The following is a 72,089-nucleotide window of genomic DNA, read 5'->3' as shown; positions in this document are numbered from 1 at the left end:
TTCAAAAAAAAGAATACTAGGTTATCAGTCTGCAGACAGTTTCAAGATTAGCTAATAACCAGAGTTTAGAATCAAATTTTGTACCTTGTGTCTGTTAGTAGAGACTTGGTCATTATGCCAACCCCTCCCCCAAAAGTGGGTCAGTGGGTCTTGACATTCATTCTCTCAGATGCTATGGAAAATATATTCGTTGAACCCATTCCATTATCATTTCTTTGAATGTGATGTGTTTGCATTCAGTGAGTTTAATTTTTTTCCTCCTGCCTCTGTGTTTTAAACCTATCAGCTTATCTTCTAACAATTCTAGCTTTGCCTCTGTAATCCCCATTCTGTGATGGACATTCCTAAGGCCAGTACCTGTTTAAGTCAAGTGCTGTGAATGTGCAGAGAGGGAGCATTGTATCTCTACACCTTTTTAGACTTTTCTGTATTCTGTTGATTTGTTATTAATTTGCTATGGCTCTTAACATAATTTAGTAAAACCTGGAATCCATGTCTAGTCATTTCATTGACAGTTAATCCCAGGACTGCCCAGTGCAAGGTGCCTAGCCTAACAGGACACACTCTGAGGTTCCATGGAATTCTTAACGTAAGATTTTACAGTCTTATTATATCTTTTCTTTGTCATCTGAAGGCACTTTCTTCAGCTCTGACTGATTCATTTAAATTCATTTTTTTTTATTTAAATAAAACCTGCAGTGTACAAAACTGATTGGGTCATCAATTTTAAGAAAAAGAAAGCATTGTATCTCTACACCTTTTTAGACTTTTCTGTATTCTGTTGATTTGTTATTAATTTGCTATGGCTCTTAACATAATTTAGTAAAACCTGGAATCCTTGTCTAGCCATTTCATTGACAGTTAATCCCAGGACTGCCCAGTGCAAGGTGCCTAGCCTAACAGGACACACTCTGAGGTTCCATGGAATTCTTAACCTAAGATGTTACAGTCTTATTATATCTTTTCTTTGTCATCTGAAGGCACTTTCTTCAGCTCTGACTGATTCATTTAAATTCATTTTTTTTATTTAAATAAAACCTGCAGTGTACAAAACTGATTGGGTCATCAATTTTAAGAAAAAGAAAGACAGAGTGAAAGAGAGTGCTCATTTAAAAACATTTTACATTGTCCCTGCCTCAACCAGAAATACTTAAATGAAGCATTTTTCACATACACCATAACTTTGGCAGTGTAAGCCCTTAAATAGCAAAACTCTGAGTTTTAAGTGGCTTGAGTCTGTGTTTAAGTTAAAGGTAAAACAAGTAATCCAAAGCAAAAAGAGCAACCAGTGAAAAGGCAAAACTTGTATCAAAAAAAGAATACTGGTAGGCAAACAGACATAAAACAAAGTCCGTTTAATAAAGCACAAATAATAAACATGGAATAAAACTTTAAAAAACAAGGATGAGCACTTTCATACCCTCTAGGTACTTCATCAGATCCAAATGAAACACATATAACAAGCAGCATTTATAATTCAGGGTCTTAGGTCACATGACCTCAATAATGGCTTAATAGGAATAACATCATTTAACCCCTTCCCATCAGTAGCTCGGAGTAAATGCATCCATTTGATTTCAACACATTCTGTTTGTGTCCTTACTTCGCCCCCTCTAGGTCCTGGCACATAAATCTCTAGAACCATGAATTTAAACTAGTGATTGCATCCTGCAGCTCTTACATGTTTTGACAATGCATTCCTCTCATCACTTCTATTTATACTATAGAAATGCTCTCTAATCCTGTCTCTTAGGGACCGGTTGGTTTTGCAAACATAGAAACATTTGCAAACCTCACAAGAGGCACAATAAACCACATTTTTGCTACCACAATCAGCATAAAGTTTAACATTAAACACTTGGCCTGTGTCTGAATGTATAAACTGATCATCAGTATAAATGTATTTACATACATTGCAGTGACAACATGGGTATGTGCCTATTCTCTCACTCACAACTTTCCTATTCTGCTTGGTCAAGGATTTATAACACAGCATCTTCTTAACAGACGGGTGATTCCTAAAGCAAAAAGAAGGGGAGACACCTAGCAACCCCCTACATCTTTCATCTGAGGCTAGAACCTTCCAATGTCTTCTAACTATCTCACAGATAGAACCTGAGTCCTTTGAATAAGTAAGAATCATATGTGTGGGCTAAATATGTGACAAACTGGAAGAGATGGACTGTTCTACCCACTCCTCAAAATAAGGTCTGGTCTGAGTATCTCTCAACAAAATCGTATCATTCTGTGCAACACAGACGTCTGAGCTATCATACCCCCTATTCAACAGGCTATTTGTTAAGGTCTCAAAAGAATCATACATGTCACTGTCCTTTGTATTCAACCTAGCTGTTCTAAAAAACTGTCCTCTAAGAACATTTTGCTTCACATGTTTGGGATGCATACTCTGAAAATGCACAACATTATTGGTTTTACGTACTGCCTCGTGTGCAAACCTCCCAAAGTTTTACAAACCATTACATCCAGAAATGAGATGCACTCATTCGACCAGTCATAGGTGAATTGAAGAAAGCTAGTGGTACTGTTCAAATACTGTACAAACTGACTGAAAGTCTCTAAGGTATCTCCCCAAACAAGGAACAGGTAATCCACATATCGGCCATAATATAAGATGGACCCCTTAAAATTATTCAATTCAGAGAATACATATTGTAGCTCCCACTCAGCAAGAACCATAGTGGTGCAACTGTTGACACAAACTGTCCCCATGGCCACCCCTGTGTTTTGCATATAAAATTTAGCCTCAAATACAAAAGCATTGTACCCCAGTATAAGCTCTAGTAATGTGCAAACCAAATGCACTTTTTTGCTGTCATAGGCAGGGTCTCGACCTAGGAACTGTCTGATGTTGTCAATGCCAGCATTGTTATGAATACAAATAAAAAGGGAAGATATATCCATGGTCACCAGTAGAACATCTTCTCTATACTCCACAGCAGACCAGTGATACAACTTACTAAGAAAATCCTTAGTGTCCCTCAAAATGCTTCCTACCCCATTGACCACAGGGCAGAGCTGATTTTCTACATATATTGACATGAGCTCTGTGGCCCAACGTCTATCAAAAACTATCAGTCACATGGGTGGGTTCACTTGATCTTTACGTACCTTGGGTAGTCCATAGATTTTGGGTATCACTGCATTCTCAACAAGAAAATATTCATATAGATTTTTGTCTATCACACCTTCCATTAACAAACCTTCAATGCTCTCTTGTATTCTATCAACCAGTTTCAATACCTCAGTTCTATTCACCATGGTATATGTTTGTTCATCATTCAACATCAGATTCATAGCATATGGGTAGCATAACACATCTATAGCTACTATACCACCCCCTTATTAAGCGGGGTGGAAACAGATATCATCTCATTTCATTAAGTCCAGTAAGGAAGAATATTCATCTTTACTTACGTTGTTATGACCTTTGCCTGAAGAATGAGAAAAATAGTTATAAATATCATCTAAACACAACTTATAGAAGGCTTCTACTAAAGGGATGTTAGTAGGTGTAAAAACTCTTAGTTTTCTGTAGACAGGAACATTGGAACTCTCTCTGTTATCATACAACAACTTCAATGAAATATTTCTAACAAAGAGTTTAAGGTCAATCAGTACATCATTATGTGAGAAATATCCAGCAGGTATAAAACTTAGTCTATGATTTAATACATTACTCTGTTCAGGTGTTAGAATGACTGAGGAAAGGTTAAAAATCAAACCTTTCGAATTTTGTTCCGAACTACAGGACCTGTCTCTACCTGTTCCTGTGTGTACTGCCTCTTCTTCAAGTTCTTGTCTCGGCTCATAGACCTCCCTCTCTGCTTTGTTCTCAGATGCTCCGGTGCTTGCAACAGTAAAAAAGGCTGTTTTGTAGTGATGGATCACTCCCATTCTCACCATTAACATGTTCACTCAGCCCTGGGTGTGTAATTTGGCTCGCTATCATAGCACTTCCAACATTGTTATCCAGACCAGACCCTGTTGGAATAGTAAAACCACTTGAAAGGCTTTGCAGATTATCTGACAACACATCAGCTGTTGCAGCTCGTAGTTGTTCAACTCATGTTGCCATTACAGTACCTTCCCTGCTGTTGAAGCCTTCTCTCGATTGGATGAACGTACTTCCTTGTAAGCCTTGGTGCATTCTGATTCCTGGAAAGGCCATCTTTCATCAGACCAGGCAAAAATATGTCCGCTATTAAAATCTTTCATATCTCTAGACAATTTTTTTCTTCTTGACATCAAGTAAACACTTGTCGCACTGTGCAATATCTGCAAAAAGCTCATCCAGCTTATACCTATAAGGTATGACGTCTGCTGAAGAATTAAGCTCAGAAACAGTGTTGATTACTTTGGCTCGTAGTCTGCTTTCAACAGGTGCAAAGTATCTGAGTAGCTGGCGTATATATCAGGCACTAACTTCTAAATTATAGTTCGGCCATTCTTTTAGTAGTTCAGGTAGAGAATTCCCATATGTGGGCATTTTACATACCCGCAAGTCTCTGGGAATCACTTTGTATCACAGACATGCTTCAAAGTGCATCCTTTGCCATTGAAGCCTCTTAAAACAATAGAGGCTATTCTCTACTGAACGGAAAGATTAAAAAAACTTTCATAGGTGTCAGTCTCTGCTGTTTCAGTAACATCATCTTCTGGTTGACCCATATCCACAGAAAATAGGGGATTACTATTCACCCCTAGCAAACGATCAAGCCATTCAAAATATATACTGGGCAGGATTCACGAAGGCTTGCACGGAGTGTAAGAGACGTGCAACACTCCATGCAAGCCTCGCGATCCAGGAACAGCCCTAAGCTCCGTGTAAGTGACCAGCTAAAACGTCTCTTACACAGACTGGGCGTGGACATGCTAAATACCTCACTTGCATCCGAAAGGTATGCAAATTAGGTATATTAGCGATCCATGAAGCAGAAACCAGTCCGTGTAGGAGACGTTTTAGCTGCAGAAATGTACTCAGCTGACAACTGAGTACATTTCTGCAAATTCTACAACAGAGCAATGTCAGCTCCAAATAAAGGTTGCATATGACTCAGGCAGCATGCCAATGGCCAAATATGTGGCCATTGGCAAGATAACCCGATGCAAAAATATCAAAAATGTAATTCAGCGCAGCCCCGCGCAAACGGGCTGCGCTGTATAAAACCATAAAAAAGAAGGTTATAAACCCACAAATGTGGGTTTCATGCAATACATGGAATGACAATGCAGGGACCAGCAGACCAAAACCAACATGGCCACCGTGTAGTGGTTGCTAAGGGGGGAAGCTGAGTCTAAGACATGTAACTAAGCATTAGTAGGCAATCTCATGTAAATGAGGGTTCGGATACTGAATCTCACAGTCACATACCAAATGAGCACAGTCTGAGTAGTGTAAGAGATACAAAAGGGGGAGGAATAGAGTAGGAGATAGGTGACATCACAGGGGGGAATGGTAGAAAGAAATGCAGTTCATTGGAGGCCAGTGTAACATGACAGATGACAGGCACAGATCATGGAAAGAGGTGTGCCACTAGATAAGTCATGGAAAGTCAAGAAATGGAAGGTGTACACTGTTACCTATACCAAAGTTTCTTGCTGGCCGTACATGTGTACGTGTGCGCGCCATGAAGCGCGAGTAGGACAGGGTGCGCGCGTGTAAGGCAGTGTGAGCATGTGGGAGCCTGTTGGGAGATGTTTAACACTGTTTGCGCGGATATGCGCATGTGTAAGGCAGTCTGAGTATGTTGGAGGCTGTTGGCAGACGTGTAACAGTGTTTGCGCGGGTGTACGCGTGTGTAAACCCGAATAAGTAGATTCTGAACCGTGTAAGCACGTGTGCCCGCGTGTAAGCCACTGTGAGCGTGTTTCAGATAGTATCACACAAAAAGAAGAAACTGGTCTCACCATGATGTGCTTTGAAATAAAACTCCTTAGTCTTTGATACAAAAATAGAATTAAAACTTTATATCTTTATTCCATGTGACAAGAAAGTTGATAAGCGCTTTCGCATAGATACAACTATGCTTCATCAGATAACTTTTAAAAACAAAAACTCTCTATTTTAAACCAAAATAGGCGGGAACTTAACTCATTAAGTCTTCCATTTATCACTTAATTAATTGAATATGCAAATTCTATTCTCAAGACCCTGCAAACCTTATTCATTCACAAGTGCAGGAAAAACAAAATAAGCATTTGACATTCCTTGTTACTTTCTTTCTGACAACCAAAAAAAATATATATATATAACAAATGTAGCTATCACCCACTTATGCACATCTCTTTTTAGAGCCATTCTTATAAAGAGCTACTTTAAGACGAACCTTGCTGTTTTGCCGGAAACTCTTGTAAACACTTTTAAACATTTTTAGGCAACCCATATGTCTTGAATTTTAATGCATAGTCTTTAAAACATAGATTTCATATGAACTACATACTTATATGTGCTAACTAATAAAATAAATAAGTAATTAAATAATCAAATGACACATAAATATACAAATTTATAAAAAATATATATATATATATATGTGTATCTATAAAAAATATAGCTTATTTACATATAAACTACATATAAATTAATGGATAAAATTACTATAAAATATATGCGTTCATTTGATGTAAAAGACCTAAAATGTTAAAACTGCACTAAAATGAAACATTATCACCTTAATAAAAATTTTTAAAAAAATTTTTGCTGCATAGATATCTAACCATACCGTACACTTAGTTATTATGCCCAATATTTTAAGGTAAAGAAGCTGACATTCCATCTGAACAGGTTTAGATTAACGAATGCACATTCTTTAGCAATATTAAATCACCATCTGTTATTTAGTATAGGTTTGATAGAAACAAATTTATTTATGCCTGGAGGGAGGTGTGCCCCCAGTCTCAAAATCCACTTTAATTCTGCCATAGCTAACATATTACTTGTATCACCTTTTCTCTTGTTCATAGGCACAATTTCTAAAATCCTAAAACAGAAGGTGTGTTCTTTGTTCTCCTAGATGTGCAAAGCTAAGGCATTGTTATCACTACCTTTCTTGATTTCATACAAATGGTTATAAATTCTATCAGTTAGCCTACGTTTGGTAAGGCCAACATAGAAAGCTGTGCATTTGTTGCAAGTTGCTAAATATATCAGATTTTTTGTCAAGCAGGTAGCATGGAACCTGGGAGTAAACTTGAAGTCCAAAAACGGATGAGTGTATACTTGTAATGTTGAAATATAGGAACATCTGTTGCAACTCATACATGGAAAAGTACCCAGTTTATTATAAAGGGTGATTGATGTACTATTATTATGAATGAAAGTATCACATAAAATTTGTTTCAGATTAGGACAATTCTCATACATAAATCTAGGCTTATCACCTACTATACTTTTTACTAACTCATCTGTGATTAATATGTTCCAGTTCTTACAAATAATTTTCTCAATCTGTTTCACATCACTGGTGTATTTAATAACATATTTCAAAACCTTAGAACTATGCTGTGGATACCTTATCCTTGTAAGTGTACCACTATCCTCATTCCTGATTCCTTTCTTTGGTGTTGCACTTATTATCACTTGATCCTTTATTATATCTCGTCTAATGCTTTTAACAAGTGCATGATCATAGCCTCTATCAATAAATAGACTCTCCAACTTGTCAGCTTCTTTAATTAATGAAGTATTGGACTTACAAAGTTTTGAGATCCTTATGAATTGGCTTTTTACTATGCCTGAAAATGTATGCCTCGGGTGCATACTGTCGAAGCTAAGCAAAGTGTTAGTCCAACATGGTTTCCTATAAATGGAGGATGTAATGCTACCTTCCTCGGTCAGAGTAAGAGTCACATCTAGAAAATTTACCTTAGTAAATGAAGAGTCCATAGTAAATCTAAGGTAAGTTGTAGTGGTTTCCAAATATCCTAAGAACTGCTCAAATTCTTCCTTTGTGCCTTCCCATACAACTAATACATCGTCAACAAAGCGTTTATAGTATCTTACTTTACTAAAAGTGGGATGGTCAAATAGATACCTCTTTTCCCAGCTAAAAACCACCAAGTTGGCATATGTATTAGCACAGGGGATGCCCATGGCTACCCCCCATGTTTGTAAATAATTAGTATTGCCAAACACAAAAACATTATTGCTGAGAACTAACTCGAGAAGTTGACAAATTAGAATAATCTTATCACCTGTAAAAGAAGGTTCACTGACCAATAACTCCCTAATTGCTTCTAAACCTGCTTCATTAGGGATGGAGGTAAATAAATTTTTTACATCCAGTGTCACCAAAAGGTACTTGTCAGGTACTCTCTCTAACTTCAATTGTAGAACACTGTCTAATAAGTCATAAGAATCCTTCAAAATGGATGGAATAGATTCCACAACTGGCCTAAGACTGTGCTCAATGTACTTAGAAATGTTTGAAGTGACCCACCCTTTTCCTGAAACTATGGGCCTCATAGGAATGGGTGTAACTTGCTTGTGAATCTTGGGTAGTCCTTTGACTACCGGTATTAATGGATGTTCAATGAAGAAATAATTATGTAGGTCAATATTGATCTGTCTACAATAAAGTAGATCATTAAGAGTTTCTTGTACATTCATAATGACTTTGTTGATATCATTTAAGCTAACAATCTTATAAGTACTAAAGTCAGAAAGTAAATCTAACATAAGTGCTACATAATCCTGTGTATTGAAAATAGCAATGCCTCCTCCCTTATCAGCAGGTCTGATGACTATGTCAGTCATTTTCTTCATTTTAGTTAATGATTTAAATTCTGCTGAAGAAAGATTCACATAAGCTGCCCTCTTACTGTGTTTAGAAAACAAAGTATAAAAATCTTTTTCACATGTTTTTTGAAAACTTTCTACACTTACAGATGGTATCGGAACAGAGTTGCTTTTACGTTTAAAAGACATATTACAATCCATGGTTGTTTCATTAGTGTCATTAAAAAACACTTTAAGTGAAACTGATCTACAAAACAAGCGTAGATCAAGCAGAGTATCTGTTAATCTACTAGATAATGCAGGAATAAAATTTAAGCCTTTACTTAAGAGCGCAATGTCTGAGTCATCCAGTACAACACTAGACAAATTATAAGGCATGACAGTCAATTTCTTGCTTTTCTCAAGTCTTCGTACCTTTCTCCTGTGAATTTTCGCTTCCTGGGTCCTCTGCTGCTTGATCGCCCCCTGTTGCGAGTAACCTGTTTTATGGGGTAAGGTAAAAAACGATTGTCTTGCTTAGCCTTAGGTATCGCTCCTAAAGCTGTTCCTGTTGGAATATCCAAAAGAGCTTGTTGGTTGGGCAGTGGAGTCACAGAAACCACTGGAACTCGTTCCCTGTTGTTACTAACCACGGGAGACACGGGTCCTATGTTGGGACCTGTAAGGCTCATTGAAAACCCAGAATTGCTGTCAACGGGTTGAAAATTAACTCTTGAGGAAGAGGCTAGATCAACTAGTACGTCGTCAACACGCTGCCGACTTATGCTAGCATTATACCTCGGCCAAACAAATATCTGACCGAGAGAAAAGTCTTTGTAGTCCCTTTGAAGTTTTTTTAACTTTATTTGTTTCAACTTCTCACTAAAAGTGTTGATCTGTGTACAAATGTCTTGTATTTTTAACTTGCACTGCTCTGATTTAAAACAGGAAGCTAGATTTTTGTAGGCAGAATCAATCTTTGTGCGCAATTCTGCTTCTAGGGGTGAAAAATATTCAATAAGAAGTCTCATATAACTAAACCCTAACTCAATGTTGAGGTCTTGCCATTTTTTTAACAAAGTGGGATGGCTTTCTCCATAGGTGGGCATGCAGAGAACCCGCATGCCCCTGGGTACCACACGGAAATGTAATGAAGCTTCCAAATGCTGCCTTTGCCAGGCATAGCGCTGCAATCTGTAAAGATCCTCTTCAAACTCCTTAGAAAGTTTGAAAAAGTCATTTAAATTTTCATCTGTATTAGATAAGTTTCTGACTTCCATGGTGTCTTCCAAATCCAGAGCCAATAAAGGGTTGGTTTGACTATGTAGCAATCCATGAAAAGCAATGCTGGTATCCCTCGTCTCTGGCCGGTAGTCTAATTCAACATTAGACTGTTCCATCGTGTCAGGCAGTCGCAACACAAAAATGGCAAAAAACACAAACTAAAAGATGCAACCGTTCTGTTAGGAGACCAAATTTTACAAGTCCCAAACTGAGATTCACATAAAAAGAAGAAACTGGTCTCACCACGATGTGCTTTGAAATAAAACTCCTTAGTCCTTGATACAAAAATAGAATTAAAACTTTATATCTTTATTCCATGTGACAAGAAAGTTGATAAGCGCTTTCGCATAGATACAACTATGCTTCATCAGATAACTTTTAAAAACAAAAACTCTCTATTTTAAACCAAAATAGGCGGGAACTTAACTCATTAAGTCTTCCATTTATCACTTAATTAATTGAATATGCAAATTCTATTCTCAAGACCCTGCAAACCTTATTCATTCACAAGTGCAGGAAAAACAAAATAAGCATTTGGCATTCCTTGTTACTTTCTTTCTGACAACCAAAAAAAAAATATATATATATAACAAATGTAGCTATCACCCACTTATGCACATCTCTTTTTAGAGCCATTCTTATAAAGAGCTACTTTAAGACGAACCTTGCTGTTTTGCCGGAAACTCTTGTAAACACTTTTAAACATTTTTAGGCAACCCATATGTCTTGAATTTTAATGCATAGTCTTTAAAACATAGATTTCATATGAACTACATACTTATATGTGCTAACTAATAAAATAAATAAGTAATTAAATAATCAAATGACACATAAATATACAAATTTATAAAAAATATATATATGTATATATGTGTCTCTATAAAAAATATAGCTTGTTTACATATAAACTACATATAAATTAATGGATAAAATTACTATAAAATATATGCGTTCATTTGATGTAAAAGACCTAAAATGTTAAAACTGCACTAAAATGAAACATTATCACCTTAATAAAAATTTGTTTTAAAAGTTATCTGATGAAGCATAGTTGTATCTATGCGAAAGTGCTTATCAACTTTCTTGTCACATGGAATAAAGATATAAAGTTTTAATTCTATTTTTGTATCAAGGACTAAGGAGTTTTATTTCAAAGCACATCGTGGTGAGACCAGTTTCTTCTTTTTGTGTGAATCTCAGTTTGGGACTTGTGAAATTTGGTCTCCTAACAGAACGGTTGCATCTTTTAGTTTGTGTTTCAGATAGTATGCACGTTGCTCCCCCCTGAGGAAACAGAGAGGAAAAAGGAAGCAACAGAATTAATAGGAAGCTAACAGGGATAACTGCTGAAGCTAGCAGGTGAATATAATTAGAAGTAGGCAATTACACAGGCAGAATAGTAGCCCAGCCCAGCACTTAAAACTCTGCAAACAGTAGTGCAGGATGTTTCCATTAAGAGACACTGCAAGACAGGAGTAAGCTAATAGAAGTGAAAACTGAAAAAGCTTCACTCAGAGCAGAAATGTTAGGGGCTGCCATAGCTGTCATAATGAGACATAGGCGACTTGCTGAGGGTGGTGACAATGCAGATGGTGCCAGACGACCCACAGTGAGGAGACGGAGAAGAGTGTACAGGCCCAGGGTCACCTACCACGGGTTACATGAGCTGGAGATAGTAGAGCGCTATAGAGTGGACAGAGAGCTCCTGCAGCAAATTGTTGAGCTGTGCAGGCCACGCCTCACACACAGAACCAACAGAGGGGAACCCATCCCATTGGAAACCAAGGTATGTGCTGGCCTAAGAATACTAGCAACAGGTACCTTCCAGAGACCAACTGGCGATATGATGGGGATATCACAGGCATCAGCCTCCAGGGTACTACACCAGTTCCTGGATGCCATGTCAGCACATGTCGGTGATCATGTATATTTCCCCAATGCCCGTGAGGTATTGGCCAGCAATATGCATCTCTTCCAGCAAATAGCGGAATACCCTGAGGTACTGGGTGCAATAGACTGCACGCACATACGCATCAAAGCACCAGCCGGTGAGCGGGTAGGGCCTACATTAACCGCAAGAGCTTCCCTCCATCAACTGCCAGGTCGTGTGATGCCCAGGGCATAATAATGAATGTGTGTGCTGGCTGCCCCGAGTTATCACGATTCCCACATCTGGCATTTGACGAGCTGTACCAGACATTTGCCAATGGGGACATCCCACATGGACACCTAGTGGGGATGCAGGTTATGCACTGGAGCCGTGGCTGATGACACCCATCAGAAATGCACACACACCTGAACAGGAACGCCATAATGAGGCACACGCCGACAAACACGTAATGTAATAGAGCGTGTGTTTGGGCTGCTCAAGTCACGGTTCCGTGTCTGGACACATCTGGTGGAGCCTTGCAGTACACACCAACTACATGTACCCAAATTGTCATGGTATGTGCTATGCTACATAATATGATCTTGCGAAAACAGCTGCAGCAGGACCAGCATAGGGCCGGGCCAAACAGCCCCCCACCATTGCCAAGGCCATCACAGGCAGAGTGTGACTCAGAGGAGGAACAACCTGAGCCTGCCCCAGTAGGCAGAAGGAGGCGTGCCCAGTATGCCCTGGCCTTGGCAAAGAGGCAACGCATAGCACATACACTGGCTCAGTAGGAACCCTGGGAATGATACCCCTCTCTGACTCACTCATATAGTAACAGGGATGCCTAACATGACACAACCTGCTCTCAAACATGTACAGGGAGTGTAGTATGTGCATCCAACAGAGGCAGCCCTGCAGCACTACCTGAGGCATGATTGCCATGTGTTAAGCAATGTAACACCATCTAGTATATGCAAACATGAAGACCTTGCCTAACATCTCACCCTCAACAAGCATGATGCCACACTATGAAGACAAGAAGATCAAGTATAATAATTGGTTGAAGTAATGCAGTCAGTCAAAGGGGAGCCAATGTGTTACAGGCTGGGAAGATATGTGGAGTTTGACATGATGCACCACCTGCTAGGGGTGGCGTGCACCTATCATGCCATGCCCCATGGCAAAGGCTGTCAGTACCCACAGCATGCCCTGAATAGGTAAGTCTCAAAACACAAACCCAACCTCATAGGTTCTACTAGGGATAGGAACCTAGATGTAATACTACCCCATGACAAATGTATAAACAGCAAGATGTGTGCAGTGTAAACGCACACAGTAAGGAGAATGTAGATACCAGTCCTGTAATAGAGAACTGGGCAAGGCTCACATCAGCACCCTAACACTACCAGGTCACACCTCATACTGTGCTGTACAGCCGCAAAACATGGAACAAGCTACAAAAGGAGGGTGACTAGCAAGAAATGGCAAGGATAACCACACCCCCATGTTGGAATCACAACAAGAAGCAGCATGGAATATCCATGGTCAAATACCAATGGCTAAAACTGCCTCGCAGTATATAGCCTGCTGCAGACCACTGTCCTCATACCAGAAACAGCACCTGGCCTATGTCGGAATACATGAATATATCAAGCCCCCCAAACCACATTATATTGCTCGACTGAAAATACCCAGACATACACCGGTAGCATTGTACTAGCACCAACACAGTAGGAGAAAATTACCCAGATTCCATAAACCAAAATGCCCAGGAACAATGTACTACTCCCACAAGAGGGGTAAGCATACTGGATGTGATAATCAGCAACATGTGTACTGGATGGCAAGATGAGAAGTGTACCCCTCACTGGTAAGACCAGACCATAGAGTAATCACACTGGATATACACACCCTGACCCCAGTCCCTGGCCAGAATACCACAGTGAAAACATGTGTAAAGTATAGGTTGCAGCCCTCAAAACTGATGTTGAATCCACAAAAGGCCCTGTGCAAGTGCAGAATATGGGACACACCACAGAACATGTTATACAGGCATTCCATGAACACAGCCAGGAATGCTTGGAGTATGCAATCACAAATAACAACAACACACAATGCCATACACGCAGGCATCTGGCATGCTGGCCTCCAGCCATTACCAAACCATGCAAGAGAATGAGGAAGTTACCACATGATAGAGCAAACATAAAAAGGGAAGTAATCACTGACCAGTAGTATGGCAACAACATATGTCCACACATACAATCCACTAAGTCCAGCACAACAAGTATAATCTATGAATCCAGAGGCAATGTGACACCAGTACCAAGTACACAGACAACCACAACACCCCCCAATAAATACAAACATATGGGATAGATGCATCCATGTATCCAAACCAGAGGTTGAGCTCCAACAACTCAGTACTGTCAACACTAGTCAGGAGGAGAAGGTAACCACATACACCACAAACCCAGTCCCACATAGACCTACCACAACTGTAAACCAAACACATAAACACAGACAAATATTCCCGGAGGCCTCAATTACAAACACACTACACCAACAGAAGCCTCCAAAGTAGATCATAAGCAACCACAACCTTCAAACATAGCACATGCAACGAATAGTACGCAAAGCTGGTGTGCCAAACAGTCACAGGCCTGAAGGAGAAACAACATGCCTGATACAGTCGTAATAGGTGTCTGTATAGGCAGACACACAGCTGTCCCACTCACCAGACTGAACAAGGGAAAGGGTAGAGTAAGCTGCTTGTAGGTTGCCACAAAATGCCACTTAACACAAGTACGCAGGTCACCCCAAAGCAAGCAGAAATATGATGCACCCAATGTCCATGCTGGTGTGAATTACCTGAGATGTACCTCCCTGGTCAACATCAAATGAGACATGGATGGTCCCTCCGAGTATGTACCCCAGGGTGAGATGACACTGGCTGTGTGCAGCATCCAACCCTCACCAAGAATGATGCCACAGTACAAACACAGAATGCTCATGTTTAACAGCTGGCACAGTTACAGCTGTCAGTCCAAGAGGGTGTAATGTGTGTCTGCTTGATATGTCAAGCATGACAAGACATGCTGCTGTTACAGGGATGGCTGTCAGCTGTTACCCGTGTGCGTCTGGATACTGGATAAGGGCTATGCCGCCTCCATAGAGCCGTATGTAGGCAAGGCCAAAAAGACTAACCACCACCCTAGAAAACATAAGTGGTAGGAAACATAAGGGTAATGCTGACCAATGCCAGATGTGTAAACTGCAATATGCATGCCCCTGAGGCACTTCCCATTATGGAGAACATTGATGCCTGTCCAGTGACAGAAGCCTGCTGCAGGCCTAGTGATAGCACACCAGCACTACTAGGTTATACCACATACCATGTGTTATGGCCCCAACACCTGCACCAAGACATCAAAGGAGGGGGAGTATCCATATGCAGCACAGACACCCATATAGCCAGGTAACTGACAATGCACAAAGCAGCGGACACCACCCATGTGCACATAACTGTAGTCAAAACTGCTGTACAGTCTGTAGCATCTGACAGACCACACTCTCACACACAAGAACCCCACCCAGACATCCGAAGACACTGGACAGTATGAATGTCCCACCAAATACCAGACAAGGTACACAAAGTACCACATAGGTGTCAAACCATTATGTATGCAAGGAGTCATCAGGGACCTAGGGACACAGGTCGACATTAATCTGTCATGTGACAGCCACAATGCCAATGTGGCTATGAAGACTGTTGATACTGGACACCGTATCATGAAAGGATTCACATCAACATCAACAGAGGTCACTGTGCCACTGTACTGTTCCCTTATCAGACCCATAATCTAGTACAATGACTCATATGGGATGTACCATACGTGACACCTGCAGCAGTTCGGAAGGCCTCATAGTTACCCCACCAACAGGATAAAGGGTGTGAAATATATGTCATATGCTGCCTGGCTGTAGACACCCCAGCTGACTGCAGTCACACACTGCCTACACAGAGGCATTGTATGTCTGTTGTACCAGGCCATGTCCAACACAGGAGTAATGGACATGCTACACCACAGGAAATCAAAGCCATTGGAGCTGTGGGAGTCACAGATGTCAACCTCAACACATAATGAAATAAGATGTGCTGGAGGGACAGATACATAACCCATAGGCTCCCCACACCCAGAAACAGGATCCCAATCCATGGTAGGCAGAGCCCCTCACTGACATCCCTCAACAGGAATATTGCCAAGTGGATGGATGACCGCACATGTATACTGGGGGTCCCCACTGTGTCACGACCAGACAGAGGCACAGTGAAGAACCTCATAAATGGCCATAATTGAACATAGCAAGGGGTGGCGAAAGACACACACACTCTAGCTAGGCTTACTAATGGCCTAGGGTGTCTAGCCTACTATGAACCCATGAACCTATGAAGATACAAAATGTACAGGACACTATGGATAATCACAAGGCATTCCCAACTGATGGTAGGAACCATGTTGGGCATCCACAGATATGCTCCGAATCACACAGATATTACAAACAACATACTAAACACACACACATATTGCTAACATACAACCTGTCAGGTGCAGTGCAAACACCCCCCCCCGAGTGCAAAATACCTATCCCAGCAGATGATCCCCTGTCATTGCAGATGCTGAGGTAACAGCCATCATCTGCAAAGCAGAACACACAGCAGCAAAGGTATGTAATGGTGTCCTGTGCTGAGGCCAACATGGACTCCAAGAGTAATGGAATGCAAAATCACACTACTGGCCAATGTCAGCCTTACCACAGGATATGTACCCAAAGAGCAGTGTACAACAACAGTGGTCCATCACAACAAAGGTGTTGCCTGAATGGATACTCCAAACTACCACCCCAGGATCCTGACAAGCTTGTTCTGCACAGCTATGGAAAGGATCTGTATGTACTGCAGACAGAAGGCTAATGTGGACCTACTGATACTGGACCCTACACACTGTGGCTGTTGTAACTGCAGAACCGGCCCCTAAACATGTCTGACCCATTTGAAGCAGTCATTAAGGTCATTGATGAGGGCTATGTGGTCCACACAGCGTAGCTGGACCGTGCACATGCTTCTAGACAATACCGTACGTGTTCAGTATGGATATGTTCACCAGCTTAAATATACACCCCTATGTCAGTAGAGGGGTTGCAAAGCAGACCAAGGACAGAACTGACATGGTCAGACATGCCGCATCCATGTCAGACTACAAAGCGGATATGAGTGGCATCCCACAAGGCCTGGTCTTGCCCCCCCCCGTTCTGTATACATGTCCCATAGGTATAGGCCAACATGGAAGGACTGTGACTGAGCATGTATGCAGAGGAGTACAAACAGCCCACCATATCCGACCCCCAGCTGACACAAGCAACCCACAAAAGGGCCACCTACAAACAGACAACTGTAGCTATAGCCATGTCAGCAACCTAATCGCAGAACTGTGTATAGACAACCACCGTGGATATACAGTAAGTGCCCACAAATTACCACACAGGTGTTAACCCATGAGGTACCTAACATGTAATGTGAGACCTGGGTACAAAAGGTGATAAATATCCTGCACTGGACAAACATGTGTCTGTAGTGTTCGCAGAAACATGTACCATATACCCACCCAAACATGAAGGCTGGCAGATGTAGATAAGGGGAACTCACTCTGGCTCTGCAGCCATCCTCCATCAGCATCACAACTGACTACAATAGCCCCTGTGGAATATACCGCAGCAGACACCTCCATCAACTGTAAAGTCCACAACAGTACCCCACCAGGGGTAGCAAAGAGCATGAACAGATGCCATGTGTTGCCTGAGTAAACAAACTGCAGCCCCACACACCGCCATCCTTCCCAGCTACAGGAAAGCTGTGCCTGATGTATGAAGCCATGTCCAACCTGGAATGAATGAACATGTTGCACCTTGTACAATCTGAATGGCAGTGAGCTATGCACATGAGAGACCTGAACCCCAGCACTGACATACATAGGACAAGCTGTACAGAATGATCCATAACACAGAAGGCATCCCCACACTTCAGTAAACTCCTGGTACAGGTCAGCCAGATTGCCACATATCGACACCCCTCAAGAGGCATCCTGATGAGTGTATGGGAGATGGTAGGCTACCCTGGGTATCACTGTTATGTCAGAGGTAGACAGAGGCACAGTATACCAACCATGACATATGTAATGGCAAACTCCAGTAACAATGTGTGTCGAAGGACAAACACACCCTGTGACTACCATCAGAAATGGCCTACAGAACATCGCTAGTGTTTGCCAATGTCCACCCATGTTGTGGAATACACTAGCAATGTTGGACGAGCCTGGTGTAGGTAGTCCATATCTGAACATATTGCAACATGGTCATATGTGCACAACTGGCCCCTACACAGTCTGTTGTGCTCACTATGAAGATGTCAAGCAGTGATAGGACTAAAGCCCAGGATACTGTCCACCACAGTGAAAGTACCGAACCAGTACACTATACGGTACTACAGTGTTAGGTCATTATGAAAGTATGTTGAGAACTGTCTGCAAAGTATCCCATGCAATTCCTGCAGGCACAGTATAATCCCTGTTGTGGCAGGCACGAAGCAGTTGGCCAGTTAGTACACAACATGACACCCAGCACACAATCATAAACGTGCGATAATGTCGAAGGTCACACACACCCAAATATGTGGTGGACTTCAGAGTGCAACATATGGAAAGCTCACACTGGGCATGCTCACACACTTTGATAAATGAGGCATATGTCAGACAACATGCCATGGAAAGGCTGAACTGGGCATGCTCACACACTTAGGCCATATCTCCGTGTAGCAGTTGGCCACACATATCTGGTATTTGTACGTGTCAGTCCAGGAACCAACCACAACACAGCAATCAGCCCAGTGCACACAGTAAATGACCACAGAGACATAAGTGATATAGTGGATCGCCGTCATATGCAAACATCTGCCACAGATACACAAGTTGGTCATAGGAACAGGGAATGCTATGGCAATAAAGACCTGCAAACAGTAGAACAGCACAACAAATATTGTGCATCCGACAATTGAACATATGGGTGTAGAGGTCAATACTAGGCTTCTTGCCCCAGGGAATGACAGCTCAGCCAGAGTGTGCTTGGCATCTGCATCCCCAGGATAGTAGGCTACCATGTCACTGTAAAGTAGGTCACAGAAGGCAACATGTGAGGCTAGTGAGCTGTGCCTCTGTCAAGCAGGGGCACCGTGGAGGTCTCAGGGATTGAATGTGCTAAGCCACAGCCATGTTGTCGGTGTGTGCTGTGAGAGGGTTGCTGAGGATCTCTGACAGTAGGTGTCCGTCAATAACAGACTGAGGGGAGCCCTATCTGCATTCTCTGGACGATCCCACTGTCAACACTGTGTTGTAATGAGTATGTGTGAATGAAGTGCCATGGAACTGTCCACAGATGTCCTCCCTCTGTGGGCTACAGCTCTGCAATGTATTAGGTCACTCTGTCTGTTGAACGGCGCATATATGGCCGGTGTACAGATGACAGGTGTCTTGTTGTGGAGCAGTCATGGGTATATGTGGGATAGCATGACCAATGCAAACTGTACACATGCTCATAGGATGCAATTGTCAAGGATTATGCTGAGTGGCCAGTATAGTCCTCCAGCATAGGTCCTCTGAAGTCATCCACCCCAGTCTACACAAGTGTAGAGTCTGCTTGTGCTAAACACAGTTTGTGTGCAGTGACAACCTTGCCTGGGGGTGGAGATGAGATATGGATGTCCAGGGAAAGGTGGTTATGGTCAGATATCAACAATGGTGGTCTACCTCTGGTGTGGAACAGTGAGTACCCACGTTGCAGATGGACAGGTGCAATATGTATTCACCCATGTGGCTGTGGTGTGTGGTTCTGCCATAGCACATGGACCCACAAATTGTAGTACAGCAGGAGAAGGAAAGCCTCCCAATAATGCGAATAGTGCGCTCTGCTAATGCGTCCGTCTCGAGTGTCATAACATAGTTAAGTAGTGGTTTGAATCCTGCAAGTGGCAAGTGTGTGTGTTTGGATGAGGGGGATTAGTGTGTGTGAGGGAAATGTCCCTTTTGGCAACTGGGAGAACACACTACAGGATGCACACTCCCCTTTCTAAACACAGATGATGTCAGCACCCTATAAGTACAGCAGGAGAAGGGAAGCCTCCCAATAATGCGAATAGCGCGCTCTGCTAATGCATCCATCTCGAGTGTCATAACATAGCTAGGTAGTGGTTTGAATCTTGCAAGTGTGTGTGTTTGGATGAGGGGGGTTGCTGTGTGTGAGAGAAATCCCCCCTTTTGGCAACTGGGAGAACACACTACAGGATGCACACTCCCCTTTCTAAACGCAGATGATGTCAGCACCCTATAAGTACAGCAGGAGAAGGGAAGCTTCCCAGTAATGTGAATAGCGCACTTTGCTAATGTGTTTCTCCCGAGTATCGTAATGTAGTTAGGTAGGAGTTTGAAACCTGTAAATAGCATGTGTGTGTGTTTGGATGTGGAGAGTTTGTGTGTGTGCATTTCCGTATGAAAAACATGTTAGTTTTGGCAATCAGGAGATCACACTACCTGATGAACATTACCCTTTCAAAATACTGATGTTGTCAGCACCCTATAAGTATAGCCAGAGAAGAGGAACTATCTAGTAAACCGAATAGTGCGCTTTGCTAATGCGTCTCTCTCACGTGTCATGACTTAGTTATGTAGGGGAATGAATCCTGCAAATGGCAAGTGTGCATGTGTGTGGGGGTAGTAGAGTGTGTGTAAATGCAAGTGTGAGCGCACAGATCCATTTGGCAAATACTACAATACACCAGATGCTGCATACTCCCCCAGTAAATACAGGGTATGTCACCACACTATCAGCACAGCCAAACAGGGCTAGTTGGCTAGTAATGCCAATAGTGTGCTCTGCTACTGTGTCTATTACCATTGTCAGAGTACAGATAGGTATGTTTTGGTAACCCATAACTGTCACGTGTGGTTGTGTCACACAGTATGACCTTGTGTGGGTGTTTGTACATAACAATGCATGCCATTGCCTAAACCAGCAATGGCATTGCACACATGATGTATGTGTGTGACACATACACATAAATACCTGTGACCTGCAGTAGTTACCATGTCTGACACATGCTTCGAGTGGATAAATGGTATTTGCAATGTATACCAATATGACTGTGTCTTACTGTGCAGGGTCCGCACGTGGTATGTCCCTATACAGTGTGGGTGTCTATGGTGAAAGACCTACAGCAGGGGATACACATCTGGTCTGGGCCATATAGTGTACATGTAGTCGATGTACAGGTGCTGCATGTCCCCACCTGTTGTGGTAGTGGTAACATGTCATTCCACTGCAATTCGGTGACCACATGCTGTGAACCCTTCAACTAGTGTGTTGTAGCTACAGTAATGCTCACACACAATGTTTGGCTGGATGCAGTCCGCAATATAAACACAGTTCTTGAGACTGTCATATTGCCAGTGTTGTTATGGAGGATAGGTGGTCTTCCTGTGTATGGGAGGGTTGTGTGTGCCAGGCTATGAACCAGATGGCAGTCCGACACACTGTCAGCTGCACATGAGTAGGCCCTGATGGTTTGTGCTGTGCCAACAACCTGGAGGTGTGTGTATCTGTGTTACCTTGGGATACCACCCCCCTATCCATGTGTGTTACATGTGTAGGGGATGACAGGCATGGTATTGGGCATAACCTGTCAGTGATGGGTAACACCTGTGAGCCATGAATCATGAATCTGGTACTGCACAGACATTGCAGTTCACTGTGCTGAGGGCAGTGTCTGGTGCATGCATCTTCCGGTGTACACTGCTGTTGTTGTGTAGCAGCACTGTTAGTGTCCTAACCTGTGTGATACCCAAGGAGGTCGCTATGTAAACCATGTCCTGCAGCATAAGGCAGTATGTGTGTACCAAGGAGCTTTGCCATTATACATCGGGCCATGGGTGTCACGTGCAAGATGACCCGTGCACATCATTGTGGCTTCCCTAGCATGTAAGCACACATTGACAGCCAGTGGATACCCTATGAATGACAGTGGAGACTGAGCATAATGTAGACATACAACACCCTTCCCACATATAGTGGTAGAATACCTGGTGAGGGTATGTTGGCAACCAACATCAGGCTCATACTGGCCTGTGCCACATGCTGAGAGATCCATTCTATGTTCCCTATCATGTAGTCCAGGGAGGTATGTCTCAGGCAGCCACACTGGCATGGTCAATGAGTGAGTCATATCTGTCCATGCCTCTGACTGACCTGTATGCATGTGTGCTGTGGTGGACCATAGTGCCCCTGAGGCATATCACTGTGACCTTCACCAGATACAGCCTGTTGAGTGGGACCCCAGTGCAGCACACAAGACAGGTACCTGACACGTCTGTAGCAGGTGTGTTACATAGCCCTACAGGCTGTGAGTGTGTGGCACAGGGGATGTGCGTGCCATGTGTGGCATGTGCTCTGTTCCGACGGAACATATGCCTGTGTGCCAGCTGCGGAGGTGTGTGATGCCCAGGCAGGCTGCTATTCTGAGTCCCCACATATGCCCCAGTGTGTTCAGCATGCTGTCAGTGTGTGTCAATGTCTGACTGGTATTGTAGTCACTGTAATATATTTTATTGATGTATTTATTTATCCTACATTTGTTGACTGGGATAGTCCGACTGGATGCATGTCCATTTCCAGGGGAGGCCCGTGGAGACAAGCTATGAGGGTAGCAGATACAGCATTACATAATACTAGCATTACATATTACAAACAGATTATTTACAGAGATTACATAAGTAAGCAAGTCAAACATGTTCCACAGGTTAATGTTAGACCTGAGCACAAGTCAGGATTAAATTAAAATTACACAGTAAAGTGGTTCACAGATTTTACACATTCGAGTTAGCCAGGCTTGATACATTGACATAGCCAGTTAAGTGACAAATGTTGTTTGAGTCTACTGTTAAATTGACCTAAGGTGGACAGTAGGGTAATATCAGCTGGAAGTGAGTTCCAGGATCTACTTACAGGGTTTGCAAAGAGAGAATCACCGGCTGTTATTAAACTTGCTAGTCTGAAGTAGTACTTTGTTAGAGGATCGAAGCGGTCTAGGATTGTTATAGGGGGTGATAATATTTGAAGTGCAGGAGTATTGTCTGGATTATAGAGGATTTTATAGGCCATAATCAGTTGGTTATACTGTATTAGGCTGGGTATTGCAAGCCAACCAAGCTGATTTAGATTGATGCAGTGATGTGTCCTAAAAGGCAGCCCAGTGGCAAACCTGTCAATGTGGTTGTAGCAAATTGAGTGTTTGTTAAGGACAGTCTTGTTCATATTCGAGAGTAGAGGGGATGCATACAGAAGGGTTGAAACAAGGTGTGAGCGAGCTATGGCACCTTTAGCTGGAGGGGCTAGGAAGGCTTTAATTCTGTAAAGTGACCCTAGTTTTCTATTGATGGCTTTGATAATCGGGTTAACATGTATGTCACATTTGAGATTATTGTCTATGATGACACCTAATAGTTTCGGAGATGGGTCAGGGGAGATTATTGTGCCATCAGTTGATGTTATGGTAACGGTGAAAGTGGTAGACCTATGTGTTGGTGAAATAACAGCAGTTTAGTTTGATTGGGATTTAGGATCAGATGATATTCAGAAAGCCAGTTTTCTATTGTATTAAAGGTGGTCTGGGTAGCTGACCATAACTCTACTGGAGATGTGGCTGAGCAGATCAGAGTAGAGTATTCAGCATATTGGATACAGCTGACTTTTGGGATGACAGTATAAAGGTCGTTAATGAAGATGGAGAACAGCAAGGGCCCTAGTATAGAGCCTTGTGGTACTCTGAGGGTGTTAGGTAGAAGGTTAGAGAGTTTGTTCTGCCAGAGGCCAGCCTGCTGTCGACCATGCAGGTAGGATTGAAACCATTGGAAGGCTCCAGTATCTAGACAGTCTTTGCAGGGTGTGGAGTACAAGTTGGTGATCAACCATATCGTATGCCTTTGAAATATCCAAAAAGAGGGCTGCGGATATATAATTATTGTTGCAAGTATGGCTTATGGTGTTAGTAAAGGCTAGGAGGCCTGACGTAGTGCTGTGATGAGGACGTAAGCCATGCTGAGTGTCTGCCATAATGCGAGTTTGGATTAGGTGGTGCATGACTTGTCTATGACGAAAGCTTCCATAATCTTTGAAAGTGGAGAGAGTACAGCTATTGGCCTGTAATTGGAGACTTCAGTAGAGCTGCCTCCTTTGTGAAGTGGGATTACATATGACATTTTCCAGATGGTGGGAAAGATAGATTCTAACATGGTTCCTTTGATTACCTTTGAGACGGGGTAAGCAATAGCATAATCTGGTTTTGATAGGTACTCGGCAGGGAGTTGATCAGCAGAAAGTGTAGTGGGTTTCACTGTTTCAATCAAGGTACGGAGAAGTGAAGTGGTGACTGGTTGGCAGCTGGACGCAAGTAGTTTTCTGGGGGTGCTACTTTCAGGACCAGGGGAGCTAGGAGGTAGATGGCTAGCTAGGGCCTGAAATGTCTCAGTAAAGAACTGGTCAAAGCTATCAGGAACATCTTCAGGGGTATTATCAATAGTAGCAGCAGGGATTGGGGTTGATGTTTGTCCAGGATGTAGTATATATGACATGCCACCTGACAGGGTATGGCATTACTGGGTTCAGAGAGACCAGTCCCCAGATTGGCTGTGTGGTGGCATCCCACACATGTGTTGTACGTTCCTGGCCAAGGGTGATGGCCGACTGCATACATGTGGCAGCTGTGACAATGACACATGACTCACATAAACCACAACTGGACCATAGAGGCGATTCACAGGTTACCTTTGCACATGCTACCCTAGTAGTGTGATTGCCATGGTGAGTACCAACACATAGGGCCAATGGGGAACAACATACTGAAGGTGTGTATGTGTAGGTGTACCGCTACTGTTTCATAGCACTGACATATATGACTGCACATGTGGGTAAATGCCAGGCAAGACGTGTGCAATGTGTCACAGGCAACGTACATGCGTACAGGACAGACAGTGACGTTCTGTCATGTGTAAAGTTGACATACGTATCATACGCAATGCAGATGTCACTAGAAGTCTACAGAAGCACTGTAACTCTGCATTGCAGGTGTAAGCAGTGTTCCAGGGGACCCCAAGCAAACATGCATGCAAACAAAGCTACAGTAAACAGGGCTGGAAGTAGTGCATTATACAACAAAGAAGGGGTAACAATAACAGTAAGTAACAATGCAAATATGTAGGCACTATCAACATGTACCCAGGAATACGCAGCGCAGATGCCCATGGTAGAACTGATATTATGTCATACTTATTTGTGATTTGGATTACATTGGTACGGCACACATATCTACATGTGCGAACATTCACATGGCATAGTTGTTGTGGGCAACTTGACACCATTACTGTACATGTCCACCATTGCATATCACTACTTGCGTTAGCTTTCCCCCTGTGCTACCCATGTATGCGGCTATCTGTTGACAACCTTACCACCGGCATGCAATTATGTGCAGCTGTTATACTTTGGTATGTACTATGGGTGCAGATAACAATTCAGGACATTCATACAGTTACTGCATCAGGCATGCTGGGATAAACATACAGTCATAGCAGCACACTGTACTGTTACCAACATGATACTACTAATACACTTCTATGTAGTCACCCTGTGCATCAGCAACGTGTTTACCTGTTCCCGCAATGATGTTGGAGATTGCAGGAGGTGGCACAGTGTCATCATATGCACAGGGTGTGGATTAGGTATGCCTGAGTCAGCCACTGATACCACCAATTGACATGTGTGTGTATGTGTGTTGGTGAGGGGCAGCAATACAGGGTGGGGCAGTGTTGGTGCAGTGTGTGTGTGTATGTGGTTGCCCTAGGTGTTAACATTTCGCATGTGTGTATGCACGCACACAGTTCCACCTCATGGCTGCCATATACAGGGGTTTGTGGACAGCCACAGACTGCACCAGGCAGGCCATACAGATCAGTGTCTGTGTGCACAGACATGGTACCTGTGCCTGGCAGGGGTGCTACGGACCGTATCCAGTACAAAGCCAGACTGGGTACTGTCATCAGAAGCGGGAGTGTGTTGACTGGACACAAGTCCCTGTTGGGACTGTCCAGAGCCACGTGCACATGGTCTCCTGGGGCGTTCCGATGACAGCACAGACCCAGCATTGCTGGGGCTGCTGCTGGCACTATGGGGGCGTGCGCGAGCCTGTTGTCGTCCGCGCCGACTGCCAGCTGCTGCTGCTGCCGGCATACGGCCACATCGATGCCGCAAACGCCCACCATTGCCCTGGCTCATGGACATCTGGTTGTGGAACTGCTGTAATATGTCCCCACAACGTCTGTCTATGACATCGGTGAAGTTACAGATAGCATTCGCAATGTCACGCATACTGTCTGTCATGGCTGTGCGACATGCTCTCAGCTCCCTCAGACCCTGTCTGGTGTACCTTTCCATACATGACTGTGCCTGCATGACAGTCCGAAACATAGCTGAGGTTAACAGACCTCTTTGGGCACGTCGGCCAGAGGCAGTACGCCCACAGATGCTCCCACTAGAGCCCATGGGCAACTGTATGTGTGGTACCATCGGAGGACCCTGCCCATGGCTGCTGTGTGGGGACGCATGTGCCACAGGTACCACATTACCCTGGTCTATGCCCACTGTATCCTGTCCATCACCTAGGGACAATGGTGACAAAGGATGTACAGGCAGGATGACTGTGCGCAATGATGGGGTTGACAGCTGTGTACTGTCAATTGGCTGACCAATGGCAGACCCTGACACACCTTCCTGTACCATTACACAAATATCATCATTACCAGTAGCCGTGGCACAGGATTCAGGTTCCCTGCTGCAGGTCACCAGAGCAGCCCTAGAACCTGTGGGATGAAGACAGGAAACACAGTTTACAGTCTCCAGACATTGTTACCAGTGATGCACTTATACACACATGCACACATGCACACATACACACAGGCACACATGCACACATGCACACATGCACACAGGCACACATGCACACATGCACACATGCAGACATGCACACGTGGACACATGCACACATGCACACATGGACACATGCACACATGGACACATGCACACATGCACACATGCACACGTGGTCACATGTACACATGCTCACATGCACACATGCACACATGCACACATGCACACGTGGACACAGGCACACATGCACACATGCACACGTGGACACAGGCACACATGCTCAGATGCACACGTGGACACAGGCACACCTGCACACATGCACACATGCACACATGGGCACAGGCACACCTGCACACATGCACACATGCACACCCCGCAGTATACACACAGAGCACTACTGAGTTACACTACTGTTACTAGCATTATCAGGACTATTATAGGTTATGTTAAACACACTCACCAGAATGGATGGCCTGTCTTGCTGTAACCCTGGAGGGACCTGCAGAAATGATGAGATTAATGTCAGTGGGCACAACTGTGCCATTGATATTGCATATGATACAGTGTACAGAACAGTCAGGTGTACATATGGCATATTACCTGCACGCTCCATGTCGTGCTGCTGTGTGGAACCAGTCTCCATCATAATGCAGGTGTACTGCTGTTGGTGTTCCGGGGCTGGAGCCACAACACTTAGGTGTAGCCCCTCCAGTCTGGTGAGGGGGGGATGTGTGGCCACCCCACCTCCTGTGGCGACCTGTTGCCTGTGGATATCTGATGCACGCTGCCGGACACTTCAGATTAAATCACTGCAGTGATGTCGTACCTGCTCATATGTCCTGTTATGCGTGCCAATATCATTTACCCTACGGACAAGGTCTTGCCACAGTGCGGCCCTCTCCTGCTGATTCTGACTGGTGCGAGAAAACAGGATGTCATACTCCCGCACCAGGCTCTGGTGGATCTCCTCATCTTCCGCCACAGAGTAGGTGGGGTTACGCTGTCGCGCCATCTCCCTGGAAGAGAACACAAACAGGATATCAGCAGACCATGTCAGCAATATATGGCACACATACTATACATGATACTCATGTGTAGTGATATACTACTACTCCCATATGTTGCATGTGTGTGTGTCGTGGTGGATACACAGGTACATGGCCAGATATCAGTGCTCAGCCAACACCTGTGCAACAATACCTGCCACATTCCACACAACATAGTAGCATGCCTCATCGGTCAGCAGACACTGACAGGTGCAATGCACAACCTCACTCTGGGGGTTCATCCCAAGGTACTGTATGTGGGACACCATCCACTACTGTGATGTGGACAGACGTTACTCGGCCTGGATATACATATCCCACCACCACCACCAGCACAGTAGACTACTTTGATATGTATGTGATTAGACAGTTATTCACTTGCTGGGACTGAGATGATATCCATGCAGCACACTGGGCCAGTGGAAGCCACAAGCCACACTGCTGACCCCTTTGCAAATGCTTACCACGGACATGCCACGGATTGCATGGAACTTGCACACACATTTCTAACCCAGACCCTATGCACAAAGGTTAGGCATCCTGTCCGGTGGACCCCAGACAGAGGCAGATTGTATAACAATAGCAGGAGGCTACTGCAGGACAGAGCACATTCACATTAAGGGAAGGCATCTGTGGTCAGCACTGGTACTACGCTACGGTCCGTCATAACAACGGCCACGGCCTACTCTGGGAGGGAAATGGACACAAACACTATGGATGACCACAAGGCCTTCTTCAGTTATGTTACACATATGGACCACATGCCTCAGATATGCTCTGTGTTAATCCACACCTACTTAACATTCACCAAACACACGGATATTGGCAACAATCTTGCAGACATGTTCGGTGCACGTATCCCCCTCCTTCTCCCCACCTTTAAAATATTTATCCCAGCTGGATGTAACCTCCCTATCATCTCACATGTCCAGGTGAGGGCCGCCCTCAGCAGAGAAGAACACACAGCATCACTGTGACCTCGTGGTACCCCTGGATGTGTGCTACCGGCACTCCGAGAGGACATACAATCGCATATAACATTGATAGTTTATCTTGGCCGTACTACAGGATATGTACCTGGACAGTGGCATACAGCAACAGTGGTCCCACACCACTAAGGGGGCACCTCGACTGACCCTGGGAATTACCACATCATGTGCATAATGGGCCTGGTCTGCTAAGCTATGGAATTATGCAGTATGGGATGCATATGCAGTGACATCGGGTACCTGCAGACACTTGTTCCCAGCCAGTGTGCCTTTGGGATGGGCTGATCCTGACTTTTGAACCTGGCTGACCTTTCAAAGCAGTCACTACAGCCATTGCTGGGCCAACGCACAGACAACTGCTGCCAGGATCATGGCCTAGGACTGATTGACATGTAATGTATGGTCATCCCCTTTTGGTGGAACTACGTACACACAACATATTACATGGACATACCTATGGATACAGACCTATGACACATTTGGAGTGTTCACAGTATGCACACTATTAACCTGCTACTTTGCATTACCTCTGTTTGTCGCAGCTGGTTGCGTTACCACAGCTTCTGCTTGCTGCTGCTACTGTCAGTGCTGACAGCTTCGGGTGACAGAGTCACAGTGTCTGATTTTTTTTTTTTGCTCTCTCTCTCTGTCTCTCTCACTTCTCGCTCTCCCTCTGTCTGCTTACAGACAATGCAATGAATGTATTGCATGTGGGGAGTGTTAGCACTGGATGCTTTTGTAGGTATCTGCATAGGTCCATGTGATGGCCTCTGCACCAATTGTAAGCCAGCATTTGCTAATTGCATACAGCCAGTTGTGTACTGATTGCAGTTCTCACTGTGATTTCAGGTCAGTGCTATAAAAGGGTATGTGGGTAGGCGTTGCCCTTTCAGATTGTGAGGGCGGGGACCATGCTGGTATGCTGTGGACAGTGTTCTGTGAGTGTAAAGGTTAGTATCTCTCTCATGATTCAGGCTGTGTTGTATATTCACAATTCTCCATTCCTCTCTCATGTTCCCTGTAGCAAGTGTGTATGCACATTGACTCCTACAACTATATATAGATATATATTTATATATATATATGTACATATGCATACATATATCTATGTACTTTAACTGACCTTATTATCTACAAGCTGCCAACTAGCATGGCTGTTTCTGTTCACACACTACTATTATGGAAATCCAGTAGTTTTGACAGTAATTTTAAATGACATGCTTTGTGTACTACACATCCTACATTCCCTTTACATTCATCCCTACTATTACATGTTATATTTATTTTAGCACAATGTTTTTGTATAAGAGTCATGGCTTAGTGGTAGGTCGTACAGACTAGTGTTTCCAAGGTCCTGGGTGCGGGACTGACAGTGGGATTTTAACTTGCTTTTGAACTGAGTACAGGACCTGTCAATCAAAGTGACTAAGGCACTTTTAAGCAGTTGTAACCGGGTTAGCGCTGGTTTGCACGGAGCTCATGCATGCGCACTGGCATTTAGCTCCGCGCACACAAGCGCACACCCGCTTACAACCGCTTAACGGTGCTTACTCTGGCGCACACCCGCGCTATTTTCTATGAAAGAAAAGAAAATGGGGAGACAGGAAAGTGGTGAAAAAGGGGTCACAAAGAGGGTAAGACAGTAGGGAAACAAGCTTGGGATGTGCAGGAGGGATGTAGGTAAGGCCCATAGCTGCCCATTTCTTCATCAGCAACAGCTGTGCATATGTATGTAATTTGGTGTGACATTTGAAACCTTCCACCCCTGACAGAGGTGTCAGGACAACAATAATACTTGTTGTACAGCCAATTGTAATTGATAGGTTCCATGTCCAGCAGACATGTGTGCGGAATGGGCAGCTATGTATGGGGCGTAATTTTTTTGTGGGTACAGAGTGCCCTTTTTTTTTTTCAGGTGAGAGTGGTATGTCAGGTGAAGGAAGTCGGTACAGCTGGGGAGGTAGGTTGGGTAGGTAAACAGACAAGACAAAGAAGACGCATACAGGGGTGGTGTATGACATGTGTGGGGGGGGGGTTACACAATTGACGGGGATGGAGGTTTGGATATCCAGAGCCCATGAGCCCACAGATGGCAACAGTGGAACTGATATCCCCACCCATAGGCAGTTGCCACTGTTCCTTCACTGCCCAGGATGGGGCTGTGCTGGGGCTGTGTAGGCGGGGCAACAGGCATGCCCATTAGTTGCGCCACCCGTGCCTCGAGCTGGCGTAGGGGCTCAAGAACAGAGACCCAAATCTCCCTACGCACCACAGTCCGGACATTACGGAGGGTGAGTGGTGGTTCTCCTCCGGCAACACTTGCAGAGGGGGGGCGAGCCCCATCCCCTGCAGCGCTTCCACCCGCAGGTGGCACAGGGCCACCGGAGGAGGGTCCGGACTCGGCACTAGTGCCAGGTGCACTCGCCAGCTGAGGTGGGAGAGGTGGGTCCGCTGGAACCCGCCTTCCCTGTCATCCTATGTTTTGCATTATGTCATGACAGTTTGGGTTAGTGACATATAATACCATTCACAATTAGTTGTAACAGCATGCGTTAGTATTCCCATTAACCAAACACCCAGATATTCACACCATTAAACAGCGTGCATAACACATGCATAATTTGAACAGAAATACACAGTCCAACAACATGCAGGGTTAATTGATGGCAACAGGCCATCAGGTGCAGATGTATGAACAGGGCAGATGCATCAACGGACATGCAGATATATATGACCCAACAGGACAAAACATCCAGGGGTGTTAATTGTGATTGCACATACCATTTTCACGTGGAATGGGTTATATGTGGTTATAGGGTGGGGTAAAGAAATTAATATTAACACCTTCAAATAACAATACATATGCTGTACATTTCTAATAGCTACAGTTATATACACACTACTGTTCTAACTACAGTTTCCTATATGATAACTATTTCAACTTGGTGATAGGACTGTTACTGCAACATCAATATACATTTTAGTGTTCTTCATACACATTCATATCTAGCTTTGTTCAGCTACATCATCCTGCTACATTTGCTTTATATAGCTGTAGACAAGTGTGGATGTTTGGTATATCAGACAATCATCCTATCTGCATATTTCAGACTGAGAGCAACATATCAAGATTTTGGGATACACATTCCACATGCAGCAACACTTTGAACAGATTTCGCTGTTTGGTTTTGAATCTCACATGCATTTCATTCTGTCTTGACTGCAGTATACTTTATTCAGGGGTTATTACTACTGTATTGCTGGATTCATGACACATTCTCACACTCTCTCACTTGCTTTCATTTTTCTATTCAGGATGGTACTTACTTCTAGGCTTTATTGACATGTTTTACCTGTAGTTATTACAATCCTTTCCAGCAGTCTCACTTCTGTCATGTTTCAGTATTTCCACAGGGATATATTTCACACATGTGATTTCATCATCTTCTGCAGCTATACTTTTCAGCCTGCTGCAGGTTGTGTACTATTTTCTTACAGGTAGGGCATTTTTATTTCAGAATATATGTCAGACAGTTTCATTTTTCGGTTTAACTTACAGGCTGAAACACACTTTTGTAATCAAGCAAGACTTGCAGACACTTTCACACTGTTACTTGCAGATTTTATTCCTTACTGACTACACTGCACTCTTTTGCTGACTGTCATACTTTTATATTTCTTTACGGTTACTGGTAGTGGATTACTGACCTGCCTGGTGGCGCAACCGCACCAGCCTATCGCCATAGGCTCTGCGGTTCACAGAACGGACACCTACAGCTGTAATATAAATTAAGTAATATTGGAATACACATCTCCATAATATCAGCTAGTTTAATTTCTTACATACATAATTAAATGTTACTTACTCAGTAGTGGGGCGTTGGGTGTTTGCCGGGCCTCCTGGATCCAAAGGTTCAGTTGGTCCTGCTTGTGTCTCTTCAGGTATGCATGGTGGTGATGGACCTGCTCACCAGTCCTTGGAATCCCTATGGCACTGGTGAGATCATGAGCCAACCGGTCCTACGCCTCGGCCCTGTATGCTCCCCAGAGGACCTGGCCCTGCATGAGTTGGGCCTCATGATTATGGACTAGGAGCCAGACCATGTACCTGGACTCCTCAACACCCCACCTCTGTGCTCGGAAGCAACTACCCTTTCCTACTCCTGTCATTCTGCCTGCAGGTCAGTTCTACAATTGTTTATGTTGTGTATTCCCGCCTATGGGGCTTATATAGTCTGTTTTTCCCGCACATATCTGTGATTGGCCATTTTGGAATTGTATCAACTTCGGTAAACCTGCATTGTCATGCTGTAGTTTGTATTCATTCCTATATATTAGCTATTATTGCATTTCTAGGTACTGCTGTCATGGCTTAGTGGTTCTGTACCTTGACTATGGTGTATAGTATCCTGGGTTCGAACCTGGCCACTGCTTTTTATTTTTCATGACTGTCTAGACATGCTGAGGGGTGTGTCTGTGTAAAGGCAGTTTTGATACGGCTTGCTCAACGTTGCCCGTCGGTTAGCTTGTTTGAGCGGTGCGCAGCTCCGCGCAAACGGGGTACACTGGCTTAAGCCTCATTTGGCTATCGGCACGCATATTACGCTCAGCTCAGTTAGGGGCACATAGATTTAGCGTGTTAGACCACTGCTCAGCTACGGGCACTCATTTTGCACCAGTTAAACCACTGCTCATCTACGGGCAGATGCACTCACTCTGTTAAACTGTAGCTTAGCTATGAGCACATCTGGCATTTTTATTCTTTTGTTACCTCACATGTCCTCAATATAAATGGGCTATTTCATTACATTTTACATAAATTGTGGTTTTATGTGTACATATTTGTCAGGGACTTGTTTCCTGCTTATTTTGAAAAAAAAATTTGGTGTTGTGGGGGCTCGAACCATGAATGGCTGCTCTTCAGCCAACATCTCTACCGCTACGCTATTGCTTCCTGGCTTATTTTGCATATTTAGTTCTTATATTCTTTCCCACTGACTGCTAACTGTAGCTGCGCTACAGGCACGCCCGCGCAAACGAGCGCACTCACGGTTAAACATTTTTACAATTTAAAAAAATATATAAAACATGTTTATTTATATGTTTTCTGTTCATAGTCTGTGGGGGCATGTGTTGTGTTCTGTTTATTCACATTTCCGTGGACTCTGTCGTGGGTGTTTACTTTGGGTACTTTTCCTCTTCTGGGGGCGTGTCCGCTTACAGGGCTCAGCCTACAGACATGCCCCCTACTGTCTTACACGGACCGTGTTGGCCTTAAGTGTGATTCAGCATGCTTTCATTAATATGCAGAGCATGCTGACATCACTCCGTTTAACTGCAGCCTCCGTGTATGAGTTATAACTCTTACATGGAGGCTTCGTGAATCCTGCCCACTGTCTTGATTAGCTCCTGGAGTAGCATCTACCCCATTTAAAACACTCTCTGCCATGCTCTTTAAATGAAAACAAGTAATCCAAAGCAAAAAGAGCAACCAGTGAAAAGGCAAAAATTGTATCAAAAAAAGAAAACCGGTAGGCAGAGAGATGTAAAACAAAGTCTGTTTAATAAAATACAAATAATAAACATGGAATAAAACTTTAAAAAACAAGGATGAGCACTTTCATACCCTCTAAGTATTTCATCAGATCTAATCTTTTCACCTATGACTTTTTTAGTACTTAATACATATTTTAGTTCTGCTTTTCTAGTAATTAAAAATGTCATGAGCATGGCTGCTCATATAACAAGTTCATCTTGTAAGTACAGGCAAGTCCTTTAGTGCAAAGTGATAACATCCTTTGTTATTATATATTTACAATTTAAACTCTCAAGAAAGCGTTTCTTTTTTTCAAAATAATTACTTCAATATGAGATCTTTCATAAGAAGAAAAATATATGACTTTGGGGTAATATCATATTAAGTGCAGGTAACAATCGTGAAAATTACTTTTATCATTGAGGTTTCTACGTTGTATAGCAGGTTCCTTTTGGTTCACTAATACAGAATTTATCAAACTGTCTCTTGTCAAGCTTATTTCCGTTGACTTGTATTTGACTAATCCAGTTGTAGGGCTGTAGAAGTAAAACTACACTTGTGGCTGCTCTACCAGTAGCAGACTGCCAACATAACTAGATGGGAGATCGAGCTCAGCTAAGTTTGTTTGCTTGTTATTAATTTAATTATTTTGCAGCATGTTTGCTGCTCCAGCTTATGTGTTCATGTTTGCTTTTTTATGATGTGGCAATTTAATGGCAGTTATGTGATGCATCAAATAGGGGAAAGGTAAGACACTGTATGAAGGGCTCTTTATAGACAGATTTTGTACTCATTTCTTGAGTGAAGCCGTTTGTCAGACATTTCTGTTTATCTATGACATCATCCAGCTTTACTGCCACTCATTCATCTTCCCTTTGAGTATGTTAGTCAAACTACTGTTCTAAGACCTAGAGTTGGACAATTTAATTGATGTCAGGATCAACAAAACTCTCTTGTCAGAGCGTTACAACATGATTCATGAGACAACAAAAGACTCTTTACTGTTGGGTTTAAATACAAAATCATGGGCCAAAGAGTATGCAAGCTTACATGATTCATATATATGAAGGCACACACACACACACGTTTATATATATATATATATATATATATATATACACACATATATACATATATACGGGTTCACTTTATAATGTCGAAATACTGAAATCCCGAATTTCAGTATCCCAAAATTATAAAGTCGCACCTTTAAAATCACAAAAGTGCATAATCGTGAATCTGAATATCTCAAATTCCTGGTTGTGGCTTTACAATACATTACGTGCGGTGTTGTGAGTGGATGGCGTCTGGTGTTGTGTGTGCATTTAGGTGTAATTTAAGGTAAGTGAGTGTTTTGTAAGGGTTTTGTGTGGGAGTTTGAGTTTGTGTGAATGTGTTTGTCAGTTGTATGTGTGGGTTAGGGGAGGCAGGTGAAAGTATGGGTGTGTAAGTGTTGGATGTGTTGGTGTTTGTATATGTGTGATGTTTGTGTGTGTGTGAGGAACTGTAGAATGTGTGGGTGTGAGTTTCCTTTCTGTGTCTCTTTATGCAATCTCGGAGTTAGTATATATAAGTAGGGGGTGGAGGGTGCAGGGGTGCTTGCCTCCCTTCTTATATGTAGTGTAGGTTTGTTTGTTTGTGTTTTTATGTTTGTGTGTGTTTTGTTTGTAGTGATGTGGGTTGGATGATGTATGTGTTGTGTGGTGTATGATGTGTTTCTGTTCATGATTTTGTGTTTCATGATTTTGTAGTTTCAGGATTTGGGACGTTCGACTTTATGGTTTCGAAATACTAAAATCCGGGATTTCAGTATTTCGAGATGAGATTAAAAAGTGAACCCATATATATATATATATATATATATATATATATATATATATATATATATATATATGTGTGTGTGTGTGTGTGTGTGTGTTTGTGTGTGTGTGTGTATATATATATATATATATATATATATATATATATAATTGACATAGTCTGTATATATATATATATATATATATATATATATATATATATATATATATATATATATATATATATATACATACAGCAAGAGGTTTTGCGTTTCAATTCTCAGCTGGGGTGCCTTCTGTATGGAGTCTGCATATCTTCCCTGCATTTGTGTGGGCTTCCTCCCATGTTATAAAGACATGCGTCTCGAGCATTTCTCCAAAGGCCTCTGCTGAAAATTGGCTTTGTTCCAAGTTGGACTTTCCCGGTTAATAAACGTTAAATAAATAGATATTTACACTCCTTAGCCAGATTTTTCACCAGACAGCTATCCCTTATCATGTAAGACTGTATAAGCAAACTGCTACTATTGCAGAACAGTTTGACTACAAAAGAGACAGTCTGTGCATTCACTTCAGTTCTTTTTTTTTTTTGAATGCAACTGTCACAGTAAAGTTCAAGGGAAGTGCATAATAGAGTTAGCATTGCGAGAAGTGTTACCTGCACTACAGACAGCATGATGTGAAATCACTGTATTAGGGAGCATAATGACTGGTTGTGGCAAAGGACAAGGGAAAAGGGCTTTCCAAAGTTAGGAAGTTGGTGGTGGGACACCTGGCAGTGAGATTTTTATGAGGGACAAGTTCCATTCTCAATTAGAAATGAGATGAAAGGGGAGGAAGCATTAAAGAAGCAGAAGGGGAAAGTAGGCATGCAAACAATAGACAAAAGATAAAAACATTTGGAGAAATAAAAGTAAAACAAACAAGGGTGACTCATTACACTGACTAGGAAGTATATGCAATAAAGGGGAAAAATAAGGAAATTGCAAGTATGAATGTAGGAAGGGGGAGGTAGCAATTGCTGGTATCATAGAATCATTGGCTAATGACAAGAAGGAGCGAATATGGAGGCACCAAGGTATATGCTGTTAACATATAACTGAGAAAGCAGAGATGCTTATAGATTCATAGATTATTACTAGGCTAACAACACGGAGGTATTTCTAAGTGTAACCAAGTTTTCCCAAAAGAATAATGATGTCTTGTATCCCAATGGAACATTTATAAGCTACCTTTGTCCATAAGGGACATGGGTGCCAGGCCCAGTGTAAATCTTATTCCCTATCCACTAGGCTAGGTTGTGCTTAAACTAGATAATAGATAAACGCAGCTTCACATGGATACGAAGCCTGTTCCATAGGAGGAGCAGTCTCTGAGATACATAGCTGTCTCTCCACCATGACCTGTTTAAATCACAGACAAAATTCAGGTCCCTAGACCATCTATTTCTGATACTGTTTTACTTACGAATATGCAGGAGATTCATAAGTGTGTGGTTTGTGGATGCCTTGTAAGCCAGGCATAGATCACCCGTCAGCAAGCTATAGGAGATTGAGTAGAGGAAAAGGGCTTCAGTCTGCCTAAGGCAGGTTTGTAACACCTTGTGTTCTTATAATAAGAAACATCTGAGGTCACTCTAATTGCTGCATATACCAGGTCAGCTACATACTGAAGGGACATTGTACTCTATGACTGGTCTAATAAGGGTGGAGTACAGTGCGATAATGGCACTTTGGAACAAGATGCCATGCCCTTACTCATAATTTATGCAATAGAAAAAGATTTTCTCACCACTGTGGCCACATGGTGGTCAAAGGTAAGGTCACTGTCTATGTGTGTACCCAGAGCCCTCACCACTGGGTTGACTCTTAGTGGTGTATTATCAATTATTATGGCATATCAATATACGTAAATAAGGGCACAGCCCAAAGTGGTGAGGGATGTTGAGAAGAAAGATGTGTAATGTAATTAGAATAGCAGAATGAAAACAAAGATTGTAATGATGCAGCAAAGATAAAAGTTGAAAGCAAGTCAGAAGAATGGATAAGAAAGGAGAACAGTTATTTATGTTTTATATATATATATATATATATATATATATATATATATATATATATATATATATATATATATATATATTAGATATAGATATATATATATATATATATATATATATATGTGTGTGTGTGTGTGTGTGTGTGTGTGTGTGTGTATATATATATATATATATATATATATATATATATATATATATAAAAACAAAAGGGAGAAACAGATTTTGCCCGGATAAGGCAGATCAAAGAATGTCTAGGAAAAGAAGAGTTACTGAATTTCCAAAGGAAAGAATGTATAGGGTGCCACAATGGGAGGGTTGGAGGGATATTAGGATCAAAAGAGGAGTTAACTAGGGTATTAGCTATGGGGGAACTAAGCATTAGGACAGGAAGAACTCCCACTCAGGGTCCTCAGGAATGTGAGCAGCATGCTGAAAAATCCCATGTACAGTAGATGACTGGCCAGTGCATAAGCACAAGAAACCTATGGGACAGCAAGTGGACTAGCCTCATACAGTGGACGAGTCAGGAAAAAGTTGGGAAATACAAGATTATATGATTAAGAGAGAAGGCCTGAAAGGTCATGGAGATAAGTGTGAGGGGGACGCAGATTGCTGTTTGGGAATGACATCTATCTGTAAATCAAACCTGAAATGATTTTATGACTGGAATATAAGTGATCTTGAGAAAGGACTGCTAGTAGACATGTTCTATACAGCATTCACCAAGTTCTTTGACAATGTCTCATACAGGTAGCTGATATGAAAATTGGAGGGGCCAGAGTAAGACTCAACAAAGAGGAACTGGGTCATTGCATGGTTAAAAGACAGGATAAAAGAGCTGTGATGAGAAAGATGTCTTCAGGAACAATAAAGTTTAAAGTGGAGTACAGCGGGAGTCATTCTTAGGCGATTAGTCTTCAATATGTATGCAGCAAGCCTAACTGAGAGAAATAAGACAATAATTATCCCATCTCTGATAGCACAAAGATAGGCAAGGCATATGTGAATGTGGAGAGAGAAAAAGAAAGTCTAAGGAAAAATGTGGAAAAGATGAACAAGGGAGCATGAAGGTGGCACTTCAACAAGTGAGAAGTACTACATTTACATCACAAAAAGCAGATGGGGAGTCAAATAGATGGCAAAAGACTAGAAGAAGGTATTCCAGAATACTGACTATATCTGAAGAAAAAGGAAAACGAATCCAGGCCAACACAGGTTTATTAAAGAAACACAGACGAAGGTTTACCTAGGTTTCGTCCACATAGGACTTTTTCAGAATACTGAAGTCACAATTAAAAACCATGTATATATATACAACGCCCATCAATCCAATTAAACAATTAAACAAAATTAATCAAATTTAAAGGTATACACATTGTCACTGCATACTATAAAATGCCTACAATAGATACATAGAATGCAAACAACTTTTGAACATTCTGTTTAATACTGCCTACTAAACTAAATAAAATATAAATATATGAATATAAATATATAGAAGTAGAATATATAAATAATTGTTGCTAAAAATCTATACAACTATAACAATGATAAATATATTGTAACATAAAATATTATATTAGTGAAAAATGTATATAAAAATGTGTATGTAGAGATGTATGTATATAAATAAAAATGTTTAAGTAAGAAATAAATAAAAAATACGAAATACTAAAACCATAATAATATTTGCACTACCGGCCTAAAATATGCTTCAGTTTAAGATAGGGCTTAATAGAACTAAACTCGTTGATACCAGGATAATTGTGTGCATTTAATCTCAGCTGCCACCTTAATTCACAAACATCCAAGTGAGCATCTGTAATCCTACCTTGGAGGTCAATCTTAACCTGCTGTAAAACACAAAACTTAAAAGAGTGACCAATGTTGTCAATTAAATGTCTAGCTAGGGCATTAGTAGTTTTGAGATGTTTCATATCCAAAAGATGTTCCCTTACCCTATCCTTAAAACATCTACTAGTTTTTCCTACGTAAAATGCTTCACAGTCCTGACACTTGGCAAGATATACCACATTATTAGTATGACAGTCAAAGTGACCTGTGACTGAAACAAAACAATGATTGATGTTGAAACTCTTACCGGTTGTTAAAATACAAGAACAGACCTTACACCTACCACATTTAAACGTGCCAGAAGGCCTATTACTGAAGAACCTACTAGACATTGAACAACGTTCAAACATATCCTTAAACGAAAAATCCTTACGATAAATGAACGTAGGGTTATTGTAAAAGTGTGACTTAAATTCATGGTCCATCTGTAGGAAACCCCAAACTTTATTAACTATTTTCTTAATCATGTCAGAGTCCCCATTGTATGTTGAAACAAACAATAACAGCTTAACGGTCAAAAACTGTGACCTGTTAGTTGATTCAGGTTTTTGATAAACAGGTCCCCCTGCACCTATTATAGGTTGATAAAAACCTGCCTCCCTTTTACCTCTGATTTCCTTAAAAACATCCTTACATAAACTCACAGGATATCCTCTGTTCAAAAATAGAGAGATCATAAAATTTAGTTCTTCCACAAATTCACTGAAATCACTAACCATTCGGGCCGCTCTGACCATTTGTCCCTTAATAATAGCCCTTTTCTGATGTTTAGGATGCCAACTGTCAAACTGTAGGTAAGAATTAGACTTAATTAACCCACTATCTCTATCAATAGTTAGTCTAACATCCAAATAAGTGATTGACTGTGTGCTGAACTCATGGGTGAAATTCAAAAACCAAACAGTATTATTTATATAATGTAAAAATGCTTCCAAAACCACAGTATCACCTTCCCAAATGATAAATATATCATCCAAAAAGCGTGAATAAAATTTGACATACTTGTAAAACTCACTATAAAATAAATAATGCTCTTCCCAAAGGCCATGATGTAATTTGCATAAATCGGGGTGCAAGCTGCCCCCATGGCTACCCCAGTTTGCTGTTTGAAGTAATGTCCCTCAAAAAATAAAAAATTATTTTGAAGGACTATTTCCATCAACTTAACCATAACATTAATTTGTTCCTGTTCATACACTCCAGTTGCATGTAATTGTTCTTCTAGCCAACTTAAACCCGTATCATGGGGTATAACCAAAAACAAGTTACATACATCAATGGTTAAGAAGCATGTATTGTCACTAATGCCAAAATCATTAATCCTTTCCAAAAAATGCCATGAATCCTTTGTGATGTAGGGAAACTTGGTAATTCCCAATTTCATGTGGTGGTCCAAATATTGACTAATCAAACATGCTTTACTGCTTGCGTCAACTATGGGTCTAAAAAGCACATTATCCAATCCTTTATGAATTTTGGGAATCCCAAAATGCCACTAACCACAGGGTGAGAGTTAATCATATACTCAAATTCAACTTCATTCAGCTCACCCTGAAATAACATGTCTTCCAATAATAAATCTATTTTCCTATATGCGATATTGATTTCATTAATACTAGTTTCCACATAGTTGTCCTCCATCAACAATGACATCATAATGCAAATGTAGTCGCTATTATCAATAATCACAACTCCGTTGCCCTTATCTGGCTTCATTATTCTAATATTGTCAGTACTGTAAATATCTTGCAATACATCCTGCTCATTTTTAGTCAGATTCAAATGAATGTTCCTCGTGGACTGTTTAAAGTGTTCCCTAATTTCAAATTCACACAGTCTGTCAAACAATGCTATCATGGGATTCAGGGGTGGGTTAAATACACTAGGTTTAGAAATATCCCTAGTGTTTTGAGTGTTGTCACAGTGGTTAGCTTTATCAAAAAAATATCTGTAAGTTCATTTTCCTTGTGAATAGTTTTAAATCAATAAGAGTTTCAACTAAATTACCTTTCCTACATGGGACAAAATTAAAACCCTTAGAAAAAAGATTAACATGTTCCATACTAAAATTAGCACTTGAATAATTATATAGCTTAAAATCATGTGTATCATTTACCAAAATAATGGGATTACACAAAAGCCCATCCGTTGGCTCATTAGAATCAAAGTCCGCCAAATGAATATTATCAACAACACTAGCATTAAAATTTAAATAATTGGAAGTGTTAACATTAACTTCTGTCATTGCACAACCAAATAGGTCATCCAAGGAACAACTGAGTGAAGCATTAGAAGGAATACTTTGGTTATTCACATCTAACTCATTTGATAACGTTAGTATAGAGTCAGTGAGGGAAAACAACCCCATAAGGGGGCCATGTTGCTGATTTAACTCAATATTGTCATTAATAGTAACACAATTGTCGTCAATGACAAAATCATAAGTACTTAAATTAAGTAAAGAGTCATTCAGTTGAATTTTATCATCACCTAAACACTTAGAAAATGACGAAGATTCATCAATGTCTTGGGTGTCCGTTATGTGATCCACACATGCATCGGACTCTAAACTTAGATTGTTAATGATGTCACAACTTGTCAAAGCACATTTCGGATGTGCAAAAATACACTTTGGACTGAACCCACAAGCATTCAGAGTACCTTCATGCCGCGCATGTCCAGCAACCACATCCCTAGTGGTGTCAACTGCTGAAATGGCTCCCCCACTCACCTCACACTTTCCGCAATCCAAAATTTCAAACTGACAGTCTGGGCGACAATAGTTATTGACAACTACGAATGGTGAATTTGGCATTAAATAAAATGCACCATGAAAAATGCTGTTATCTCTGGCTAACACATGTAAATTGCACTCGTCCACGCCGCCTAGTGATGTTATACCCGGATAACAAAGGGAAAAATTTAGCTGCGTGGCTTCCAAGCCCCTTGCTGAGCGTTGAACCCCTGGCGCCCAACTTTGGGTCGTGTCCCCAAACGTCCCACGTCGTTCTCGTCGTTGGAGGATGGTTCCCTGTTCCAAATCCTCTTCGAATGTCTTACACCATCCTCTAAAGGGCGTTCATCCTCAGAGCCACAACTAACTTCTGGATTAACCTCTGACATCATGATGCCACAAGCTTCCTTCGGACGATTGGATGTTCCTCCTCGAGTAGAATGTCGACGTGAATCCCTCTTAGATTTGGGGTAAACGTTACCAGCTTCGTAAATCTTCATATCCCCTCTTAATTTTTTGTGATTTCTTATTAAATATTGAAACACAACTATTGTCAATGTCCTTAATAATATTAATGTAATTAGTGTAGTAGCGATCGAACAATAAATCTTGAACAATGCTTTCATTGATAGACTCTAAATCAGCAACAAATGCTTCAATCTTAATATTATTATATTTGACCATTATATTCATAATGTCTAACCCAGTCTTGTTAAAAAGATCATGTAATTCATCCAACATAGGTTTATTGCCATCGACCCCATTCGGGTATCTCCACACTCTCAGTCCTTTCGGTACCATCCCCAGCTCAATATTCCTAGTTAAATAGCTGTTTTCAAGCTGGGTTCTCTTCACTTTAAACAGTTTGTGCTCAAACTCTTTCAGTAATTCAGCCAAAGTTTTACCCATAATAACATTGTTTTGATTAATGGGTTCGCAGTCAGAAGCAAAATTAAAACTATTGGATTTCCAATAGGCAGTGTTAAGTCCAATTGGCTGCTTGTTACCAATGTCAAAACGCACTTCCTTAACATTCCCATTAAACAATGGGGGAACATTACAATCAGTTATAACCGGCACAGTACCTGTGTGAGGGGTTGCTTGAGTAAGTGGCATGCCTAAACTCCCCAACGAAGGTGAAATAGATGTAGGCAAATGTCTCTCAGTAAGGCTTTTAATTTGAATGGAATGTTCCTCTAGTTGAACATTAATTTGTTGTAATAAATCCATAATGCTGGTCAAGGAACATTCGTTCTCCAAAACAAAATCCAAACCAAGAACCAAACCTCCACAACGAACCAAAAATGAAGAAAAAGGAAAACGAATCCAGGCCAACACAGGTTTATTAACGAAACACAGACAAAGGTTTACCTAGGTTTCGTCCACATAGGACTTCTTCAGAATACTGAAGTCACAATTAAAAACCATGTATATATATACAACGCCCATCAATCCAATTAAACAATTAAACAAAATTGATCAAATTTAAAGGTATACACATTGTCACTGCATACTATAAAATGCCTACAATAGATACATAGAATGCAAACAACTTTTAAACATTCTGTTTAATACTGCCTACTAAACTAAATAAAAATATAAATATATAAATATAAATATATATAAGTAGAATATATAATTGTTGCTAAAAATCTATACAACAACTATAACAATGATAAATATATTGCAACATAAAATATTATATTAGTGAAAAATGTATATAAAAAAAAAAGTTGGGAAATACAAGATTATATGATTAAGAGAGAAGGCCTGAAAGGTCATGGAGATAAGTGTGAGGGAGACGCAGATTGCTGTTTGGGAATGACATCTATCTGTAAATCAAACCTGAAATGATTTTATGACTGGAATATAAGTGATCTTGAGAAAGGACTGCTAGTAGACATGTTCTATACAGCATTCACCAAGTTCTTTGACAATGTCTCATACAGGTAGCTGATATGAAAATTAGAGGGGCCAGAGTAAGACTCAACAAAGAGGAACTGGGTCATTGCATGGTTAAAAGACAGGATAAAAGAGCTGTGATGAGAAAGATGTCTTCAGGAACAATAAAGTTTAAAGTGGAGTACAGCGGGAGTCATTCTTAGGCGATTAGTCTTCAATATGTATGCAGCAAGCCTAACTGAGAGAAATAAGACAATAATTATCCCATCTCTGATAGCACAAAGATAGGCAAGGCATATGTGAATGTGGAGAGAGAAAAAGAAAGTCTAAGGAAAAATGTGGAAAAGATGAACAAGGGAGCATGAAGGTGGCACTTCAACAAGTGAGAAGTACTACACTTACATCACAAAAAACAGATGGGGAGTCAAATAGATGGCAAAAGACTAGAAGAAGATATTCCAGAATACTGACTATATCTACATTTGTCTAGTGGGAGCATGACTGGAAGACAATGTCAGCACAAACATACAAGTTAGGGATGGATTGTCCAGCAGACAGACTACTGAATCAAAGAGATAATTGTTCCTGTTCCACTGACCATCAGAATGGCACACCTTAAGTATTGTTACGGTGTTTGAGGCCATAAATGGATGGATATCAAGCTGTTGGAAGGAGCACATTGGAAAGGTACGAGAAAAATTTGTGATGTTAGAGAAAAGACCAAATGACCAAAGAATGAAAGGGCTAAAACTTTTCTCACTAGAAAACAGAAAAGATGTGGAATGCAGATGTCCGTGGTCATCTCACTGAGAAGTAAAAAAGAAATCCTATACAGCAAGAACAAATGGCTAGGTCAGGGCAAAAACATCAGATTATAGGGACTAACTTTTTCCAGGATCTCTGCAAGTACTTCTCAGTGAAGGATGTGGTCCCTGTAGAGAGAATCTGCAGAGCTATTCAAGATGTTATAAGGCAGATTTTTTTGGTTCCCATCTTTTTATCATGAATACCTGCCTGGCCCCAATACCCTGTTCTCCCCAGGTCTTCTAGCTAACTCCTTGAACTTCCCGACATATTCTGGCATTGCTGGGGCTGGTAACAGATCCAATGTATCAGGGGCATGGCACATTTGAGCACATATACAGGGAAGTTCTTAGTATGACCTACCCACTCCCCCTTCTCCTTGTGTCTGCATGGTTTGGTCCAAGATGGGCATGCACTGTGAGCAAGCAGCACATCACCCTGCTTCTGAAGCAGTTCAGCCAGGCTCAGTTCCTATCCACTGTCCTTGCATCCTCTAACAACACCCCTGACCTTCACCAGGGATCGTCATCACCAGATGGCCACATTCCACCCTCTCCTGCTACTACATCAGTCACCCGAGTCATTAATTGAACCTGGGTCTTCTGGACCATAGTCAAGTCTTTATCTCTGTACACCTCTGGAGTAGTGAAAAAGTCATGAGACTGATGGAATAAGGAGGAGTAGGTATGAAGGAGTCATGTGAATCTGTTGAGGAGCAAGCAGTTGGCACTGCCAGATATTTTGTCTCTAGTCGGGCTATCCACCAAATAACTCCCCAGAGAAAGTCCACCTGAGGCTCTTCTGCTCTTCCTATTACTTGCATCAGTTAAAGGAAATCCAAAGGATAACACACTGTTTTGACTCATTATGCAGTCATAGAGAAGTTGGAAACATTTTAAAAAAATCTTAACAAAAATGAATAAAAGAAATTGTCCTTACCAGGATTTTGATCCACAGCTGTGTGGGTCAGCAGTTCCATTTCACTGTTTTGGATGCAAGGACCACTGTTGCTTCTCTTACTGCCCTTTATAAAGCTTTTCTGACAATTTCAGTGAAGATACCCAAAGACCAGATATCAGTTGGTAAAATTCCTGGAAAAGGACAGACTTCTATTACCCAGAAGTGAACACCTGCCTTGTGCATCAGAGATGAAAATATACGAGGACCAGATATCAGCCTTTAGGTATGTGAGGTAACTTTGTTCATACATCACAGATGTATACCACAGAAGTATATTAATGTAACACAAAAGGCTGCATTTATTTTCTGCTGCCTCCAGCCCCTCTCTTCCTTCATTAGGTCTACCAGACCCACTTTAGCCTGCCTTGGGCTCAACCCGACTCACATCCACTGCTGATGAGAAGATCAGGGACCCTGATGCAGAGTCATACTGCTACCAGAGAGTGTGTCTGCTCTGTAGCAGCCATGTAACATGCAGAATGGCTGCCTTTAGGAGGTTCATGTGTACATCCACACATGCACAAATGCTCAAACAAGCAGTACACTGCTTGCAGTATAGCACTCATCAGGCCCTGAATGCTGCTATTACAGCAAGCCTAGACAGTCTTCTTCTTTGCCCAGAAATGGGGAACTCAACATTGGGCACATTCACCTACCTGCTTCACCTTTGTAGTATTTGCTAACCCTGATCTTAGCACTGCCCCTGCCCCTAACCCTTATGTGCATCTTAACTTTAAAAAAATCCTTCCCCTAACACCAATACTACATAAAAGATCTTGAACACTCACCATGCATGCATGTACACACACACACACACACACACACACACACACACACACACACACACACACACTCTTGCTTAGATGTTCAAGTGACAACCCTGCACTTCTGGCTGTCAACTAAAGTAGCGGTCAAACACTCACACAATAGCCATACATATGTCTGTATATATGTATATATGTGTGTGTATGTGTATGTGTGTGTATGTGGGGGGGTGGGGGAGTGTATGTGTGCAGATATATTTATATATACATAGTGTGTAGCAGACTTTTCTTGTGCACTGATTATCTTATGTCTTGTTAGATATTTAAAATACTTTGCAACACTGCATACTTAGTTGTTTAGAATTTTTAAAATACTGACGTTTAGCAGCAAAAACTGAAAACTTGCAATCTCCCAACATTTATTAAGAATTTTGGCCATTATCCAAGTCTGTTAGAAACTGCAGTTTTTAATGTATTCTCAGCCCTTCTCATAGTGCATAATCAGTTAATGATGCTTCTTAATGTGTCTCAGAGGGTTTTAGTTATTGTTTTAGTTAATTTACCTGCACCCTGAAAAATTCCTTTGTTTGTACATATATCATAATAATGATTTCTTGGCCCTTTTCAGTTTAAACTAAACTGTGTGAATAAAGCAAAAGTAAGTAATATATCTATTTGAGATCTGGAGCTTTGTGATTATATAACCATATTACTCCAACTCAGTGAAATCTGCACATGATGTCTATTCAATATGTGTTGCCTTCAGAATTCTTGTTTTAATGTATAACATCACATATTAACTGGGTCGTGCTTGATTGATGGCTCTGCTCACTGCTTTTAGTTCTGCCAGCAAGCTCAGCTGGTACAGCAAGCTGCTTCTAGAAATTATGAGGGTCCACATTAAAATTAATTCTTCCTGAGCACTTTTTTCATATACATAAGCCTCTGGAATTCTGACACAAACAAAGCCTTTCCTATTGCAATTAGGTATCATCTGATTAGATAACTTAATTACCAATTTTGATTTTATTGCTTTATTACTTATATTATGTCTGTTTATTTGTATCTTGACTGCTATTGTTTTAGCTGTAATGTTTGCAAAACATCTGTATAAGATAAAAAAACATGATTAGTGGTAGTAACAATAGCTTATTAACATAAAAAAATTGCATAAACTATAAATGCATACGTTAATGTGATATTTTTCTGTAAGGATAAATTTATACATTTCAAAGTGGATTCATAACACAGCCGTTAAATATACTCATTGGATTACTGATAAAATGTAAATATGTGACTATATTCCAATAGATTATCTGCAGTGTTTAGCATCAGAGCAGCTAGTAGCATATTGTCTCAGGATTTAATTAATATTTTATTAGGATGATAATGTCAGTGCCCCAGTACCTTAGAAATCAAGACGCCAACATTATAACCCTACTCTAGTATCCAAACTTAAATGTGAGGATAAATTAAAAATGGCCATGTACATTTTAAATGTAGTTTGCTTTCTCATAATCTGTGCTTCTGGCTTCTTAAATAGAGTGGCCTATCATTTCTGCTTGTGTGCTTCATTACACATATTTGTTGTAGTTATTTTAATTTAATCATGAATGCATTATATGAGTTTGCAGATATACCATCTGGACCAGGAGATACTTCATATTTTATTTTATTAAGTAATGACAAGATTGCTTTAAATTTAATTAGGTTGCTAAGTAACTGCAGATGCTCTAAAGATACAGTTGGAAAATTAGCTGTCTTGTGAAGATGTCCACCTTAGCAGAATCTGCAACATTTCATTTATAAATTATTACAAAAATGTGTAAATATATACACAGTTTCTCTGGTGCATAGCATTAATAGATCTTTCCTCTCTGTGTTATGATCCTGCATTGATAGTATTTAGCACAAGCATGAATTATGTTGCTTGATTGAATGCAAATAAGTTTTTGTAATACTGCTAATGCTCTTGAAACATTAATTTAATTTAAAGAATGATTATATTTGTTATTGTTATTTTTGTTTTTAATTGCATTATCACACTTATTCAATCTGCATATAATAATCAACTTTTGGTATCAGGAGATCTTGGACCTTTGCCTTGTAAATTTTGTTTGTTTTAGAAGTATATATATATATTTTTTTTTTTTTTTTGCTTAAAAGCCCATATTAATATCATACTTTGTTAATGCACAATGCAATGTGCATACTGTTCTTAAATGATTTGTTTGGGACTTATCAGGAATAAGGAAGCATTTTAAAATAGCTCAGGTACCTAATATTATGTTATCATTATTCTAAATTATTACTGTTATCTTAATTTGAGAAACAGGCAATTTTCTGGTTGAAACAAATATATTTAATTAGAAAGATTAGTTCATGCACTAATAAGCTTGCTAATTAGACAAAAGTTTTTACTCAAAACAAACTATTGCTTATTATTTTGTTGCAGTAATATAACAAAATAATTATGAAATTTCCTGCAACAATGTGTTTAAAATCTGTCAGACTTGCATGAAATTCTAAAGAAACTCTGAAGAAATTCAACAGTGCTAAAACTACTAAAATTTAAAACTGCATTAGAAAAAGTTAATGCATCCGCAGTTCTTTCAATGTTATCAGTGCTTTGCCATATATTATGCACAAAAAGGGTCTATATTGAATCAGCGAATGCTTAAAAAAGCGAATGCTTATTCATCGACCCTAGTTCAGCGAATGTTGAAAATCCCGAACACCCGGAACAGCAAATTTCTTCTCAGGATAAGAAATTGCTGGGCGGTTTTGGGAGTTTGCCATTTCCTCCACTGTGATGCAATCTCGGAGTTGGTATATTTAAGTAGGGGGGAGTGGAGGGCCCCTCACATTAAATACTGTTTTAAGTTTTTTATTGATTTTTTTTTTTTTTTTTTTTTTTTTTGTGGAACAGCGATATTTTTTTTCCCTGGGGAAATAAAATTGCTGTTCTGAGTGTTCGGCATTTTCAGCATTCGCTGAACTAGTGTTGATGAATAAGCATTCGCTTATTTAATATAGACCCCATAAAAATATTCTAATTGTTCTAATAAGAAAAAATTATTCAGATGTTATTTAAAAAAATCTTTCTACTTTGTACAAGTTATCCAATGTGGCATCTCTTCAAGGTCTATATAAGTTATAGACCAACTTTATTCTTCTTTTCTTATGCCCATTATAGAATAGAATGTCCCCTTTATCATGTACCTCTCTAAGCACCTAAACCAAATCAAGTATCATCAGTGCTTCCTCAATAAAGGGAACAGGGGTCTGAATGGAGAGATGAAAAGTCAGCAAGCAAAGGGGAGAGGTAGTCCTGAAATTGAATTCATCCTCAAATTTTGGTGAGTACCTTCACGAGATGGACCCTGTTTTCACAAAATCCCACCAAGGTGACACTGATGTATAGACTGTATTTATATAGCATATATCATGGACAGAAGTAGGTCAAAAGCTAAAAAATATAGCTGGGTGCACAAGACCCATGATAAAAAAGTGCCCAATCCTGGTAGGTGCACTGGTGCCAGGACTGGAAAAAATGACAGTGCAGAACCCTCAAAATACGGAAAGATTCCTACAATGAGGCCAGACCAAGCCCAGGGGGAGGATGGCCCCCTGTTGTAGAAGGAAGTAGCAGTCCACAAAAATCACAAAAACTGATAGGCCAAAGAAGAGCCATAAAGACTATTATGCAAAAAGGCCAGAATTTCCAGACACAGGATATACAAAAAAGAAAGAAATGAGAGGAAAGAAAAATATTTCACAAGTAAAGCTGTCAGAAGCTTCAAATGAAAATGTGTGTTCATTAATACAACAGATTTGTGAAAAACAATATATATAGATCAAGAAACCTTGATCTGTTTGGAAAAAGAAACATCTGAGGAAGTGTGAGAATATATACATAATAAAACCAAGAGATATTTGAAAAGTATAAAAAAGAAATATGGACATGGGAAAGAAAGAGAAATTTGATATGGTGCAATACTTATGCAAAGGAGAAAGCCTAATTAATCAATGTAAAGAAGGCAGCCCCAAAGATGTTTGAAGAGAAATGCAGGCAAAGACATCCTGATATGGAAAATTTTACAATAAAAAAATAATAATATCAGTCACAAAGATGGAACATAAGAAAAGAAGATCAGTAAAGCAAAAGTTAAAGAAATAGAAGTTGAAGTTATGGAGTGCCTGTGAACTGAAGGATTTGATGTAGCAGGTCTAACACAGGTTACATCACAGCAGGATGGAGTGAGCCCCCAAAACAGGGAGAAACAGGAAGATCAGGAGACATCTGAAGAAGAAATATGCATGGGAAAGGAAAAAGAGATTTAATATGGCATAATATTTATGCAAAGGAGAAAGCAAAACTAACTAATACAAAAAGAGCAGCACCAAAGATATCTGAAGAGAAATACAGGCAAAGGAATCCAGACATGGAAAACTTTACAATACAAAAATAAGAAGACAAAGAGGAAAAGTAGAAAAGGAGATTAGTAATGGAGAAGTTAAAGAAACAGAAACTGAGGTTATGGAGTACCTGCGAAGTCAAGGATTCAGTGTAGAAATCTAATTCAGAAAGCACCATAACAGGATAGAGTAATAGATGTCCAAATTAAGAGGAAACTAGTGGAACAGGAAGCAATTGGTCAGGTGCCATATGAAGATAATTTGGAGCCTTCCACAGGAAACCAGTATAAACATTAATTTAAAGCTAGACAGCAAGGGAAGGAACAGGAAACTGTGGAAACTCTGACACAGTCAATTGTTGAGGAGTGGTAGGCCAGTGAGTTCCCATATGACAGAGCAATGGATGGCACAGGATGAAATTGAAGGAGTGTGCCACAGGAAGATGCTATAGAACCTTTTATAGAATGCCCGCAGGAAATGGAAAGCAAGGGATCTGCCCTCAGTTTGTAAGAAAATGAGCTAAGAGAAGAATTACTTGATTTAATAGACATGGATAGATATAGCAAGAACAATGAAAGAAATAGACTGCAGAAGGTTAATAAAACCCAAAAAGTCGGAAGTCTGATAAAACAAATGAACACAGTAATTATGACTGTTCATAGAGATCCATGTGATATAACAGAAGTAAACAGGATATATCACTGTGCAGCAAAACGAATAACTGATAAAGTTCTACCACAAGAACACAGGGTACTGAGGGAAAGGAAGGGGAAAAATTGAGAAAATTATAAAGCAGTTAAGACAAGAAGTGTCACTGTTAGAAGACAATAGAAGAGGGAATAGATCAACAAAAATATTAAGAAAGATAGATGTGATAAAAGCAATGCACAATATTAGAACAGACCATCATGCACTATCACAAATAACAAACTAAAAATTTCAGCACAGGCAGAAAAACTTAGAAGATGCGAAGATAAATATAAAGGAAAAGTGCAAAATAAGTAATTTATTGATGACCCAAACAGATTTTATAGACAACTGGGAAATAAGGTAAAAGGAATTGAAAAATCACTCAGAAAAGAAGAGATAGATACATTTTGGAGAAGTATCCATGAAGATCCTGTAGAACATGAATCCTGTAGAACATGACAAAGATGCTAAATGGATAGAAGAAATAAAAGAAAGAATAAGAAGTTTAAAGGTACAGGATATGAAATGGGATGAAGTAACAGCTAGAAAGATTGAAACAAAGTTAAGAAAAGCTCCTAATTGGAAAACCTAGACCCAGATGCAGTACCTAACTTCTGGTTAAAAGTATTAACATCGATGCACAAAGATTTAGCTATGAGTAAGAACTATTTATATGTGCACCCAGAACAAATGCCAACTTGGCTAACAACAGGAAAAAACATGCTTCTACTTAAGAGTGAACCTGCAAGCTACCCTAAAAATTATAGACCAATAACTTGTCTTCCAACGATGTATAAACTATACACGGGAATTGATTTAGACAGAGTTTATAGTCATTTAGAAGAAAACTCAATTATGGCAGTAGAACAAAAGGGCAATAAAAGAAAGTCATATAGAACAAAGGATCATTTTTTGTTAAAGTCATAGTGGAGAATGGCATAGATTGACTACAAAAAAAAGCATTTGATAGTATCCCTCATTCAGAGTGCTTAAAAATGTATAAGATATGCCCCACACTGATCAACTACATTACAGTGACCATAAAACAGTGGCAGACCACTTTGCAATTAAGCCACAATAAAGGACAAATTGTTATCCCAGGGATAAAACTTGAAAGGTGGATATTCCAGGGTGACTGTCACTATTACTATTCTGCCATGCCCTTAAACCATTAATCTGTTTACTCAACAGCTTAGCCCATGGCTATAATCTGGCTCCTAGAAAACAACAAAGTGTAAAGACTTCTCACCTTCTCTTTGTCGATGATTTAAAACTGTATAGCTCATCAGATGAGGAACTGAAAGCACAATTGCAACTTGCCAAAACTTTTTCGTATTGTCATTTGGTCTTGATAAATGTGCAAAAGCAACCTTTAAAGCAGGAAAACTGCAACTCAGGAATACATCAGTTTCGGACAAGAATGTGATATAAAAGAACTTGAGCAAGAATGAGTGTATAAATATTTGGGAATTGATGAAGGATCAACAATAAAACACGAACAAATGCGAATAAAACTTAGTAAGGAATACTACAGAAGACTTGAATTAATCCTGAAAACAGCATTGACATCTAGGAACAAAATCCAAGCTATAAACCAATTTGCTCTTCCTGTCCTAACTTAAAGTTTTGGAGTGATTGACTGGCCCGAAAACGTTTTGAATAGATTAGATAGGAAAACAAGAAGGATGCTTCATGCTCACCAAATGATTTATAAAAATCAGTGTATTCCAAGATTATATATTCCCTGTTCCAAAGGAGGGATGGGCCTCCTTGAAATTCATTATATGTATAAATCTGCAATGGTGGGATGCCACACATATCTGCTGACCTCACAAGACCCAAACATAGTGAAAGTTTTGAAACATGAGGAAAATAAATCAAAGATGACATCTCTGCTTAATCTAACAAAAGCTTATAGGCATCAAGAAGGAAAAGAAATCAAACCAGAAGTAGATAAAACTCAGGCAGCAACTGAATGTGCCAAAAAACAAAAGAAAGAATATAAGGTGAAGGATCAGATGAGAAAGCAAGAAATGTGGAAAAAGCATAAATATAGTTGCAAGTATAGAAAACTTCTGGAAGAACCTCATGTTGATCAGGAACGAATACAAGAATGGTTAAGGAGAGGCGAATTCAAACCAAGAGATGAAAGGTTAATATTGGCACCCCAAGATAGTGTGCTGCATACACGTTGGTTTATAAAGTCCATTAAACACGTGGGAGAAACAGACAAATGTAGGTTTTGTAAAAGTGAATTGGAAACAGTTGCACACCTCGTTGCTGGATGCACCATACTAATGGCAGAAGGACTGTATATTGAAAGGCATAATAATATGGCAAGACTGTGGCACTGGGGATTGTGCAAACATTATGGTACTGAAGTGGCTGAAAAACACTGGAAACATGAGCCATAAAGCATCATACAATATGAAGAAGTCTACATCATATGGGATCATCCATTACCAATAGTTCAAAAGATAGATGCTAGAAAACCGGATATAGTAGTCCAAGAAAAGAAGGCAAGAGTAGCATTGATCATTTAAATCACCACACCCAGTGACTACAGTGTCTTGCGTGCAGAAACACACAAAGTCATAAAATATCAGGATTTGCAGGCAGAAATGAGAAAGATACCCAGACAGTTCCAATAGTAGCAGGAACAACGGGTCTTATAAAAAAGAATTTACAATCGTATTTGGATATGCTACAATACATGTAACTCCATACGAACTGCACAAGGAGTCATTACTGGGCTGCACTAATTTTGAAGACGTATTGCTTTTTACACACCAGATTCCACCACAGCCCCTCTACTACAACTGGCATGTAAAGGTGCTGAATTTGCTGTTATTATAATCAGCTTCTGGGGTTACCACAGCTTAGTAGTAAGAAGAAATAGTCTTTTTTGCATCTGTCTCAGTCAACGAATTGTATTCCTATACTGCTTTCATCCTTTACTGTCAGTATTGTGTGTGTGTGTGTGTGTGTGTGTGTGTGTGTGTGTGTGTGTGTGTGTGTGTGTGTGTGTATGTTCCTGTGAATACATGTTTTAAAGGAGTAAGAGAGATGTTTGTAAATCAGTTCACAAAATCTCAGGTTGATGAATGCATTCATTGTCACCCTCTCAACTCTCCAAACAAATGTGCATTGCAGACTAGTAGATTTTATAACTGCATCCACAAGTATTTGCAATTGATTTATTTATTTATTTTGTTTTACATTTGTTTACCAGGAAAGTCTGACTGCGCATGGATCCCATTTTCAGTGGAGGCCCAGGGAGAAAAGCTCCACAAAGATTAGTACAGCAAATACAGCACATAGTCAAAAAGTTAATAACGTTCAGTTTCAAGGCCAAGAAAGGTGCAAAAAGTAAATATACTACAAGGAGCACAGTGTGTAACAATAAACAATACAGTTAAAAGGACATTTTGTTCAGTCATTTGGTTACATTCCTCAGTGGCTAGTACAGTAAACACACATTGATTAACAGTATAGAAAGGAGTTGCTGCAAGCTTTCATAGAAGGTTAAGTATGATATGATCTAATTAAGTGAAGTTACCCAGGATCAGAACAATCACATAACCAAGAACTATGTAAATGGGACTGGAGGAGTTTTTTGAAATTATTTTTGTTTTCAGTGGTCCTAATATCTACGGGGATAGTATTCCATGCTTTTGCAACATAAATGGAAAATAGAGTCCCCAGAGCTATTGTTGCTTTGGCCTGTGTCAGCCAGTGCTTTATTGGTGGATCTTAATAGGCATTTGTTAGAGTAGATATTAAGTAGGCCTTGAAGAGCAGGAACTCTATTGGGATAATATAGAATTTGGTGGGCTGTTGTAAGCTGATTATTTGTGAGCAGGATGGGTAATTCTAGCCAGGATAGTTGCTTGATTGCTATGCGGTGATGTGTCCTGAAGGGTGACTCAGTAGCAAATCTAGCTATTTTATTATAGCAGGTGTGTAGTTTGTTAAAGTCTGCTTTGTTTAGATTGATGAATATGGGGGACGGGAAGGTATAGAGGAGTGTGGATAGTAGGTGGGTTCTTGTGATGGTGGCTTTACTGTCATTGGTGAGGTACTTTTAACATCTATATAGGGTTCATAGGTTCGTACTAGGCTAAATGGCCCTGGAGCCTTTACAAGCCTAGCCCATAGAAGTGCCCTGGCATCGTGCCGCCTGACCTTAGTTCCCAGTACCTCTATCAAGTAGAGTCACTGGAGTGATCCCTAGGATGAACTTTCTATTACCCATCCACTCATCAAGATTTCTCTTGAAGAGGGTCAGCAAGGTGCTCTTCTTGACATGTGTGGGAAGTCTATTCCAGAGCATGGGCAGTCTCTTGGTGAGGAACCTGTCCCCCTAGCATGTACTGTTGATTGTGATAATAAGGTTGAGGTATCTGGAGTGTGTGATGCGGAGGGATTGGGATTTCTTTAGCTGTAGCATTTCTAACAGAGCTGGGTCAGACATGGCTTTGTAAGTCAAGCAGAGATCACCTCTACGTAGGCAATATGAGACAGAGAATAGCTGGAGTCTTTTAGGTCTGTCCATGTAGGACATGTGTTTAATGCCTATGATCATTTTCATGAGGTACTTCTGTGGCCTTTCTAACTGTTGCAGGTGTCTAGTGAGGTACATGCCAAATGGGGCATTATACACAATGATTGGTCTAATGAGGGAAGAGTAGAGAGCGATGATGATCTTTTTCTTCCTGGATGCAAAACTCTGGGTAATGAGATACCAAGGGTAGAAATTAATAGGCGTTTGTTAGAGCACCACATAGAAGGACTTTCTGACCACAGTGGCAATGTGGTGGCTGAAGGAGAGATTGCTGTCAACTTGCGTACCCAGATTTCTTATAACACCTTCTGTGTTCAGTGGGCTCCCATCAATGTGGTAATTAGTGTTAACTGAGTTTTTACCAAAGGGGATGTCGACTCATTTTTTGGTGTTAAGCTTAAGGCCATGGTTTCGACACCAATCATCGGTCTCAGTGAAGCCTTTCTGTAGGATATCTGTATCACTTGGGGAGTTAATAATGGTTCCCAACTTGCAGTCATCTGTGAACTTGTCAGCCAGAGTCCCCTTGTGTTGGCCTGTACTTCTGAGAAGTATTTGCCGAACAGGAGAGCACCCAGGACTGACCCCTGTGGGACTCCACTCATGACTGGTCGGCAGTCTGACTTGGAGTCCACTACTTTTACACTGCGTGTTCTATTTGTGAGCCAATTTGCAACCCACCTAGTGATATAGGGGTTGATGCCTAGTTTGAAGAGTTTATCAATAATTCCCAAGTGAGGAATGGTATCAAAGGCCTTGGCCAGATTGAGGTAGGCTGTATGCACTGCCTTACCTTCATCCAAAAGAAGTCAACCAAGTTGAGCAAGCATGATCTCCCTTTCACAAAGCCAAATTGCGTGAGGTCTAGAGTTTGGAGATTTCCTATATCTTTGTTAATCAGGTCCATGATGATGCACTCCATAGCTTTATATATCAGACTTATCAGGCTAATAGGGCAATAATTCCCATGATCTGTAGTCGCTCACCCTTTACGGAGAGGGATGACTGTAGCAGTGTGCCATTCAGTAGAGACAAAACCTAAGGTGAGGCTGTGACTGAACAGGGCACACAGATGTGGTGCCAGTTCACTTTGTAGTTCATGTAGAACACAGCCAGGGATATTATCAGGTCCCAGAAGCTGTGTTCTTGGCCTTGCACAATGCAGCTTTAATCTGTGCTGCAGTAATGCTGGGTTCCTGGCATTCCTCCGGTATTGTGATTGGTCCTTTTAGGGGGGGAGAGAGGGGTAAAGTTGGCACTGAATCTGTCAGCCAGTATGTTGGCAATATCTGTTGGCTGAGTATAGGAGGTACCATTGTGCAGTATCTGAGAGCAAATCTGGGTATTGCTGTGGAGGTTCATGATATAGCTATAGAAGGCTCTGATTTTTTTTAGTGCAATTCTGCCTTCATACCTGGCTTTAAAGGATATGATGAGGGAATCTCAACTTTTTGCTGAGGCTAACAAGGGAGTTTTTCCAGTCTTGGAACTTCACCTTTTTCTGCAACAGTTTCTTCCTTCTATTTTAGAGTTTATTAATAGCAGGGGACCACCAAATTGGCTTCCTTTTTTTGGAGGAGAGTATCTTGGTTCTGTTGAATATGGCTAGTTTCATGCATTTGTGTACATATTCGTACAGTGCATTGGTGTATGATTTGGCATTCATGCAGCTATTTACCATTGGCATGGGTACTGTGAAGTTAGCCACCTCTGTCTGTTTTTAGGACTCCAAAGTCAGCTTTGGAGAAGTTTTTCAAGGTGGTTACCTTTGTGGTGGGTGTGGGGGAGATGCAGATTTCCATGGTGATTAGTTTATGGTTGGATCTGACCAAGAAGGGATTAACTATTGGTACAGAGCAATGGTCACCCATGTTAGTAATAACCAGGTCAAGGATGCTGCTTCCTCCAGTGAGGGTCAGAATGAGCTGGTCCAGGGCATTGGAACTGATACATTTTAGGAAGCGTTGGGCCAGTGTAATGGTGCTTGAGTAGTTTTCCCAGTTAATGGAGGGGTAGTTGAAGTCTACTAATAAGGGAGTGTTGAGTTGGACCTAGATTCCAGGGTGCTTAGGTATGTGGAGTGAGAGTCTAGGGACATGGTTGGGGCCCTATAGCAGGCTATGATCTGGATCGCTGTCTTACACAATGTTAGTTGCACCTGAAGTATCTCAGATGCATTATGCTGGGCTACTAATTTGGAGGTGTGCATATCCTTTATGAATATGGAAACACTGCCACCTTTGCAGCTTCTGTCCATGTTTTGGGGCAAAAGGTGTGGAATGAGTTATAGCCTGGTAGCACAGGAGTGCTTTCTGCTGCTTTAAACCAGGTCTCTGTTACAGCACAAATGTCGATGTTCTCCATTTTGAGGAGTGCTTCGAGTGAGTGCATTTTTAATATTTAGACTTCTAGCACTGAGCAGCATGACCCTTAGATTGGATTTATTTATAGCTGTTACAGTGGTAATTTGGTCTTTGCAACGCCACCTAAAAAGGCACTATAGGGGTGGCAAGAGCCTTAGCCAGTACTGGAAACCCATGGGTGACAGATTCAGGCTATCTCTGGCAAAGCATCAAGGTCTGCTTATCATGTCATTCCAAGCAGGCAGATACTGGATCCCCTTAGAATGACACCAGAAACTTAGCCAATTGTTGAAGTCAATCATTTTTTGTTTGTACTGCGGTATCATTCTGGTTGATGGTAGGATACTGCTCAGGGCTAGTGTCACACCTGCCTGGGCCACATAATCCGAGACCTCCACCATCTCTCTTTTCATGTAGTCCAGGAAGGTGCATCTCAGGTCATTCACACCCACATGGACAATGACAGAGTCATACTTGTACTTGTTGTGGAGTGACCTGAGTAGGTGTGTTATGTGTCAAATTCTGGCACCTGATAGACAGCTGACTGTTACCTTCTCCTTATTCAACCTAGTGAGTGGGACATCTGAGTGCCTCACTTTTGAGTCACCTATGATTAGTGTATTTGGCAAGGAGTTTAGCCTTAGGATCTTAGGTTGAGGGGCACAATGTGGAGGTGAGCTATTTTTCCTGTAGTTTGTGCTGTTTTGTGGTGGTGGTCAAGTGCATTTCTATTTTGGAAGTCTCTGCTGTTTGGGTAAATTTCTATTGAGAGCCTCAGTGAAGGTGGGTGGGTGATTTGTGTTTTTATGTGAGAGCTGTGATAGTGGGTGTTCTGGAGGGCTATGTGTTCCATGTGGTGTGGTGTAGGTGCTGACCTTCTCCTCTTGACCAGCTAATCCAGTCTTGGCTGGAGAGTGCATAGTTTCCAATTTGGTGATATAAGTGCATCTCTCACAAGTCTGAGTGTTGGGAGGTTAGAGAAGAGGGTTGTCTGTGTACATGAGGAGGCAGTTGCTGCACTGCCTCAGAATGCCCAAGTGCACTAGGTTAATAGGAGAAAGCACAGGGATTTGCCCTTTAATCATGCCAGGAGGGGTGGTCATAACTACTAAGTACTGGAGCTATTTCCATGAAGAATGACTAGTGCTGATGGCACTTGGGTGTGCTACAATAATTGATACAAAATCTGTTGAAGTGCAAAGCGATTAGGCTATCTGAAGTGCAAGAGTTAAAGAACTAGCAAGATCTAAAAGAAAAACTGAAGATCAGACTTTCTGATACCAGTAATAGTTTGCCTCAGCTTGGCGCCGCAGTGCAGAGCTCAAACAAGTGCAAACCCATGTAAATGCAGGCTTTTAAACCAGAAAGTTGAAAGGGATGGAAAGACTGCCCAAACGGCCAATAAACTACAATTTCTGGGTCAGAAGCCACTCCTCTTGTGGTAGATAAGCTACCTAGTGCTTACCACTCCCACTGATAAGCTAGAAGGCTTCCCTCCAGCACAGAATGGCTTGGGGGCTCAGAAGCTTACAAACAGCAAATCTCCATCTGGACTAGACTAGTTACAGGAAAGGAGGGAAACAAATGCAAATGTGAGCTTTTAAACCAGAAATTTGAAAGGGTTGGAAAAACTGCCCAAACGGCCAATAAACTACAATTTCTGGGCCAGGGTTCTGAGTTTTCTATGGACTTTCTTTATTGTCTGGACAACGTGCATATCAAATTTCATGTAGTGATCTATGATAACCTCTAGACATTAGGTGTGTTGGACAGGTGTGATAGGGGTATTATTAGCTGAGAATATTGTGAATGGTGGTATGGGGTCTAAGGCTCTAGTGGGATAGAATATCATTAGATGTGTTTTATTGGGGTTAAGTATTAGTTGAGAGCTGGCTAACCAGGTTTCAACAACAGTAATGGACTCTTGTGTCAATTTCTGGAGTTGAGGAAGTGATGGGGCAGAGCAGATTGGTCAGGAGTCATCGGCATGTTGGACTAGAGTAGTGTGCCAGGTAGTTTTATGGAGCTGGTTGGGTGGTGAATATGTTGAAAAGAAGAGGTCCAAGAATGGATCCTTGGGGGACCACTAGGGTGACAGGTAGTAGGGGAGATAAGGAGTTTAGCCATGTTGTGTCTGTTGTTAAAAGAATAGATGTTTTAATATACTTACTTATTTATTTTATTTTATTTAAATATACGTATTTACAGATCTTCATTTTTCTCAACAATATGTTAAAAATTATAGCAGGTTTATAGATGACTTGATTTTTTTGTGTGAAGGAGGGGAAACAAAAAATTGATGAATTTATATCAGAGTTGCAAAATAATAGGTTTAACCTCAAATTTGAAGGTATACAAATAGGAAAAAAGTATCATTCTTGGATGTAGAGGTAGATTATCTAAGGGATATCTACATACTAGGATACATAGAAAATTTGAAGATCAAGTTAAGTACCTTAAGGCTACAAGTTGCCATCCCCCTCATACTATAGAGGCACTCCCTATTGGAGAGTTTACGAGGTTGTATAGATTATGTAATGATACAGAAGAATTAAGACAGGAAATTTATAGAATATATAACATGTTCTACTCAAGAGGGTATAGCCAGCAAATAATATATAAGGCTTATTATAAAAGTAGTCAGATTAATACACAAGAATGTAAAAGAAACATAATAAGTTATGATAGTAATGAAAGAAAAAATAATTCAGAGATTTATTTCATCACATCATATAGTATTTTTAGTGATAAAGTTGTAGCCATGGTGAAATATTATTGGAATTTTTTAAAGAAATCTGAGGAAGCAAGAGAATGGTTACCAGGGAATTTAAAATTCTCTTATAAAGTATGGAGAAATAATAAAAGTTTTTTAGTTAAAGGTAGAGTGATTAAATCAGAACTTAAATTTTATGATACACCAAGAACAGTTGGTACTGAAATCTGTGGTAAATGCAAGACGTGCAAGTATATAGTTACAGGGTTTGACAATATAAATGGTACAAAATTTAATGGGAAAACAAATTTTAGATGTGATACAGAGGGCGTTATATATGCACTTAAAGGCCCCTGTAATAAGTTTTATATTGGTGAAACAAAAAGGCCTTTTAAAGTCAGATTGCTTGAACACATCAGAGACATTGAAAATGTTAAAATGTCTAGCTCAGTAGCAGAGCATTTTTTATTATGAACATTAGAGTCAGTCTCATGGGTTAGTTGGTACAATATTAGAGAAAGTTGTAGATAATTATTTGTACAAAAGCATTAAAAATGTTTTATTGTATAAAGAAGCAGTTTATATTTTAAAATTTGATACTTTGGTACCACATGGAATGAATGTGAATTTTAACTGGAGTTTTTTGCTTTAAGTCATTTTGTAAGTAATTAAATAATAAGATTATTGGATAATTGTCTGAATGAATGTATTATAAATATGGAGTGTGAAGTTTGTTCAGTATTCTCCTGTGAAGGCACCAGTCGAGACCTCAGAGGAATAAACGCTGTTTTGCTTCTTTTTTTGGGTCACTGGTTTCTGTTTTTTACTTTATTGGTTTTAGTTTGTGGTTTAATTGAGAGAAGGAGTTTAGCCATTTTGTGTCTGTTAAAAGAATAGACGTTTTAATATACTTTCCCCTTCATGCCTGCTTGCTATTAGCACACTCCTACAGATCTCAGACCTATTTTTTCTCTATTGTGGAAGATGATAAATAGATGAGAGCAAGGATGATCTTTGACCAGCCACGACATCATCCAGTTAGCCATGAGGGTGTTTTGGTTTACCATCTTACTGTATTTTTCACCTATGATACACAGCTGCAGAACCCTTTATCCTGGTAGCCTGAGGGTGTGACTTTATTCCCCTCCAACCAGACTGGAGTCACCTGCATTTAAAAGTTAAAATCTAAGAGTCCCCCAGGCCAGAGAACTACACATCAGCCTCTGATACATACATATACATATATATATATATACAACCAGAACATCGACACCGACTTCACCGACGCGAAAACACCGACACAGAAATCATCAACACTACAAATCATGGACATTTAACAGGTAAGGGGTTTACTTTCGTTAATCATGCCTACCATGTTTCAGGAAGTGTGGCAGTGTTATGATAATTGTATTACTTAGTCCTTATGGTAGGCATGATTAGCGAAAGTTAAACACCTTACCTGTTAAATGTCCATGATTTGTAGTGTCGATGATTTCTGTGTCGGTGTTTTCGCATCAGTGAAGTCAGTGTCGATGTTCTGGTTGTCGATGTTATGACACAGAACCATATATACATATATATATATATATATATATATATATATATATATATATATATATATATATAAAATGCAAGAGGTAGTTTTGTTGAAATATACCTAACTCCAATCTTTGAATATCTGTCATACACAATATTAAAATGAAGAACACAATGCCAGCCAGGGATGTATTCATGCCTTTGACACAGTAACAGCCAGTGATGCATGCATGCCTCTGACACAGTACCAACAGTTTTACGTCCATGCCGCTGACACAGTACCAACAGTGATACGTCTATGCCTCTGACACATTACCAGCCAGTGATACATGCATGCCCCTAACACAATACCTCCCAATAATCTATGCACGTCTCTGACACAGTACCAGCCAGTGATGCATGCATGCCTTTGACACCTATCAGCCACTGATGCATGCTTGCCTCTGACAGAATACCAGCCAGTTATCCATGCATGCCTCTGACACACTACCAAACAGTGATGCATGCATGCCTCTGACACAGTACTAACCAGTGATGCATGCATGCCTCTGACACAATACCAACTAGTGATGCATGCATGCCTCTGCCATAATACCAGCCAGTGATGCATGCATGCCTCTGACACAGTGCCAGTCAGTGATACACGCATATCTCTGTACCAGCTAGTGATGCATGCCTATGACACATTACCAGCCAGTGATGCATGCATGCCTCTGACACAATACCAGCTAGTGATGCATGCATGCCTCTGACACAGTACCAGCCAGTGATGCATGCATGTCTCTGACATAATACCAGACAGTGATACGTCCATGCCTCTGACACAGTAACAGCCAGTGATACGTGCATGCCTCTGACACAATATCTACCAGTGATGCATGCATGTCTCTGACACAATACCAGCCATAGATACATGCATGCCTCTGACACAGTACTAGCCAGTGATGCATGCATGCCTTTGACACAGTACCAGCTAGTGATGCATGCTTGCCTCTGACAGAATACCAGCCAGTTATGCATGCATGCCTTTGACACAGTATCACCCCGTGATGGATGCATTCCTCTGACATAATATCAGACAGTGATGCATGCATGCCTCTGACATAATACTAGACAGTGATGCATGCATGCTTCTGACACAGTATCAGCCAGTGATACATGCATCCCTCTGACACAATGCCAGCCAGTGATGCATGCATGCCTCTGACACAGTATCACCCCGTGATGGATGCATTCCTCTGACATAATATCAGACAGTGATGCATGCATGCCTCTGACACAGTACCAATCAGTGATGCATGCATGCCTCTAACACAGTACCAGTCAGTGATGCATGCATGCCTCTGACCAGTACCAATCAGTGATGCATGCATGCCTCTGACACAGTACCAGTCAGTGATACATGCATGCCTCTGCATGTGTACTGATACCATCTACTGTAATGAGCAGAGGTTTCTGTGTCCAAGGGCACAGCATGACTCTACATGTTGTTGCTCTGTCCTACTGCTTCCACTAATGGTTAGTCTGCATTCCTCCATCCCCAAGATGGTTGAGACAACATTGTCCACTCACTTCTACTTCCTTTCCCCAGTCCAGTTCCTCATTTGTCAGGGTTGGTAATTAATCCTAGGCCAGCAAGATCATATATGAGAACAGCTTGTGACACATTAATAAGGATTACACATCAAAACACGTTTTAATGAGTTTTTTAAGTTTTTAGCTAAGACCATTGTTATCTTACCATGAGTGCTTTATTCCCAACATTTGATCTGGTGAATTTAGTGGGCAATAAATGGGTATTATCTATTGCTTTATGAATACATTACCCTGGACATTTTTTTGGAGAACCGGCAACCTTGTGCAGGATAACCATGAAGCATGAGTCTATTTATACTTCTTCCCAGTGATTTTGGCAATCATGTTGCATCTTTTGTGCTTACTGAGCTTCTGTTCTGCATTTCCGGAAAGGTCAGCTAAAGCATGTTTATATGAATATTGATATGCTAACCTCCTGAGAAGTTTCTTTTTTTTAAAGGGCACTTCTCATTATGTTAACTGCTGTTTAACATCTCTGATCAACAGGCTGCAGACTGATAACTGGTAACAACTGCTGTTTGTAGAGTCAGGTCTGAAGAGATACTGTGCTACCCTCTTACAAGATGGCCCCACATATATGTCTGTTGCAAGCAATAAAGCATGATCTTAGGACTATCTCTGGCCTTAGCCCTAGAGCAGTAACCCTTCTCTGAGTAATCTGTGCACATAGCCTGGCTGCCATCTTGAGCACTGGTCTCTACAAGATCTACAAAGTATAGCCTGCCAGCACCAGTGCACTCCTCCCATCAGAGAGAAAGCTAGGCAGGTAAAGGTCTCATCATTTTCTTCCGTCCTGTTACAGCTCCAGGGGATGCCCAAGAACAAAAAAAAAGAACTCGGGTCATCTAGATAATAGTCATGGTTTTATCCCTCTATGCGAATAGATCCAGCTAACCTAATGAGAGAGTTGTTTGATTAGTGATGCGCTTTCACGTTGTGGTGTGCATGACCAGAGCAGGTAAACATACACTTTTTACTTGGATTTTGCTCCAAAAGAGACTCTTTGGACACCTGATGAATTTTGTTTGCAAAGACTCTTGTCAACTTATTATATGGAGAAAATGATGTGAACTGTTACTGCTAGATCATCAGCTTTTGGCTGTTACTATTTATTTCTTTAGATGTTTTAGAGTTAAAAACCTGTTAATGGTTGTGTATGGTGAACTAGTTTGCAGTAAAGTCTTTTGACCCTATATATGTCAAAGAGAATATTCTGTCTGTTCTCAAAGTACAATGCGTTTGTTCTGCTATTTCCAGACATAACAATGTATGCCTTATTTTTTTCAATTATAACAAGTAGACATTTATAGATTGTATATGGTGGCTGTCCTAGTATGCAGATTTTTGCATAGCACTAGTTCATATTTTTTTCAATCCATCCGCCTGTAGACCATCAGCTTCCCCTGAAATATTTAATACATTCATTTCTAATGGGGGCAAGTATTCTCACTGGCCCATTCATTCCCCTGTGAGGTGAGAGATAATTGCTGGTCCATCATCTAGGCAGATATCACCCCCCCCCATCTCCAGGAGCTTCTAGTATCCCTTGTCAGCTTCCTGGCAATGCTATGGCTGACAGCCTTTGGGGGTGAGGCACTCAAAATTTCCCATCTGAGTACCCCCTGACCTTTAACACTCCACAGCAGCAACACATCTCCTGGCTTGATCTTCATAGGCTGTGTCACCCAGAGATCCCACTGGGGGTCAGCCAAACAGTGAGCGAAGTCTAACCCTCCTCCCCACAGGATGGGCAAGCCCTAAACCACTCACTCCCTTCCTCCCAGTCTGTTCCCTACAGCTCCTGTGTCCATTAATCAAACACAGGTATTCTTGGTCTCAGTTCGGGCATTATTGGTCTGTGCTATGGAGAGGCTTCTTCCATATTCTTGTTCGTTTTGTCATAGTGCTAAAAATAGGCCCTTAAATAAACCTGAACTCAAATTAGAGATAGATTATTTAATATGCGTAATAAAAAGTATGTTTTTAGCTATTTTGCTTATGAATTAGATATCTCTATCCTTATTATTTATGGCTAAAATAAAAATATGCAGGAGCACATCTTTTTCCCTTATAGAACTTGTCAAAGATTTGGAATGCATGGCTTGACTTAAAAACGCCCCAGTGGTCGTTAGCCTAGTACACACCTATGGAGTGTCTCATAGAATTTATTAGTTGCTATACCTGAATCCTTCATTATTTCAATAGTTAATTGTATTATCATATTTTGTTTTAAAAAAAGTGATATCATAACGTAGTACTGTTAAATATCAGAAAAGGAAAAAGCAATATATAAAAAAGTACATTTCTTTATCTGTAATGTACTTTCATTTATTTGTTAGTGAATTTATGTTTTTACCCACAAATTCAGTTCAGGATTTCCGGGAACCACAGCTTATCGCAGCAGATACCACACACACACACACACACACACACACACACACACACACACACACACACACAACCACACACCACACACAAAATACACAAAACACACACCACACACAAAACACACAAAACACTCACCAAACACACACTACACACAAAACACACACACTGGAACTTTGACGATCCAAATGTTTCTTGAATAGATGCAGAGCAAACTGGTGACCTTAGTGAAAAAAAAGCATGAGGACACAGGGAGAATATCCAAAGTTGTGCACAGCAGTAAATAAATAAAAGATGGTAGGCAGTATGAACTGGACATACAAATTAGAGAGGGAATGACATGCTAAACCTTCCAAATGTCTTAGGTGTGATACTAGATCTTTAAATTTTGATTCTGTTGAAAGTAAGTTGACAGGATTCTTTGGCAACAAGATATGATGTGCCACTAAACATATTCTGCCTTTTCTTAAAATATGTATCACATGTTTTGCAAAGATGTCATGGTTAGTAGCCACAGATAAACCATAAGTGAACTCCATGTCAAAGATGCCCTAATCAAGTCAGGTGAATGTTCTCAACTTCCTCAATGTTGCTTTATATCAAGGTGGTTACTTTTTATGTATTGCCATAGATGTCATGATTCATAGAGAGAATTTATTTGTGATTAATTAAATTTCCAGTTCTGGGTCACAGATCTTATGGCCATTATGCAGATCTGCTAAGCAATCTTTATTGAATTCTAAACAAATGCCATAGTTACTCGACAGTGCCTTGTAATAAACACCATAGATCTCTTAACGGAGATCTTGAATTATGTCACAGTCTCTTATTGCTAAACAGATTAGTTATTGATTTAAGCAGACAGAAAAGAAAAACATAATGTATATTTAACTAATAATGATACTCAGATCTTTGATACCAATGTTTACTAAGTCACTCAGATAACTGAACAAGACTGCTATTCCATCCCCATTTCTGTATCTCTATTATTCTTGAACAACCTATACCAAAGTATATCCTTGTCACAACTTGTCTTTTCACTTGTCTGTGTTCTCACTCCCCGCTTGCATCATCAGTTGCAGCTCTCCAATGTTTCTTTGGAGAGAGTTTCTTCTATGAGTGGGTAAAATGACGGCAGCATTTTTGACCAAAGGAGAAGAAGAGCTAAATTTCACTGAACCCATTATGAAAGAATATAATAAAAGTGATGTTCTGAAACAATTTATTTTGCCTTTGGAGCAAGATGGTGGCTCTGAAGATGAGAACATTGTCTCATGGGGAGATGAACTGGATTTTACCAGTACTGAAGAGATACAAATTTCTGTTTTTCTGGTAAAACATGAAGTGCTGAAGTTGTCAGTGTTTCTGATTTTAGGGTTGCATGCATTAGGCCCTCTTGTTGGATCTGGCAGTTCTCCAGACATTTGGTGATCACTTGATCACTCCTAGTTTGTAATCATCTGCAAACTTTGTAAGACAATGACCCATTATATCAACTTTAATGTCAGGGAGTAAGTAGCAAACAAGATCCGCCCAAGTACTGAGTCCTGCGGGTCGTAATAGTAATGAGCCATTTAGAGGAGAATGTGCCCCCAGTCATAATTGTCTGCAAGCCAGTTCACTATCCAGAAGGTTACCTAAGGTTTTACGTTTGGTTTGATTATTTGATAATAATGCCCAAGTGTGAAATTATGCCAGATTTCCAAACTATTGCATTCCATTGCCTTACAAATGAGTTGTCAGGATCAATGGTGGGGCCATCCTTGTGGCAGGGGACTACAACAGCTGTTCTCCATGCCTTCAACATGAAACCACTTGAGAGACTGAAGATGAAGAGATTTAGGAGAGAAAGTCAATAATACAGTACATACTGACTAGTAAGTCTTCCTGCACTGCATTAGGTCTAATGTTTTTAGCCTTGGCTAGGGCACTTCAGAGTTAATTCAAGGTGATCTTTGTGGTGATTCAGACATGACAGCATGTGGTGGTAAATGGGAGAAGGGCAGAGGTGAGATTTCTGAGCCAAAATTTTCTGTTGTTATGTTGGCTTTGTCCTCAGGGGGCCAAGTAGTTATTACTGTTCTGTGTCAGTTTGGTACATTGTTAAGTATTGTATCTAAGGTTTCTAATATATTTGAAAAAGGCCTTATGGTTGTCCTTGAAAAAGATGCAATGTTCAGTCAATAATTAGGCTTGGTAGGTTTGAGTTTGCACTTAAAGTCCTTTTTTATTATCTTCAGTTCACTTTCGGAGCACAAGGATTTCAGTTTATTCTTTAGGGTTTAGTTGTTCCAACACAGGCATTTGTTTCTAAACTTGACATCAAAAGTTTTAGTTTAGTTCTTATGTTGTTTTACAGGCACTGAGCAGTGAATAGAATCTATCTGCAAAGGCTGCAGTGTTGGCTATTGGGTCATTGTTGGGAGGGACACTCTTAAACTGTTTCAGGTTACCTGCTAGTTGCAATAAGTTTGCTTTGAGAAGTCTCAAAAGACAGTAGGGTTTTGGGCAGCTTGAGTAAGGATGCCAGACTTTTGTTTCATTTTCTCATATGCTCGAAGGAAGTGATTTGAACCTGATTTAGGCCCTCAAGGTGAATACTAGTGAATGTTGGCAAATCTAGCTGGGGCTTCAGGGATTGTGGTTTTCATAGATGGGACTATGTACTCAGCTATAATATGATAAGACATCTTATTGGTACCTCCAGGATGTGGAGGAGTTCACAATGTTTATCTTGCTGTACAAGTCTTGATGTGATGAAATCACAAATGGTGAACTAATACTCAATTAGGTGTCCTAGTTATAGGTGACTCCATTGGGACTTACCACCAGTAATTACACAGACATTGTCAGTGGAGGATCTGAATGAGTGGTGGGCTTTGAATCCTTGTAGTAATGGAGTGTTATCATTGCAATGAAACTATGCTTCACTAGCAATGTGGGTGTCAGTATTTTCTAGGATCAGGAAAGCTTCTGAAGAGGACACTTTTGTACTGAAGTTTCTAAAATTGAGTAACACTATATTTATACTCTCTTTATTTTGTATGGATAGGTGGGTAGGTGGAGGAGACTGTCATTTCCTAAATAAAACACAAAGACGTGGGGAATGGTTTGGCCATTACACAAATGCCAGTGGATACGCAGTGGAATGACAGCAATAACGAATCCAGTTGTTGAGGATTGTTATTTGTTTATATTGTATCATCATTCTCTGTGAAGATACACATATTTGAAGAGATCCATCATGCCTCTCTCTTCATATAATCCAGTGATGTGCATCTCAAATCATTCACCCTGAAGTGAAAAAACAACCATATCATATGAGTACCAGGAGTGAAAACATGGAGAACATTAAAGTCTGTCTGCTTAAAGGTGTATACTGCTAGACATGTTATGGTCCCATGATTGCTTGGTTAGCTTTACTCCTATGTTTCTATGTGTCTTGGTAACCTGTTGAATCCTGGCATCTGAGGAGCAGCTCTCCATCACCCTTTCTTTACACAGCCTGGCAAGTGCTTCATTTGTGTTTCTCACTATGGAGTCACCTATGACTATGGCATCTTCTTGTGCATTAGCTCACCCAAACAGTTTCAAAAGCTGAGACATGTGAGCTAGGTAACCCCTCTCTATGATGTTTGTGTTGGATAGTGCTATATGTGCAGCTGGTGGAATGTCTGTGTATTCCTGAGAAATATATGAGCCAGACCTACATCTCCAAGGTCTTTGAGGCTTAGGAAAAGACTTCTCAAGTGCCTCAGCCATAGAAAATGTATTCATTAATCAGTGAAATGCTAGTGAGAGACAAATGTGGGTATGGGCAGCTTGATAGGTGCTGATAATATGTTGTGATGAGAGGCTGTAAGAATCTACACCTCTGACATGTAGGTTCTAAGTGAGGTAAAAGTAAGTGGTTATCAGTAAGAATGGGACTGTTTGTGCACTACCTAAGGATGTCTAGTGCTAACAGACTGGCAAAAGAAGGTGTAAGTCAGTCTGAGGTCTTATGGTTTGTAGAATCTGATATACAGTGGAGAGGTGGAATATATATATATATATAAAACCAGAAAAATAGGTATGGACCTCTTAGGTTTTTGATCCTGAGTGATGCCTGCCCGGAGGGAAGGAATAACCAATTTTACAAAGTCTTTCACTCTTGATCCTAAACAGTTAACAGTTTTCCACGTGTAGTCGGTGGTGGAGCTAGCTCTAAAAAGAGCTGTTTTAGCCCTGTGGGCAGCTGGAGCTCTATATAGAGCTGTTACAGATCTCTATGAGCTCTGAGTAGAGCTGTTTTGTGTTTAGAATGCCCTTTCGGGCAGATGCGGTAGTTCTAAAAATAACTGTTTTGTTTGGTTCACCGAAGCTGTGTCTGTGCCTCCGGCTGGTCTTACCGAAGCTGAT

Source organism: Protopterus annectens, chromosome 7.part0 (genome assembly GCF_019279795.1).
Source record: "Protopterus annectens isolate FY-2018-M chromosome 7.part0, PAN1.0, whole genome shotgun sequence".
Taxonomy (NCBI): Eukaryota; Metazoa; Chordata; order Ceratodontiformes; family Protopteridae; genus Protopterus; species Protopterus annectens.
Note: the sequence above shows the minus strand (reverse complement) of the source record.